Source organism: Spea bombifrons, chromosome 13, assembly GCF_027358695.1.
Source record: "Spea bombifrons isolate aSpeBom1 chromosome 13, aSpeBom1.2.pri, whole genome shotgun sequence".
Taxonomy (NCBI): domain Eukaryota; kingdom Metazoa; phylum Chordata; class Amphibia; order Anura; family Pelobatidae; genus Spea; species Spea bombifrons.
In genome coordinates this window covers 8,109,321-8,181,409 of record NC_071099.1, presented here as the reverse complement: position 1 = coordinate 8,181,409, position 72,089 = coordinate 8,109,321, and the positions used below count along the sequence as shown (strand labels likewise).

At 42.2% G+C, this 72,089-nt stretch overlaps 1 protein-coding gene across 1 annotated transcript; it reads left to right on the top strand.

Annotated features, from left to right (window-relative positions):
* Positions 1-31,153: 31,153 nt before the first annotated feature.
* Positions 31,154-70,276, top strand: RAMP2 (receptor activity modifying protein 2). Its single transcript, XM_053454215.1, has 5 exons — positions 31,154-31,287; positions 63,543-63,617; positions 67,907-68,009; positions 69,662-69,999; positions 70,255-70,276. The coding sequence occupies exons 1-4, from the start codon at positions 31,212-31,214 to the stop codon at positions 69,915-69,917; spliced, it is 510 nt and encodes a 169-aa protein (XP_053310190.1). The 5' UTR covers positions 31,154-31,211; the 3' UTR covers positions 69,918-69,999; positions 70,255-70,276.
* The last annotated feature ends 1,813 nt before the right edge of the window (positions 70,277-72,089 follow it).

The following is a 72,089-nucleotide window of genomic DNA, read 5'->3' as shown; positions in this document are numbered from 1 at the left end:
TGGTGTAGGCGTGTCTCGGTATGCCCCTACATTGATTATTTGGTGGTGTAGGGATGTCTTGGTATGCGTGAACCGTTTCTTTAAAAATGTGTTTATTAGTTAATATTCAAGTTTGCGGAACCTGACAATTCGCGTGAGCTTTTGACATTGTGTGCAGCTTTTTTTTTCTGCCGCACAGTTGCATTTTTTGCGCAGTTGGTTTCGACAGCGAGCAGTGTCCTCCTGACTGAGCCCGTGAAGTACTACTACGTTACTGGTAATAACTTGCTTATGTGTCTTTTTTTCTTTATTATTAATATGATAATTCATGTTAATTAATTAATGGTAATTAAAAGTATGCACTGTTGCATTATTGATTATTGATTGTGATTTATTTATGTGACAAATGCAATTGATAAAACATCAAGAGGCACTATAGATTTTTTAAAAAATCTGCTTCTTGGAAACAAAGTCAAAACGGCATATACATCAAGAACCAATATCCAACTATATTACCGTATTTGCTCGACTGTCAGACTGTCAGAGAGAATTCCCTGCACCGGTGCGGGGAACTCTGATCTCTGACAGCCGGGGAAGGTCTGCGCGATGGACGCAGACAACCCCCGCTGCTAGCCACACCTCCTTCCAGCTGCAGTGTAAGTTGTCTACACGAATCGCGTAAACATCTACACGCTGCCCCAGCTAAACACCGGGGACTCAGAAGCACCGGTAAGTGGGGCGGGGAGAGACAGGAGGATCCAGGTCCCCTGCAGCTGCGGGGGATCTGGATCTTAGTCGTCTCATAGTCAGACCTATTTGAAGTCTGATTATAAGACGACCCCGATTATAAGACGAGGGGTATTTTTCAGAGCATTTGCTCTGAAAAAAAACCTCGTCTTATAATCGAGCAAATACGGTATTTATATAGACAATGATATACTACACTCAGGGCTTCAAATTGGCTGTGGTATAGTATATCATTGTCTATATAAATCATAGTTTGTGTGTGTGACTGCCTGTCTGAGTGAGTGAGTGTGTGTATAACTGACTGACTGCCTGTCTGAGTGTGCGTGTGACTACAGCTATGTGTTTTGCATTATTTTTTGCTGCCCTGTTTTACATTTGCATTGCTTTTTATTGATTCTACTGATTGTTGCTTGTTGAAGTGCTACAAAGTGAGTGGTGCTTCTATCTGTGCAAGTACCTCTTTTTGGTGACTTATGAAATTGGGAACTTGTTTTCTCTCAGTGACCATATTTTTGGATACGGTGAGAGTGTTTTAAAAATATGGATGAAATGCCCCCATAAGGTGTTGCAAAGTTTGAAGGACAGAGTTTGTTCAAGTGAAGACTTAATACAAGAAAATAACATGTTTTAAATTTCCCTGTGCAAATTCCTGGTTATGATAACAACTTAAATTTACTTTTTCTCGTGTGTGTGAGACTGAGTGTGTGTGTGACTAGAGCTGTGTTTCTCTTTAAATTATATTTGCATTATGTCTGTTTTCACTGTTTATGTAAGTGTAACAAAATACCGACACAGCCAGAATAGCAAGCTACTATCATAGGCCTAGTAGTACTTCTGCTTGATGTGAGTTCTGCTTGGCTTTTGCAGCTGCATTTAGCTTGGACAAACAAGCGAATCCTGAGCTGAGGCGAATCTTGCTGACATCTCCTAAGTGACATCTCCTAAGTGAGGAGTTAAAAGCAAAGAAGGAGAGTATTCTTATTTTTATTGAAAGGGGGAGCACTGTGTTTGTTTGTGTGGTGTTCAGTGTAAAGTTTTGTTTAAAAAAAAACCACACAAAAAAGGGGTAAGGGCAGTGATGGGACCGACCTGTACCCCGACTGGTACACCCGTCAAACGTTGATTCCAGACAGAACCAGCGTTTCAGAGAGAAGGGGGGGACGTTGCTGCACTGCAGCTGCTTTACCACTGTGGCTGGCTGAAGCTGAGCTACACCACGTGGCTATTGTCCTGAAAAGGACAGTAAGTGATTCTAGCAGCCCAGAGCTGTGCCGGCACTGTGGCTAGCTGAAGCTGAGCTATACAGTGTGGCTATTGTCCTGAAAATCATAGCAGCCCACCCCAAGCATCAGACTGCACTCATGTTGAGGTGAAAACAGGACTCAGTTTATTTGGAAACACAGGGGTATTTAAACATTAAAAGGGGTTGATTTACATCCAATAGACACACAAGGTTCTTCATCCGGCCCTCCTTTGCACACGGCTCCGTATTTGCACTCAGCCCATCTCAGCCCAGTCTGTGGGGGAAGATCGTAAACACGGGCGGCTCCAGGAAACCTGCTGGATATCAGATTCAGGTGCAAATACTGGCCGTAGAGGTCTCTTATGATTTGAATAATCGTGGCACACCTTACCAGGGCCCATAGTCTGTAGGGAGGAGGCTGGCACTCAGGCCCCTCCAGGAGCCCATGGCTATTTCAGGTGTGTTGCTAATTAAGTAACCCTCTCTGTGAGTTCTGCTTGGCTTTTGCAGCTTGGACAAACAAGCGAATCCTGAGCTGGGGCACATCTTTCTGACATCTCTAAGTGACATCTCTAAGTGAGGAGTTACAAGCAAAGAAGGAGATAAAAAGCAAGAAGGAGGGTAAAGTATAAATCCTTGTAATTCCATATATATATATATATATATATATATCTATATGTATGTATGTATGTGTGTATATATATATATATATATGTATGTGTATATATATATATATATATATATATATATATATATATACCGTATTGGCTCGAATATAGGCCGCACTTTTTCCCCCCACTTTAAGTCTTTAAACTGGGGGTGCGGCCTATATTCGGGGTCTAGCGCCCGACGCCCGGGACATGCAGTCCCGGGCGCCGGGCAGGCAGAGGGGTTAGGATACAGATCCCCCGCAGCGGTGCAGGGGACCTGCATCCTACTCCCCGATACGCTCAGACAGCCTCCCCTGCCAGCACTTCCCACGGGGGGGTTGCCGGCACGGGAGGTTGTCTAAGCGCATCGTCCGCACGATGCGTTTTACCACCCCCCACGGGACTTACCGGAGCAGACTCACGGGTGTCTTGCGGGGCCGGCGGGGGACATCTACGCAATACGCGTATACAACTTCCGGTACCGGCACATCCAGTGCCGGCACCGGAAGTTGTATTGCGTAGATGTCCCCCGCCGGCCACGCAAGACACCCGGGAGTCTGCTCCGGTAAGTCGGGGGGGGGTCAGAGGAGGACAGTGGTAGCATATCTCGGGGAGGGAGGACAGTGGCAGCATATTCTCGGGGGGGGCAGAGGAGGACAGTGGTAGCATATCTCGGGGGGGCAGAGGAGGACAGTGGTAGCATATCTCGGGGAGGGAGGACAGTGGTAGCATATCTCGGGGAGGGAGGACAGTGGTAGCATATCTCGGGGAGAGAGGACAGTGGCAGTATATCTCGGGGAGGGAGGACAGTGGCAGTATATCTCGGGGAGGGAGGACAGTGGCAGCATATCTCGGGGGGGGGGACAGAGTGGCAGCATGTTTTTTTGGTGCTTTTTTAAAGAAAAAAACTTTTTCTTTAAAAAAGCACCAAACTTTTAGGGTGTGGCCTATATACGGGAGCGGCCTATATCCGAGCCAATACGGTGTGTATATATATATATATATATATATATATATATATACCGTATTTGCTCGATTTATAAGACAAGGTTTTATCCAGAGCAAATGCTCTGAAAAATACCCCTTCTCTTAGAATCGGGGTCATCTTATAATCAGACCTCAGATAGGGGACCTGGATCCTCCTGACTCCCCCCCACCACTTAGCGGTGCTTCTGAGTCCCTGGTGTGTAACCGAGGCAGAGGTGGCGTTAAGGGTGTTAAAAAGCATTTCATAGAGCACTCTGCCAACATGCCACTGTGCCCCATGATATGCCTTTTAACTCTCTAAATGCCACTGCGCCCCATGATATGCCTTTTAACCCTCTATATACCACTGTGCCCCATGAAATGCCTTTTGACCCCTCCCATGTGCCACTCTGCCTCCAGAAATGCCTTATACCCCTATATGCCACTCTGGCATATTATGTGGCAATATCTATATGTATGTATGTATGTGTGTATATATATATATATATATATATATATATATGTATGTGTATATATATATATATATATATATACCGTATTGGCTCGAATATAGGCCGCACTTTTTCCCCCCACTTTAAGTCTTTAAACTGGGGGTGCGGCCTATATTCGGGGTCTAGCGCCCGACGCCCGGGACATGCAGTCCCGGGCGCCGGGCAGGCAGAGGGGTTAGGATACAGATCCCCCGCAGCGGTGCAGGGGACCTGCATCCTACTCCCCGATACGCTCAGACAGCCTCCCCTGCCAGCACTTCCCACGGGGGGGTTGCCGGCACGGGAGGTTGTCTAAGCGCATCGTCCGCACGATGCGTTTTACCACCCCCCACGGGACTTACCGGAGCAGACTCACGGGTGTCTTGCGGGGCCGGCGGGGGACATCTACGCAATACGCGTATACAACTTCCGGTGCCGGCACATCCAGTGCCGGCACCAGAAGTTGTATTGCGTAGATGTCCCCCGCCGGCCACGCAAGACACCCGGGAGTCTGCTCCGGTAAGTCGGGGGGGGTCAGAGGAGGACAGTGGTAGCATATCTCGGGGAGGGAGGACAGTGGCAGCATATTCTCGGGGGGGGCAGAGGAGGACAGTGGTAGCATATCTCGGGGGGGCAGAGGAGGACAGTGGTAGCATATCTCGGGGAGGGAGGACAGTGGTAGCATATCTCGGGGAGGGAGGACAGTGGTAGCATATCTCGGGGAGAGAGGACAGTGGCAGTATATCTCGGGGAGGGAGGACAGTGGCAGTATATCTCGGGGAGGGAGGACAGTGGCAGCATATCTCGGGGGGGGACAGAGTGGAAGCATGTTTTTTTGGTGCTTTTTTAAAGAAAAAAACTTTTTCTTTAAAAAAGCACCAAACTTTTAGGGTGCGGCCTATATACGGGAGCGGCCTATATCCGAGCCAATACGGTGTGTATATATATATATATATATATATATATATATACCGTATTTGCTCGATTTATAAGACAAGGTTTTATCCAGAGCAAATGCTCTGAAAAATACCCCTTCTCTTAGAATCGGGGTCATCTTATAATCAGACCTCAGATAGGGGACCTGGATCCTCCTGACTCCCCCCCACCACTTAGCGGTGCTTCTGAGTCCCTGGTGTGTAACCGAGGCAGAGGTGGCGTTAAGGGTGTTAAAAAGCATTTCATAGAGCACTCTGCCAACATGCCACTGTGCCCCATGATATGCCTTTTAACTCTCTAAATGCCACTGCGCCCCATGATATGCCTTTTAACCCTCTATATACCACTGCGCCCCATGAAATGCCTTTTGACCCCCCCCATGTGCCACTCTGCCTCCAGAAATGCCTTATACCCCTATATGCCACTCTGGCATATTATGTGGCAAAGTGGCATATAGGGAAGTATAAGGCATTTCAGGAGATAGTGCCATTAAGGGTGTTAAAAGGCATTTCATAGAGCACTCTGCCTACAGAAATGCCTTATGCCCCCCATTAAAAAAACTTACCAGTGCTTCTGACTCCCGGTGTGTTGTCCGGGCAGCAAGTAGACGTCTACGCGATTCGCATAGACAACTTCCGCTGCAGCCGGAAGGAGATGCGGTTAGCAGCGGGGGTTGTCTGCATCCATCCATGCCTTATACCTCCCTATATGCCACTTTGCCACATAATATGCCAGAGTGGCATATAGGGGTATAAGGCATTTCTGGAGGCAGAGTGGCACATGGGGGGGGTCAAAAGGCATATCATGGGGCGCAGTGGTATATAGAGGGTTAAAAGGTTAAAAGGCATATCATGGGGCGCAGTGGCATTTAGAGAGTTAAAAGGCATATCATGGGGCACAGTGGCATATAGGGGGGTATAAGGAATTTCTGGGGCAGAGTGGCAAGCCTGGGGGCAGATGTGCGTGTGTGTGTGTATATATATATATATATATATATATATATACTGTGTGTCTTGCATTAGTAGGTATGTTGGATAATGCATTGCAAAATGTATGCACTCTTGGAGCGAGTTCCCCAGGGGCCATACTGCTGTTACAAGTGTGAGCAGGTTGCTACTTAGGAATTGGTGGGCATCACCCAGAGTCCCACAGACCGCAAGGCATTGCCGCCCCTTTCAGAGGCCTGCCTGGACTTAAACTCACTGTGTCATCACCTAGTTCTGGTATCGACTGAACCCCGTCTCTCTCACCTGGCCTCGTCATCAGGCTTTAAAAGATCAACCTCACCTCCAGCCCAGTATCTGGTTGTTGTTTTTGCTTCTGGATGTGTGGTTATTATATGTCTGATTCCCTGGACTTTGACCTCTGCTTTGATACACCGTTTGTGAACCCTGTCTGCTGGCCCTGACCTCTGCTTACGTTTGACTCTGCTTCTGGATATCCCCTGTCTGTACTGCGTACCTGTTTTGCCCCCGTGCACACTCTCACTGCTCTAGTGATTTCTCCATACTGTCACTCTGAGCAGTGTTATTTTGCAAGGGTGTGCATCATCTTCTGCAACTACGCTCAAAGCTGGTGGTAAGTCCTGACAGGAATGTACTATAGTAGATCTAAAGAGGGAAATAGACAACATGGAGAGGAGCTTACTGCTTATGGAGCAAGCATTGGCTGGGGCCAGTGTAGAGGGGGGTGGAAATGGGGAAGAAGAGGTCTCAAGGGCAGAGTGCTGGGTTAGTTGTGTAAGGGGCAGCAGGGGCCGAATAGCTAGGGAGGCTTGGTCTGGGCTGGATCACCCCAACATGTTTGCCAGTTTGTGCGAAGATGCTAGGGAAACCAGCTCAGAGGAAGCATTTCTGGGGCAGGCGGACTCTTCTAGCAGCCAGGAGAGTAGCCTCTCCAGCATAGTGGGAAGCCAGAAGGCTATGAAGGCTAGACAGGTGCTGGTGGTAGGGGATTCGATTATAAAGAAGGTTGATAGGGTAATCTGTCGCCAGGACCCCGAATGCCAAACAGTATGCTGTCTACTGGGTGCTCGGGTTCGACATATTGCGGACTGGGTAGACAGATTGTTGGGAGGGGCCGGAGATGATCCAGCGGTTGTAGTACATGTTGGTACAAACGACACAGTTAAGGGCAAGTGGGGGGTCCTTAAAAATGATTTTAGGGCACTAGGTCAGACCTCCAATGTAATATTCTCTGGAATATTACTGGTACTACGCGCTACATCAGGGAGACAGCGGGAGCTAAGGTAGAGCAATGCGTGGCTAAGAGTGTGGTGTAAAAAAGAGGGATTTGGGTTTTTGGAGAACTGGGCAGACTTTGCAGTCAGCTACAGACTCTACAGCAGGAATGGACTGCACCTCAATAAAGAGGGGGCTGCAGTGCTAGGGGAGAGGATGGCTAGAGGAATCGAGGATCCGTTCGTGACAATGATTGATTTTATTTTTTGTACCCTTCGTGGCAATGGCTGATTTTATTTTTTGTACTTTTCATGACAATGGCTGTTTTAACATTTCTGCGCTGCTCATGTTTAGCTGTAATTTTATTATTTCCCATTTACTGAACCCACACAAGTTATATATTGCTTTTTTCAGGACAAGAAGGGCTTTCTTTAGATGTCATTGTTTGTTTTTTAAAAAAAATCTGGTAATTCCCCCCCCCCATGTGCTATTTCGGGTGTCTTTGAAGCTGGCCAATGCATTTTACCCCAACAAACCATATATTTTTGAGAACTAGTCACCCCAGGGTATTTCAAATGATAGTATTTTAACTCTTTCCGTTCACTAATTCTACCACCAGTCTTTGTCAAACTTTGTGGTAGTAATTTCTTTTTCACACACATTTTACTTCAGGTATGAATTAACAGGTCCTGGTATATGTCATAAAACACCCCAATATGTGTTCAACATCATCCCCTGAGTACAGTGATACCCCACGTGAATGGGCTTGCCTGGCTGTTTGGGGCCAAAAGGGCCACATTTGAAGCAAGCACATTTTTCAATGTTAAACTTTGACATTTGGTGATCCACTGCCCATACCCTATTTGGTACATCTTTGAGCTTGGCCATTTCAGTGTGCTCTATAAAACCATATCTTTTTGAGAACTAGACACCCCAGGGTATTTCAAATGCAGGTATTTTTTTGCCACCAGGATTTTTTTCAAAGTTTGCAGTAGTATTTTTTGTGTGTGTGTATTTCCCCCCACACACATACTTTAGGTATGAATTTACAGCTCCTGGTATATGTCACTGTCACACAGCACCCCAATATGTGTTCAGCAACATCCTGAGTACAGTGATACCCCACATGCATGGGTTTGTTGGGGTTTTGGGGGGCAAAAAGGTCACATTTGGGGCATGTGCATTCGGCAAATTTGAAATTAGACTTGTGGTCATCCCTCCCCCGGTGTTAATTGGGACATTGTTGAACCCGGCCAATTCAACTTACCCCGCCAAATCATAATTTTTTAAAAAGTAGACGCCCCATGGGCATTTAACTTAAGCTAAAGCGCTTATTTTAGGACTTGCTCATACAAATATATTTTTATATATATGTATATTTTATTTTGCTTTTTTAATTTTTTTTTTACATTTTTTTGGGAACTTGATGGTTCCCCCGATGGTGACATCAGTGGGAAATTATTTTTACATTTTAAATTTTTTTTTTAACTCTTCTCCTTTCTCCTCACATTGTGATTAGAAAGCTGGGCTCCATTGACTTGCATGGTTGAATGCAGTACCTGTATTCAACCTGCAAGTGGAGAAGGGTTCTCAGGAGGTTCTGGAGAGGCCCTCCTGAGAACTCTTTTCAACTCTGTTGTTTATTTTTAAAGGATGCCGCCATCTTGCGAGTTGCAAAATCACTCGCAGAGGCGGTTGTGATTGATCTCCGGAGCGGTCACAGCGCGTCCTGGGGTGGGAGTTCGGTGTCCCCTGAATACCTCGTGATCAACAGAATAACACACAAGTGACCAAAAAAGTAAGTTTTGTGACCGTTAACCCAAATGAATGCTACAACACCTGTGAATTTCTCAACAAACAATTCACTGAATAAGGATCAAACGCCAATCTTGGAAAGAGTCTGTTTCCAAGATTGCCTTGGAAGATTGCAAGATTGCGTGGATTATGTTGCCTCCTGTACCGCCAGCGCCGTCGCCAAAGGTTCCCATGCTAAGCCCTAAGGTTTACTTCAGCCTTTACCCATTCCCCTTCGACCCTGGACGCACTTAGCAATGGACTTTATCGTTGACCTTCCTCCGTCGGAGGGCAATGCGGTCATTTGGGTGGTGGGAGATCGGTTTTCTAAAATGACACATTTTGTTCTCCTCCCCGAATTACCATTGGCTCCTGAGTTGGTTCTTGTTTTTGTTACCAATGTTATCCGTTTGCATGGCATCCCGCTTCAAGTGGTATCAGATTGTGGAGTACAATTTACGGCTTTATTTTGGAAAACCTTCTGTGCCTCCTTAGGCATATCTCTAGCTTTTTCCTCTGCTTATCACCCCCAAACTAACGGTATCTCGGAAAGAACCAATCAGACCTTAGAATAGTTTTTGTGTTTATTTGTAAATGACCACCAGCATACTTGGACTCAACTCCTGCCTTGGGCAGAATTTGCCAGAAATAACACTGTTCATGAGTCCTCTAAAGTTTCTCCCTTTTTCTGTAATTATGGCTATCATCCTTTCTCTCTGCCCACTTCGTTCAGTGATTCCCAGGTTCCAGCAGTAGCTCTATATGTGAGACAATTACCGTTAGTTTGGGACAAAGTCCACCAATCATTATTTAAGTCAGCCGTAATTTCAAACACCACTCGGACCGTCATTGCCGTTTGGGTCCCTCCTTTATGGCAGGTGATAGGGTCTGGCTATCTACTAAAAACATTAAACTTAAAGTTCCATCCATGAAACTCGCCTCTCGATATATTGGTCCTTTCCTGGACTCTTTGTAAAATTAAACCATGTCGCATACGAATTGTTCCTTCTAGGGCTGCAACTAACGATTATTTTAATAATCGATTAGTTGGCCGATTATTTTTTCGATTAATCAATTAATCGGATAAAAAAAATGTAAATTTTTCATTTATTTAAAATAATTTACTAAACAAATGATGTTAAATACAAACAGCAGAATAAAAAAACTTTGATAATACATTTCTTGTCTTTATTTCCCAACCAGCCCCCCAATATATGCACATTTGAGCCCAGGCTTGCTACGCTGCCTCCCAGACATGCCATGCTGCCCCCCCACATATGCCACGCTGCCTCCCACAGCACTCCACGCTGCCTCCCACATCTGCCACTCCACGCTGCCTCCCACATCTGCCACGCCACGCTGCCTCCCACATCTGCCACGCCACGCTGCCTCCCACATCTGCCACTCCACTCTACCCCCCACATGCCACTGTGCCTGATACGCCTTATACCCCCTGAAACACCACTCCATCCTCCCCAGACATGCCACCCTGCCTCCCAGACATGCCTTATACACCCTGATACACCACTCCGTCCTCCCCAGACATGCCACACTGCCCTCCCCACATATGCCTTATGTACTGTATATGCCTTATACCCCCAGATATGTCACTTCACTGCCCCCAGGATTTAGATTCCCCTAAATTAACCCTAAACTCCCCATTAACCATAACTGCCCCTAAATTAACCCTTAACACCCCCTTAACCACAGCATCCCCTTAATTAACCCTAAAGACCCCATCAACCACAGCATCCCCTAAATTAACCCTAAACACACCATTAACCACAACTGCCTCAAATTAACCCCAAACACCCCATTAACCATAGCTGCTCCTAAATTAACCCTAAACACCCTATTATCATAACTGCCCCTAAATTAACCCTAACATACACACACACATACACATTATATATATATATATATATATATACACACACACACACACATTATATATATATATATATATATATATATATATACACACATACATATACTTACAGTTAGATGAGTGTCACAGCCATGTGGTTCTGGCCTGGAGAAGGAAGGGGCGGGGCCAGTTGTCACAGTGATTACAGGGAGGGGGAGTAAGTAGGAGCTCCTGCTGTGAGACGGTGAGTCAGACTAAACGGATTATATAATGAGGGGGATTTTTCAGAGCGTTTGCTCTGAAAAAACCCTCATTTTATAATCGATAACAATCGATTCAACTAATCGATAATGAAATTCGTTGCCAACGAATTTCATTATCGATTATTATCGATTTTATCGATTAGTTGTTGCAGCCCTAGTTCCTTCCCCCTTCTCTTAGAATACCCCATGTTTTTCATGTTTCCTCGTCCTTGTTCGGTGATTGTAGATTCCCATACTGAATATGAAGTGCAGTCCATCCTGGATTCATAGAAATTTAGATACTCTATTCTATACCTAGTACACTGGAAGGGTTATGGTCCAGAGGAAAGGTCATGGGTTTGTTCCAAGGATTTACATGCTCCTGAATTGCTTCGGTCCTTTCATGAGAAACATCCTGATAAACCTGGGAAATTATGGCAGCCGGCCAGCCCTCAGGGAGGGGTAATGTCATGTCCTCGGGACCCGTCAGCTGCGGGCGGGGGTCTGCTCGCAGATCATGGGGACCTGATACTGCTGTCTCCGGTCATGTGGTCGGCGAGCGGACTACTGCTCGCGGTTCACGGGCACCCGAGAAGCTATCCCGTTCTCTCCGTGGCAGACCAACCACCGACACGGGAAAAGGAGGATCGGTTCAGGCAAATCAAAGGTTGCCCGCCGATGCAGGAGTTCCCGAAAGGGTTCCTTTACCTGCCGTCCGGTCTCTGGTCCGTCCACTGGGGGCGTAGCTAATCCTCTTGGCTGGTGCCGTGGATGTGATAGACGTCTGGAGGCGCGGTCTTGACATAGGTTGGAGGTGGGGCTTTCTGAGTGGCACCAGATTTAAAAACACTTGTTGTGCCTTTCTGTTGTGGTCTTTACCTACGTTCCTGTGTTTGCTGCTGATTCCTGTTTATTTGACCCTTGGCTGCCTGACTTCCTGTTTGCCTTGTGATTCTGTGCTTCTGCTCGTGTTACCTGTGTACTTGACCCGGCTTACCTGACTACCAGCTCCTGTGTACCTTTTTATATTGACTCAGTACTTACCTTCTGTCTGTGTTCACGGAGGCTGCCTCACTGTTGGGATCATCTAAGTCCTGGATTACCGCTGTTGGGGCTTCTGTCTGTCTGGGCAGAATAACTCCTGCGGTGAGTCCCTCAAGTGTAACTGACGCGACAGGTATTTATTTAACAAATATGTTAAATCAATTTGACGAAGCCCATCCAGGGTGAAACGCGTCATCGGGGACTTTAGCAGCATTTGGTATTTGTTTATTTTGATTTAACATATTTGTTAAGATGCTTGCACCTTGCTGGTGAGAGGAGTGCAACCCCTAAACAACAAGCAAGTGTTTTGAGGGGCAAAGGCTGATAGAAACTGCAGGTGTTATGTGGCACTTGCCAATAGCTCAGCCCAATATCACAAGAGACTGGCACGTCATTGACTGCACATGCCCAATGCCTATTTTATAGCAAAGCATTTTTGCACATGTACAGTGGCTAGGGTTTAGATAAGCTGGGACATAATGTGATGCCAATACTTAATATAAACACGATGTGACATCATGAATGAATCTAGAGGAGACTGCAATTCATTGAGTTTTACTGTAGTTTATATTATATCTTATTTGTGGTTTAATAGTTGGGTGTGAGAAAAAAAGGGACCCAGACTCCTTAAACTGGCCTTTGTGTGAATGGGTTGCAGAACAGTTGCAGTGTATGTGGTGAATGACGTACTCCCCAACACTGACAATAGATTAATTAATTCTAATTTCACCTGTACTGGTCTCTGATATAATTGGTATTTGTCCTTTGAAACTGTAGATTTCAAGAAGAATGTCCTTGGATGAACTACAACTTATATATGAACCATACAAGAGATCAAAATTATTTTTTTAGTAAATATACATGACTTATTTAGTTTGCAGAACACTCAATATAATTTTGCGATAAGGCGTTTATTCTCTACAGTATTGGCTATAGTATATTCTACCTCAATTTCCCTGACATTACCAGCACACTATTACGGTATTTTCTTTCTCTAATTCAGTTTGTTTTGTTGAAACTTAATTTTTTACATCCCTGTAGGTTACACATATCTGCTACCTGGATAAAATTAAGGATAATTCTTAATATATTTGTTCCCTTGGGATATCCTCAAAAAGCAGGAATAACACTTTAAATGTATTACAAAAGCATTGATTGCCTTTAACTATGTGGTGCCAATAGGCTTAGAAGCAAGAAAAAGGCAGACAGAAGACCATTCGTATTATAACTATATAGCAATGCTTCACATATAATAGAATGAGTGGTACATTTAAACACAATAGAAACAGATATTTTAACCCCTTCTTTACTGATGGTACTTTGTACCCAAAAACCCAGGGCTGCCATCATTTATTAAAAAAGCTCAGTGGCAGCTCTGCCAAGGGTATAATAAGGGTGCAACATGTCCATCAATTGGAGGGGTATGGAAAAGGAGCCTGCGGGAGACTAGATGATGTCTGCTTGATCTTGTGGACATGTGTGGCAGCAAGGTGGTGGAAAAACTGCAGCCTGTGCCATCTTTGTCCCCAGTATGTTGTCTGAATCATCTTTGTTGCCAAACAATTTGTCTGTTGCCCGATCTCGCAGCTGAATCCACTTTAGGAGAAGGTCCAGGCATTTACTGAACTTTCTTGGGCGCCCTGACATATTCTTCACAACATTTTAACCTCTCTCCTTGAAGTTCTTGATGATCCGATAAATGGTTGATTTAGGTGCTATCTTACTAGCAGGAATATCCTTGCCTGTGTAGCCCTTTTTTGTGCAAAGAAATGAAATGTAGCTGCTGTGGGCTCTCCCCAAGTGGCCTCATCATAAGTGAATAGTTAAGAGTTACACTGGACTATCCAGACATCCATCCCTGGTCTTCATGCTTTCATCCAACTGCTCCTCTGGCAATCACTAATGTCTTCTATATCTCCTTCTCTTACAGGTATGACTATCCTATATTTCATCTGAACCCCTCATCTCCTGCTGTAACCCCTGCGCCGCACCCCTCCTGTGGAATTCCCTTCCCCGTTCCCTCAGACTTTCTGCATCGTACGCAACTTTCAAAACCTCTCTGAAAACCCACATTTTCAGGGAAGCGTACAACATTCCTTCCCAGTACTCCCAACCATCATCATAATCAAGCCATCTGAATAATCAACAGCTTCAACACGGTTTGGGATGAGAATGTTTTTTGGAACAAGGTTGGCACTGTGAAGCTTTTTTTTTTGTGGCCAGAGTTGTCACTGGGAAAGTGTTTTTTGGGACAAAGTTGGCAACAGGATGCTGTTTTTTCAAGCAAGGTTGGCAATGGGAAAAGAGATTATATTTATAATTTACTGTATTGTTAGTATTTTATTTTCCAGAATATATTTATACCAATCTATTTTTGTATGTATCCATTAAGAAATGTGTACATTTTTTTGCAGTTTATTATATATGGTTAGTAATTTATACATGGTGTTTAAAAGTTCCTGCTAATTGAGAAAGCAATGAAAAGAGATGCCTAACAAGTATACAATTATGTTCTTCTTTTTTTCTTTCAAAATCCATGTTTATTAATTTTTTTTGAAAATACGGGAGGGAGAAGGGAGAGGGGTACAGAAAGGAAAAAGGGAGGAGGGGTGGGGAGGGGAGGGAAGGAGTCAGACAGGCACGGCAAGAGACAATGGCATACATATCCATAAAGCAAGGTATATAATACACTCTCAGTAAACGGTCCAAAGAAGACATTGAATAGCAGTACAGAATGCAACAATAATTGAGTTACACAAGGTAAGCAACTCCTAAGGAGCCGCAACGGACTCAGCAACGTGCAAAGAGAGCGCAGCAATTGGCTGAGCAGGTAAGCATAACAAGGTAGCTATACGTCGCTCCCATTGACAAAGGACAACCAGTAGAACCATATGGCTGTATAGGCCTCTCGGAGCTTCGGAGTCGTGGCAGAGAGATCCTCAACCCGCCTGATCTCCTCCACCCTTGTCACCCAGTCCCGCCGCGAAGGAGGGTGAGGGCGTTTCCAATTCAGAGGGTTAAGGCTTTTAGCCGCGTCAAGCAGGTGGCGAACCACCGACCGTTTATAATGCGAGACAGAGCGTGAAGTGTGGTGTAGAAGTAGGGGCAGAGGTTGGAAAGGTGGGGGCGAGTCAGAGAGCTCCGAGATCACCCGGTAGACCTCCCTCCAGTAGGGCTGTATCAACGGGCAAGACCACCATATGTGCAACATTGTACCCACATCCCCATTGCATCTCCAACACCTATCAGAGGTGCTCGGAAACATTCTGTGGAGCCTTTGAGGCGTCCTGTGCCAGTTCGGCAGAAGCTTATAGTTAGTCTCTTGTGTCTTAGTCGACCTAGAGCTCTTGTGGGTGAAAATGAAGATCTTGTCCCAGTCAGAGAGTCAAGTGTCACTAACAGATTCCCAGGCTGTGCAAAAGGGTGGGCGTGTCGTGTAAGGAGTAAAGCAGGGAGATGGCCCTCTCCGGTGGGTGGTCCCTTGTGCACAATGTTTCGAAGCCCGTTAAGGGCCAGTGAAGGCGGTCCCTATGCGGCAAGGTAGAAAGATAATGCTTCACCTGGTGATAGGTGAAGCGCTCCAACCGCGTAGGGTCATGGCTCGGCACCAGGATACTCAGGGGGAGCAGCTCCCCATCCCCCAGTAGTGCCCGAGCCCGGACAGGGACCTCGAGAAAATCCAGTCCCCCCCCCATGTGCCCCGGCTCAAAGTCCGCCTTCCCCCAGAGGGGCATCAGGGGCAAGGGCGCGGTAGAGAGTTGGGCGCTTTGACCCACCTCCCTCCAGACCGCAAGGGTTGCCAATATCAGAGGGTGCGTCACTCCACCGTGGTCACCACTCGGGCCCCACAAGGCATGGTCCCACAGGTCACTAAGTTCCAAAGCCACCCACGGTTTAGCAGTAGGACCGTGGACGCCCCATTCTAGGACGTGAAGTAGATGGGCAGCCTGGTAATACATGTGAAAATCAGGCAAGGCAAGGCCACCTGCCGCTTTGGGCCTCGTGAGCTGAGAAAAGCTTTGCCGAGGGCTCTTATTGCCCCAAACAAACTTAGTAACCATAGATCGAAGAGCCCGGAAGAACTCCCGAGGTAGCCGAATCGGTAGCGTTTGGAACAAATACAGCACCCGAGGCAAGAGGTTCATCTTGACAACATGCACCCGGCCTATCCACGAAAGATAGAGCGGCGTCCACTGCCGCAAATCCCCGGCCAGGGTTGTAAGTAATGGTGCAAAGTTCATCTGGTAGAGTCTTGCCGGGATACCCCAGATACTGCAGCCTCTCCGGGCACCACTTAAAGGGGAAGTTAGGCATGACATCGACCAACATCGACCGATGGGGCAAAGAGACATTTAAAATTTCGGATTTTTAATAATTTATTTTAAGGTTGGACAGCTCACCGTACAGCCGAAACGCCTCAAGAATATTCGGAAGTGTTACGCCGGGGAGGTCTACAATAAAAAGGAGGTCGTCTGCATAGGCCGCCACCTTGTGGTGCCAGTCACCCTCCTGAAACCCCAAAATGTCCGGATCCGAACGGACAGCCTCCAGAAAAGGTTCCAGGGTCAGAGCGAAAAGCATCGGAGACAGAGGACACCCCTGTCTAGTCCCGTTCTGAATCGCTATAGGGGGGGGCAGAGCACCGTTTATGCGGGCAGTCGGCGAGGAGTAGAGCGCTCCAATCCAGGCCAACATAGACGGCCTATGTTAATCATCTTGGCCAACAACTTGCCACACTTGTTACCGTGTTCCCTGAAAAACCTTTGACTGTACAGGGAGGCCCGGCGAAAACCGGAATTGAGGATATCGGACAGCTGGCCCCGCAGGGAAGTTAATTCAGCATATGTCTCGTCATCTAAAGTGTCTTTGTGTGTGGATTCCAAATGCAGAATCCGTGTGGTGAGTCTGTCAATCTCCCGGGTGCGTGCCCTCTTTCGTCGTGTACCCTGTTGTATGAAAAAACCCCGCAGGACGCTCTTGTGAGGCTCCCACACCACCAGAGGGGACATCCCCTGCGTAGCATTCTCCTGAAAATAACATTGCAGTTCTGTCCCCGTCTGTGAAACAAGGGTCGCGTCCAACAGAAAAGAGTCATTAAGTCGCCACGTCCACTCCCTGGCTCTATACAGTGGTGAGTCCAGCGTGATGATAACCGGGGAGTGATCAGTCCAGGTCATCAGGAGGATCGTAGCAGTCTGCAACAGGTCAAGGTAGGTCTGCAATTATGTTCTTCTTATGTAGCCAGTGAATGTTTGCGTAAATACTGAAAAATACACTGGCAAATATATTTTCGCCAGTCCCAAGCATAACTTTGATGCAATGCATCAAAAGTGTCACTGAATGGCAGTTAGGAAATGTGGTAATCCTATCCGCAATCCAATGCTCAAAAATAATGAGTAGTGTAGCATGTAAAGGGAACATTTTTCTCCCTTATAGTGTTAAAAAATATCCATATAGACTATGAAACTCATCAGGGTTTTGTATCAGAAGGACCTAATTTGTGCAATTTGTAAAACCTATCTGTCCTTAGACAAACACAGCTGTATTTGCCCATGTACCCTGACTTGGTACACCCGCCAGACAATCCTTTCTTCTCCCCGTGGCCACCGGGAACACGAAACTTCAACCGTCAGACAGGACTAGCATCAAAGACAGCAGGAAATGTAGCTCTTCGGGAACCTTGGCGGCACTGTAGTATAGCATAGCAATACAGTGCTTTACCACCCTGACAAGGGCAGCACTGAGGCTTACCCCAATAACAAGACGGAACTCGTTTTGAGGTAAAACAAGAACTGCTTTATTGAAACCAAATACATAACTACATATACAAGTAAGAAAAGGGGCAAGACAAATATCACAGGATCTAATTACCATGTCAGGAAGGAAGTACCGTATTGGCTCGAATATAGGCCGCACTTTTCCCCCCCACTTTAAGTCTTTAAAGTGGGGGTGCGGCCTATATTCGGGGTCTAGCGCCCGACGCCCGGGACATGCAGTCCCGGGCGCCGGGCAGGCAGCGGGGTTAGGATACAGATCCCCCGCAGCGGCGCAGGGGACCTGCATCCTACTCCCCGATACGCTCAGACAGCCTCCCCTGCCAGCACTTCCCACGGGCTAACAGCAATCACACTCCTATCAAGCCAAGGCAGCCAGTACATGCTGGAACCTGGGGATAATAGTAGTGTGATTACAGCCTCCTTATGCCATGCTACCACCCCCTTACACATCCATGCTACCACACACACACTCATTCACAAACATTTAAATACTCATTCATTCCATTAATCACACATACTTGCTCAAAAACCCTCCCCCACCCCCTTACCTGAACTGCAGATCTCCCACTCACAGACTTCTGCAGGGTCCCGGCTGTGCAATTAACTTCTCTGGCCCCGCCCCCAGAGGAAGGAGGGGGAGGTAGAGTTATGTGAGGACTCTGCTAGCTGCTCTCCTGCTGCTAGTAGCAGAGACGTTGCTCGCGACCAAAGCCCGGTAAGCAGCATGGCCCCAGCAGACATTTTTTTGAGGTCTGATTAGAAGACGACCTCGATTATAAGACGAGGGGTATTTTTCAGAGCATTTGCTCTGGAAAAAACCTTGTCTTATAATCGAGCAAATACGGTAATTGAATTGAAATAGACAATAGTTAGGACATAGAGCTATCAAGGGCTAACAGGATTAACAGCTACCTGGTGTGTATTTAGTGATTATATACACAGCAGTAGGGGGTACACAAAATGAATGGCAGTACTAACATCTAGCACCTAACACATTAATACACATTTCTTAACCTCAACGTGTGAGGAAAGGGATTTAGGGGTAATTATTTCTGAGGATTTAAAGGTAGGTAGACAATGCAGTAGAGCAGCAGGTAATGCTAGCAGAATGCTTGGTTGTATAGGGAGAGGTATTAGCAGTAGGAAGAGGGAAGTGCTCATGCCGCTGTACAGATCACTGGTGAGACCTCACTTGGAGTATTGTGTACAGTACTGGAGACCATATCTCCAGAAGGATATAGATATGTTGGAGAAAGTGCAGAGAAGGGCTACTAAAATGGTTTATGGATTACAAAATAAACCTTACCAGGACAGGTTAAAGGATCTTAACCTATATAGCCTGGAAAAAAGACGGGATAGGGGGGATATGATAGAAACATTTAAATACTTAAAGGGAATCAACAAAGTAAAGGAAGAAAGTTTATTTAAAAGAAGAAATAAAACCGCAACAAGAGGACACAAGCATAAACTAGAGGGGCAAAGGTTTAATGGTAACATCAGAAAATATTACTTTACGGAAAGGGTAGTGGACGCATGGAATAGCCTCCCAGTGGAAGTGGTAGATGTTAATACAGTAAAGTAATTTAAGCAAGCATGGGATAGGCATAATGCCAAGCTAGATATAGGATAAGGGCAAGTACTAAAGGAGAGTACTCAGAGGTTGGGCAGACTGGATGGGCCTTCTGGCTCTTATCTGCCGTCACTTTCTATGTTTCTATGTTTCACAACCCAGATAATCAGCCGCCTTCTTACACCAGGATGTCCAGCTGGCATTTACAGTTCTGAGTCTCTGTGTGGGAAATGTGGTAAAACATATAATATGGGAAATCAGTAGAAAGTGAGCCCCTGTACCCACTTCTCCAAGAATAGAACCCCTTTTAATGTCAGGGCCCGTTGTCCGCAGGCAGGAGGCTAGCCATCAGTCCCCTCCAAAAGCCCAAGTGACGGAGGGTTCGGTCACAACCCCTAATCTAGAAACCACAGTTAGTAATTCTACCTAGGGATTGTAGAAAGGTATCCTAAAGAATTAGTAAAACATGATTCAAAAAGACTTGATGGACCAATTGGTTCTTTTGTGCAGTCAATATTTATATGTCATTATAGCAATCATCACACTATTTCATAGTAAGCATAATAGGATATGCAGTAGAGGATAATTGTGTGAACTTAAAATATACACACACCATCCATGTATTATATTTCATAAACTATCACAGACTCATGACCCGTAACCTAGTAAGGCAATTCGTGTTGCAGTAATAGAGAAAAAACCTATAACCTAATAATTCTTTATTCTGTAAAAGCCAGACAGACCTCAGACCTTAAAGTAACCATTTACAGCCTCAGTAAAACAATATTAACTCGACGACAATTGACGTGCCATGCACATGCTACCTCTAACAAGATGAGGCGCCTATTCAAAATAAGAGTTCCCAGAGGTTCTATCGAAACTATGAGATTCCTATTGGTGCCACAGGCTGATGGGCAAGGGACGCTGTCAGTCACAGCGTGCATACGGTTTACACGCCTATACCAGCTGGTGTCATTCATAAACTGGTTACTGTTTCAGTTTGATGGTGGTTGGTTAATTGCTAAAAAGGGTGTTCGTTAAGCGCCCAACACATTGGAGTGAAGTTCACAAAGGGTTTAGGGTATTTGACCCTTGATGTTTTAATTGTGGTTAGTGTCACAGTGCAGAGATTCAAGTTAGATTGCACTGTGGACAAAATAATCCATAGCTGACTTTTATTTACATTGTTAATAAAGAAAATAAACTCTATTATTAAAATTACATTCGGTGTATGTCTGTTATTGTGGTTTTCTGGGAGGAGGGGAAAAGGGGGGCTGGCCGGTGGGCCCTCCTCCAGTCATGTTGTTTCACACTAACATATACCAGGAGCTGACAATACAGGTACCTGAAGTAAAATGTGTATGAAAGAACCACACATACAAAAAATACTACCATAAACTTCGGCATGAGGGCAGAATGACCAGTTTTGAAAAACAAAAAATTTTTGAAATAGCAATATGCTAGTATAACTCCATGGACTCCGCCTTAAAAACATTGGGTATTTCTCAGATAAAATATTACATTCTATTTAGCAGTTTTGTTTATTAGCTTTTGTAGATGAGTAAAATATTTTTCAAATACAAGTCAGAAGAAAGTGGGTTTTTTTAAAGGTGTCACCATATTTTATAAAATAGATCATATGATAAAAAAAGGTATTTAAAGACAACCTTTCTTGTCCTGAAAAAGAACCAATATTTTTGGTTGTTTTTGCTGAATGTTGTTTTTGTTGATAACTGCTGTAATTTTAATTATTTTTCATTGGCTTCTCATCCTGGTTGGAAGGGCAGCTCAATTGGTCTTTTTGCATATATGAAACACCCGCAGGGTATCGTATATATAAAGAGGAAAGAGAAGTTATTATGAAAATTATTGAAAACGTGGACATACAGGAGACAATGCGCAGTATGTACAACATTATGTGCATCTCTTGCTGTTGTGTACCTTTGCCATGCACTGTACACATAACCTAAACTATTTTGTCTTCTGAGTCTGCAATAAAACAGATTTTTTTTTTTAAAAAAAATGTGTGGGTACAGTAAAAGAGAGAAGGAAATCACAGCTTAACACGAGGTTCGCCGTAAGTACTTTATTATGCGTTTCAGACATAAAGACAACTACTAACTTAACGAATAGCCCCTTTCGCAGTCCGAATTTAGTGACGGTTTTGGCTGCTTGAAGTGGCAGGAAACCCATGCATACTTGAGGGTCTCAGACCCCCATAATCTATGTGACATTATAGATTAAAGTGCACATGATAACTGGAGTGTTCAGTTGACCAGGTCAGAGGAGCTGACCTGAAGTCGGGGAACACTGTTCATCACCAGGGGCCAGACCCGCCAGTTTTCAAGGTTTTGCTGTAGTTACATTTAGGTGACAACCCATATACATAGTTTATACTTTAACTAGGGAAAAACATGTATTGTTCTTTTTCAGGACAAAATAAGCTGTTCATAACTGTTAAAAGTAACTGAGACTGAATAATTTTCTTTAAAAAAAACAAACCAGCATAGTTATTCAATGTGGTTGTACATAAATTATACTAGCAAGATCATGTTGCAAGGAGTTAAATTACATAATTGTAAAGACACAAACTTTCATATGTCCGCAAGTTGACCACATCGGCCATGTTTTCCAGGGCACGCATAATTTTTACATATTGCTGACCAGCCCAGATAAAATGCTGCCCTGCAGTATGTGGGATGTATAGACTCAAGAGAACCAATTAGTCAGTTATACATCCCCCATACTGCAGGGCAGCATCTTATCTGGGTTGGTCAGCAATGTTTAAAAATTATATGTTTCTTGGAAAACATGGCTGATGTGGTCACCCTACCGCAAGTATGGTAACTTGTTTCTACTGCTGTTGCCCCTGCTTTTAAGAACTACGATGTCCATTGCTATCATCATTTTGGACAAATACATTTATATAGATTAAAGTGTGTTGCATTTTTTATTTACATTTTTTATTTCAGGGTGGTACAGGTGTTCGATTGTGACCTTGTGATCCCTGATCTCTTCAAGGTAGTAGAGATTAGGTCTTTTTATTAGCATGTCAGATACCTGATCTCAAAATAGACCAGCTTGCAGCATGCTGGCACTTTAATGCCCGCTCAGAGCATACCTTACCATGGTAAACATAGCCTTTTTAGGCTGCCTTCTCCATTGGCCGATAAAGGCAGCAGTCAGACTTAGTTTTTTTTTTTTGAGGGGGGTATAGCTAGAGAAGCAGGTGATCGGCTACGACTATCACCAATCTGTAGCTTTCTCTTCAGAGGAAGCTATAATGTTTAATATTAAATGTATTGCTTTCCTATTTAACATAAATCTTGCTTATTGCTCAAAACCTCTGCTTAGAGCAGGCAAGATGGCTGCTGGCTGGCTATTATTAGCCTTCCTGATTCAATGAGGTGTGTGGTGTGTACAAGCACTTAAATATTTGCCTGTTCATTTCAGACCATCAAATCTTTGGTCTAACCACCAGAAGACCTGACTAAATTAAAAGTAGATATCATACAAGAACCAATTAAGTACTGCACATGTGCAATGAAGTAAAAAATAAGCATTACCAAGGTAATTTAACCCTTTCAATGCTGAAACGATATGTAGCATAAGATACCAACCACATCGCTACCCCTTCGATCTTACACATTACAAAACACACTCAAATCCTGCTTACAAGTCCCATCACGACTGTCAGATTAACTGCTATCTATTTAATACATATTCAATATCGCTGCGCTGATCAGCTCTCTCATTAAATACAAAGTAGAGTGGTTATTCTGTTTCTAATGATGCATTTAAAAAACTAGGTGTAATTTATCTAACTAAGGCATTTTTCTGCCTCTCTCTCTCTCTCTCTCTCTCAGATCTAATTGGTAGTTAAGTGGCTTTGCTGTTCTCACAGAACATGTTATGGTGTGTTGAGGTAATGTTGTCGTTTACAGCTTTTACATGCATTTTGGCTGAGAACAGTCATTCATTAGTTTGCTTTTTGTCTGTGGCATTGAATTGTTCTGTACATACTGTATTTTCTGACTCCCACTAGATTTAGTCAGGTCCTGAAGGATTAGATGTTTCTTTATAGGGATCCACGTTTCCATTAAATTATAGCTAAGGGAGCCCAGCTTCCAATTGTCTATATATTGTTTAATTTAGTAAATGTACCAAGCCCTTGTTGCTAACATGTTAATGGCTCTGAGGCTAAGGAAATGCCTGATCACCGGTCATATGTGGAAGTCTGTGTCCGGACTGATTTGGGAAATCATTTCCTTCCCAAAGAAAAAAAAATATCAGTAGTTAACACTTTATATACATATCCATGTCATACATAATGAAGCCAATTCACATCTGTTACACAAGTTCTCTTATTTAGTTGTTTGTCCTCTTTTCTATTACTTTAATATTTAACCCCTTGAGCCCTGGTGGTTTTCATAACCAAATGGCCAAACATTTTTTTGTCTTTTCTACTGTATCTTTGTTTATTCCCCTTTTCCATATTTGATGAACCAGCACAAATGATACATAATTTTTTTGAGGAGAGATAGGAACTTAAAACATGCTTAAAACATAATAATTATTAGTGATAATAGATTAAAAAAAACTATACCAAAAATAAAAATCACTTTTTGCAACATTACCTACATTTTCTTCTGTACTGTAAGCGCCACAGCTGAACAATGACCCATTTTTGTTCAGCAACATCTCCTGATTTCAGTCATACCCCACATACATATTTTTTTATGTTCCAGAGTGCCACATCCATGCTTGACATATTACCCTATATTGCATTTTTTTAAAAATACCACTGAATTGAGGTTTGGGGGAAGTTATTTGTTATATATATCTATTTTTTTTTACGTATAGTGAAAGTGGTAAGGGGACCTTTTTTGTTTTTTTTTTATTATATATATTATAAAAATATATATAATTTTATTTTTATTTTACTTTTGCACTCAGTGCAGTATGGTTGAAGATCCCTTTGGGGATCTTTCTTGGATTTTTTATGCCAGTGATTAATTAATTTCTATTTTTTTCCCATAATATTTTTTTACATAAAAAGTAAGTGGAAATGGAAGTAGAAGAAACTACCTTTCTCCCTCTCCTCCTGATTACAATGTGATCAGCAAGTAGGGCTCCATAGTCTTGCATTTCAGATTACAATACTTGCAAAGTCAGCCAGCAGGGGGAGCAAGTCCTCAAGTGAATTTCCTGTGGGTGTCAGCAATAACACCTACTGGAATGGAATGCTGGATCCCGTGATCAGACATTCCTTGTTTTGCACGATTAGTTGCATACAGAGGAGGGTCCAGGCTGTTGATCTCCCTTGTAGCGGCGGGGAGATGTCCTTGCCACTGCGACAAAGTCAGGAAGTACCTGTGCCACCAATTTTTAGGCCGTACAGGTACGTCCTAAGGGGTCTCAAAGGGTTAAGTAAAAGTCTTATTGTTTTTAATTCATTATCACTATTATCACATGGCCAAGAAAACAGAAGCTTACATAAAAGAGGGCACACAAGGAAGTTCTAAATAGTTGCGTTTAACACTTTGACTGTTGAGAGTAGGTACACATTTTCCTCTGTGGAATGGTTGCAATTAGATGAGAACCTTAGAAACAGTTTGTTTTAATGCAAAATAAGCTAGTCATACATACCTAGCTTAGGGCAAACCATTGATCGCATAACAATATCTAGTGGTAAAAACATAAATCCAAAATCATTATTTTTTCACTACAATTTTTTTTTTAAATCCAAGCAAAATAGCAAGAGTAATGGAAACAAATTCATTCATCTCACCTCCCTTAGTAATTTTATCAAACAAATGTGGTTGGACAATTATGTAGATTATACACACAGCTCACTTAGGTGACAGTACACAATCAGAAGCGTAACTAGAAACCACAGTGTCCTGTCGTGAAAATTGCCCCCCAACAGCTGGTCTGTGCCATCATTGCCCCCAAACAACTTATCTGTGCCTTATTTGTCTCTCGCCCCCCCAACATCCAGCCTTACCTCTTTATCGCTTTATTTTCTGGAGGAGGAGGGGCCAAGGTAAGTCACGCAGTATTCAGGTCATTGTGTGAGCCCGTGGGAGCTGCAGTAAGCGCCCGCTGAGGCAAGTGTGAGAGTTGCTTGAGTGTGTGTCTTGGTAGGTTTGTGTATCTGAGTGGGTATGTTAGTGTGCCTGTCTAGGTATGTTAGTGTCTGAGTGGGTATGTAAGTGTGTCTGTCTAGGTATGTTAGTGTTTTTGGGTATGTTAGTCTGTGTGTCCTTGTCTCTTTACTTTGATAATTTGGCATGTTTTATTGGGCTAAAGTGGGTGTTACAACAGGGAGGCAACTGTGATGTCGCAATGCCTGACCCGCCAACAAGCAAATCCGATCGCTTCCTAAGCTGTTTTAGCCGGCCGCCGCCGTGATCTTTGATGATCGGTGTGGCGGCCATTTTTTTTGTGGGGAGGGCTTTCCTCCCCGGATCCACAGTCAGCCTCACTTGTGAGGCTTCCGTGGATGCAGACCGTACATGTGTTAAGGTCCCACCACAGCATTTCATTTGGGTTGAGGTCTTTAACTTTTTTCAGCCATTCTGTTGTAGATTTGCAGGTGTGCTTGGGATCATTGTCCTGTTGCATGAACCAAGTTTCTGCCAAGCTTAATCTGTGAGACGGATTGCCTCACATTTAACTTTAGAATACCTTGGTATACAGAAGAGTTCATGGTAGACATAATGACCTCAAGGTTCCCAGGTCCTGTGGCTGCAAAACAAGCCCAAATCATCACCTCTCCACCACGTTGCTTGACAATTGGTATGAGATATTTGTACTTATATGCTGTGTTTGGTTTTTGCCAAAAGTGGCGCTGTACATTATGGCCAAACCTCACTAGTTTGGTCTTGCTGTCCCAAGGATATTATTCCAGAAGTTCTGTGGTTTGTTCAGATGCAACTTTGCAAACCTAGGCCATGCTGGTATGTTCTTTTTAGAGAGAAGAGGCTTTCTCCTGACAACCCTTCAAAACAAACCACACTTTTTCAGTCTTTTTCTAAATGTACGGTCATGAACTTTAACATTTACCATGCTAACTGAGGGCTATAGAGTCTGAGATGTAACTCTTGGGCTTTTTGCAATTTTTCCACCTGGGAAGATTGGAAACTGTCTTGAATGTCTTCCACTTTTGAGTAATCTTTTTTTCACTGCAGAAAGATGGGCTTTAAATTGTTTGTAAATGGCCTTATAAGATTTCCAAATGGCCTTCCCAGATTGATGTGCAGTAACAATGCTGGTGTCCTTCCTCCTTGGCATTGTGTTAATACACACACCTGAATGCTCCACACCAGCAAACTGCTAAAACGTGGGCTTTTACAGAGGTGGTCACACTTGCAGATGATCAATTAATCAAGGGCATTTGATTAGCAGCTGTCTGCTACTTAGCATCTTAATTCCTATGGAAGCAGTAAGGCAGTACTTAGTTTTTCACACATGGCTTCTCCATTTTGTCTTTTTTAATAAATCATGACATTGAGTAATATGTCATGTGTTGTTGTTCATCTGATGTTGTATTTAACTCATTTTTATACCTGCTATGAAGCAGAAGGTTGTTATTATGCCCTGATATGTGAAGCCATAGAATTCAATCAGGGTGTGTCACAAATGTGCACTACTCCAAGCGGGCACATGACTTATTTTAGTGGTAAGAGGGTCTAAATCATTTCACTAGACCGGAAAATAATAATTAAAAGCCACGCTCACACTCCCCCCACTCTAATATAAGGATAACGCTGCCACCAAGCCTGGTTACCACACTTACATTTAATATACTGTCGCCAAATAGCTTTTACAAGATATCCGAACATGCAGATTAGCCAAGCATCTATGCAAACTACGGACTATTAAATAAGTCTCTTCGAGGAAAATGTGGATCTTATATTAGACAAAGGCAGGAACTTAATAAATGAATGATTTATTATGAAATAAAAAAATATTCACAGTACATATAAAAAAGATATTAACAAGTTAATCACACCAACAGATAAAAAAAGTGAGAAAAATTAATAGAAATCCCACTTACAGAAGTACTCTATTCTATTCCCGAGGAGCTTCCGGCAGGAAAATGGTGACTTATTTCAAAATTAGATCTTGGCCCCCAAAATAAGCACACTTGAGTCCAGGGTACTTTATACCTGTTGCCCGCTGGTCAGATTTCAGGCCTGTCTTTGAGATGAAAAAGGCGGAAGAATAAGAGCGGCTACGAGATAGGGCCACCTTTTTGACACCTAGAAAAGGGGTTTTTCCATTTACAGCACCCTACACCAACAAAAACTTGATATCTTGAAGTATGGATTTTCTATAATGGTTATATTTTCAGATTCAGACTTGTCAGAATTTCCTCTTTCCGTGAAGACCTTACATGGTCAGTCTGTGATCTAACATTGCAGACTTTTGGTTATCTCTTAAACGATTGGAGATACCCCAACCTTGTCTGGTGTCATTCTGCTAGGAAAAATGGGGGAACCTCAAATATACGAGGGCCCCCAGATGTTAATCGCCGGATCTATATTTAATCTTTTAAATATAACCTTTAGTAGAAAAGGGGCGGAGTTTGTAGCTCTTTTGTTTGTTGGAGGGTTCTTTGCGGGGTAAAAATGGGTGCCTTTCTGGCTAGGAGAGGTGTCAAATTTTCCACCTGGGCATGGTTTAGGCAAAAGGACTGCCATAATAACACAAAGATGTCAATTGACTGTAGTAAACCTCATGTATGGTTCATTGTGTTCACACCACATCTCATTTAAACTCTCACCACTCCACCCTTGTACCATCTCTGCCTGAATGGGTAACCAGTCCATGTATCTACTACATACATATTCACAATAAACCAAGTCTCCTGTCCCTGACAGGGTGTACTCTCTTTTTCACACAATTGTTTGTATAGGAATGCACAAGCAACCTACACCCTAAATGGTAGTGAATTAGGGATAATGACAAATTAGAAACATTTGGGAATTGTTATAGACAACAAACTAGGCAATAATGTGCAGTGTCAGTCAGCAGATGCTAAGGCCAGTAAGGTATTGTCGTGTATAAAAAGGGGCATCAATTCGCGGGATAAAAATATAATTTTGCCTCTGTATAAATCAATCGTAAGGCCACACCTTGAATATGCTTTGCAATTTTGGGCACCTATTCTTAAGAAGGATATCATAGCACTAGAAAGGGTGCAGAGGCGGGCTACAAGATTAATAAAAGGAATGGAGCACTATAGTTATCAAGAAAGGTTAACAAATTTAGAAAAACGGCGCCTCAGAGGGGATATGATAGCATTGCATAAATATATTCGGGGCCAATACAAACCATTGTGTGGAAATCTGTTCGTAAACAGGACTACGCATAGGACACGTGGTCACGCGTTTAGACTGGAAGAAAGGAGATTTAGTCTAAGGCAGAGGAAAGGTTTTTTTACAGTAAGGACAATAAGGATGTAGAATTCTCTGCCTGCAGAGGTAGTTTTATCGGAGTCTGTTCAGACGTTTAAACAGCAACTAGATGAATACTTGGAAACACATAATATTCAGGGATATAATCTTTAATTATGTGGAAACAGCTTTTTGATCCAAGGAGAAATCTGACTGCCATTTTAAGAAGGGATTTTTTCCCTGGTTAGTGCAAAATTGGAAAGAGCCAAACTGGGTTTTTTTTGCCTTCTTTTGGATCAACAGCAACAAATTAACAGATATAGGAAAGGCTGAACTTGATGGACGCATGTTTTTCTTCAGCCTATATAACTATGTATAACTATATATATATATATATTTTCCCCATTGATACTTTACAGTTTTAGTAGACCTGGATGACTAGAAACAGGAAATTGTTCAACCATGACTTCCTATTTCACAGGGGTATTAATATTAGATAAAACATAGGCCTAATTCCCTTAGTCATTTATCACAATATTAAGACCAAGGACTATAGCTTGAGAAAAGACCTGTGTGTCGAAACATTGCCTGTGTGAAATAAACTCACCCTACCATTTGAGTGCTGAGCCTCTGCTTCTTTATCAAGGACTATAGCTGTGATAAAGTGAAAAAGATATTGAGCATCACAAAATGCGAAGTGGCTGTAAGAAAATAGCAATCAGGACAATCATCAGGACAATAATTAAGAAGTTTCAGTCAACTGGAAATGTCAGGACCAGCTTAACCTAGGGGCTCATTGAGCTGCAGCTCCAGGCCCCTACCCCAGTCAGGGCCATCTTTAATGCAGAACTGCCCCTTGAGCTCGCAACAACATTTGGGCTAAGGACTGAATTTAGAGACAGTATTAAGTTACAATAATATCGATTAGATTATCTAATACCAACAATTCTGGGCTGCAATACAAAAGAAGTGATGGCATTAAACCAAGAGTAATAATAAATTGACTGGACTGTTTAAATATCCATTAAAGTAGGTTGTTTCAATATTGATATAATTTACAGACAAAATATCTGTTTGAGGACAACCTTATTTGTTCATTTATCACCAAGGACTGATTACCTTTTGAGTCTTTACATCAGGAAAAGCAAACAGGCTAGATGGCTTTTATTTGTTGTCAGATTCTATGTTTCTATATAAAAAAGGTCTATCCTTGAAAACCCCCCAACAATATATACAGTAATTTGTGTGAGTAACCTAAATGAGAAAGAGGGGATGCATTCATGAAAAAGTCACAAGACGGTTATTGTCCTTTAGGGGTTAAATCACGGTTTGGCTGTTGTAGCTTTTTACAGGATATCCGCTATAGTGTGTAAAATACTGTATATGTCAAAGTTATCACGGGGGCCCTCACTTCCTTAAGTCAGAGTTAGCACTTCCTTCAGTGTTGTGTTCCAGTCAAAGCTATCTTGAGTACTAAGACTGATTCACAAACACTAAAATGAACAATATGCAAAATTAACAATTGCATGGACAATCATAAGACATACTGGTACAGAAGGAGAAGAGGGCCCTGCAAAAAGAGCTGTTGTTGCCCCACCTGGATGTCAAATAAAACCATTATCTGGATTTTATTACAACCTAACAACTAATTAATTATATGAGTTTTTACAACCCACGCTAATATAATTTTGCACTCTCTTTAGTTGAAAACTCCGGTTACATTTTAAGCCTTTTGAATTAGCTCTTTCCTAACATTTTCTTCTCCCGTCAACTAAAGACCATGACCTCTCAATCTTTTGTTTCTCCCTGTACTGTCTCAGCAGTTCCTTCCTGAAGTTTGTAGAAAGGTCTTAAAAAAGTAACCCTCTCCTTTCTGTCATGTAGAATATTCATATATAATATAATGAATCTCCTTGGTTTCCTGCCCTCTAATTTTGGTCAAATTATGATCAAAAACATCTACAGATTTGTTTGGGAAATAAATTTTAAAAAAAAAATCCCCTTGTACTGATTTGGCTCAGATGGAATACGGTACTTTGATATATAAACCACTCTGCTCTTTATATTTGACACAGATGCTAACAGAATTCACTGACGATATCTGACAGAGTACACTGCATTAATGCAATTTCCTAATGTAGAAACCCCCTTTACATGTCACGTCATATATGTTCTATGACGGTTCTCCCGGTGGGAGGTCTGTTTCTAAGGCAGTGCTGAGTAATCTCATTATTTACACAGATTTTGTATTTGTGCAGGAAAAGGTCTGCTTCCTGAAATTCTGTTCTCGCTTAATTTCAGCAAACTGCTTCTGCTGGTTAATGGCAAGGAATAATCCCAGGATGGAGTATAGGATTCTCTGCATGCTTGCAAACACGCTAATTCTGTACACTTGGGGTAAGTTTTTGTCCTGAAAACTCTTCTCTTATATTTAGCAGTAGATATGTCAGCACATCTGTTTAGTGTAACTTTAGTTTTATAGCAGCTCTTGAACTAATTTCCTTGCTAGCTGCTTATCTGACCAACTTTGAATACAAACTTTCTGTAAGTAAAGAAGGCAAAATATATATTTTAATTCCCTGAATTATACAATGCTTTTAGTTGTTTGAGCCAGTTTTTGTTTACTTTATTGATTTCACATTTTACCGTTTGTTCTATTAAAAGCTGTTGCTATTGTGATTTGAGGTTTGTATCAGCCTTTAATTATATAAACAGCCAACAGGACCAAAAACATTGTAGTGGAACCAATGTGAATTGGTACCATCAGGTTACCAAATGAGATAGGCTTCTTGAAACACTGTACCATGTTTTGAAAAGGTTATTTTTGCCATCCAGAAAACTGCAAAAATGACACTTTTATTGTTCTCTGAAGCTACTGACCTCTTAAAAATAATCAAAAAGCTGCTTTTAATTAGTTTTTTTTAAAGACCCAGTATGTTTATTTTTTTGTTTATACCAGCTTGTATATTCCACATGTTACAAATAGGACAGCTATATTGATTTAGTAAATACACAGTTGGATAATCCCTGACATTCCATTTTCCTCTGGCTACTTGTTTTAAGATTTATACATTTGTGACAAAATACCTTTTTATGTTTTGTCATTTATTGCAGATTAATGTAGCAATTTTCTTTACATTTTGAATGGAGAGTTCTGTGTTGTCCAAGAGGAATTAAATAAGACAAGGTACAATTTATGCTCCAGAACTGATTCCCCTTTCTGTCCCCATCTCATGACAGTTTTGCTTGAAATTAATGGGAGCACTTTCTATACATACATCGGGGAGTCCCTGGAATTCTTGTTTGAGCCAGCAGTGGAGCTGGGCAAATTTAACAATCCTGCGCATGCACACTGTTAGGCAGATGTCTTTGTCCAAAAGCATCCCCTGTAAAGCAAATAGCTGGGGCATGGATAGAGAGCAAAGGTATAGAGGGGAATTATGATGAATCCCTCTATGCATTTGCATACAAAGGTTAATTTAGAGTTAACAATCAACTATCATAAACATTAAATATGCAATAGAATTGATCCTTTAACAATTTATGGTAATGTAAAATGCCTCTTGTTTACTATCAGGTATAATCATGGCAATTATGTTGATGGACTAGTATAGTATAGTATAATATAGTAGGTTGAAAAAATACTTCAGTCCATCAAGTTCAACTAATTCTCAATTCCTTTAATGGAAGGAAGTCTATGGTCTACAATTATACCAAGTCCTTCTCATTTTCTGCTTTTCCTGATGCAATACCCTTTAGAGCAGGGGCGTCCAACGTGCGGCCCTCCAGCTGCGGCAGGACTACATCTCCCATAATGCTCTTTCAGCTAAGGGGCTGGCTGAGGAGTATGGGAGATGTAGTCCTGCAGCAGCTGGAGGGCCGCACGTTGGACGCCCCTGCTTTAGAGTGTAAGCTGCATGCTTATTTTTGGTACCAAAGTGCATTACCTTACACTTATCTATATTGAATCTCATCTGCCACTTAATTTGCCCAGTCCCCAAGTTTATCCAAATCATTCTGAAGAGAAGCTACATCCTGGTCAGACTTTATAATTTTACCTAATTCTGTGTGATATCAGCAAACACAAACAAGTGACTTCCAATATCTATTGCTAGATCATTAATAAATAAATTAAAGAGAACTGGACCCAAGACAGAACCCTGAGACACCCCACTTGCCACAGTTGTCCAGCTTGAGAATTTACCAATTTAACAACTGTTTGCACCCTGGAAATTATGTTGATGAACTAGTATAGTATAGTATAGTAGGTTGAAAAAATACTTCAGTCCATCAAGTTCAACCTTTCACACATACCCACTTCTAAAGTTCTAAAGTTCATCCGAAAGAAGGCAAACAACCCTACTTGGGGCAAATACCAATTATTAACAGGGAAAAAAATCCTTTTTGATTCCATAGTGGCAATCAGATTACTCTTGCTCTTGCTAATTACTTGCTAATACTAATGTCCTTTTAACAATTGTAGCCCTTTATGTTATGCTTAACTAGAAAAGATCACTACAGAGCTGTTTATACGGACCTTGTATGTATTTGTACAATATGATCAGATCCCCTCTTAGACATCTCTTGTCAACTGAAAACAAGTTCAGTTTTTCTAGTCTTTCTTCATAACTAATTCTCAATTCCTTTAATGGAAGGAAGTCTATGGTCTACAATTATACCAAGTCCTTCTCATTTTCTGCTTTTCCTAATGCAATGCCCTTTAGAGTGTAAGCTGCATGCTTATTTTTGGTACCAAAATGCATTACCTTACACTTATCTATATTGAATCTCATCTGCCACTTAATTTGCCCAGTCCCCTAGTTTATCCAAATCATTCTGAAGAGAAGCTACATCCTGGTCAGACTTTATAATTTTACCTAATTCTGTGTGATATCAGCAAACACAAACAAGTGACTTCCAATATCTATTGCTAGATCATTAATAAATAAATTAAAGAGAACTGGACCCAAGACAGAACCCTGAGGCACCCAACTTGCCACAGTTGTCCATCTTGAGAATTTACCAATTTAACAACTGTTTGCACCCTGTCACTAAGCCAATTTCTAATCCAAACACTGGCATTTTCTCTAAGACTGATTTGCCTAGCTTATACCGCTGTCCAGCTAGAGAATTTACCATTAATAACAACGCTTTTCACCCTGTTACTAATCCAAACAAAGGCATTTTCTCCAAGACCTATTTGTCCTAGCTTATACAATAACCGCTGGTGTGGAACTATAAATCCAATGCAGTGGTTTAATGCTGTCCTCCTCCCGTCATTTATACCCTTTCCCGCTGCTTAATCCCCATTGATGGGGAGTTCCTCTATTATTTCTCAATGAGTGACATAAAGCCTGGGGGACTGGTATCTATTTTCTTCTATACTGCTTTTTCTTCTATATATCAGCACAGATAACCATCAGGCATCCTTACACCAACATCTAGCAGATAAAGCACATGGCTGTGGTATCTTGATTCCTGTTCTCTTGATTCCTCTGCTTAAGCCATGGAATTTTCTTATCCATTTCACTATTTGCTAGCATATAGTTGGTCTCCTGACGCAAATGGGCTTTTAGATGGTGAGTCATTATTGATAACCCCTCTCTCAGTAGTGCAGGCTGCCACTAAAGTAGAGTTGTTATGATTCCTCTGTGGTATGTGATGGGACTTGGAGTCAAACCAGACCTCTTTCCAAAATGTTTTTAGATTGAAAATCATTGATTGTACCCAGATTGTTATCTGTGCTTTGGGTTTTGGTTTAATGGGTCATGGTGGCAGTTGATCTGTATAATGAATATTTTCCGTCGGTGTAAATTAAATATCTTTTTGTTCTGAGGATTCTCGGATTATAGACCATGACACATGGTTTAGTGTCATTGTACACACGGGCACAAACTAAATCACCTCTATGCATAACTGTATCCAGGGGCGTAACTAGAAAACACGGGCCCTGGTCCGAAAAATTGCCCTGGGCCCCCCAACAGCTAGTCGGTGCCATAATTGCCCCCACACAACTGGTCTGTGCCTCCTTTGCCCCTTGCCCCCTTCCAACATACAACATATTTAAACACACTTACACAAATTACACACACTTACTCATACTCACTAACACACACTCCATCTCACTCTACTTACTAAATCACACATCCATTCTCATGCACACACACACGTACACATACATGCTCACACACACAAACAAGTCCACATGCAAACACATATACGTACATCCCACCTCCCGCCCCCGCTTACCTTTCACTGCTCCTGCAGCTTTTCTTCTGGCTGTTCGCGCACAGTGCGAGCAGCCTCTGGTTCACCGTGGGATCAAATGACCCCGATACGCACCTGTCTCTCCGTGCCGGTTCAAAATTGTTTAGAAAGGGCCCTTCCGAACTGGATCGGTGCAGTCCAGGTCGGAAGGGGCCTTTCTGAAGAATTTTTACCCGGTACGAGGAGACAGGAAGAAGGGGTCACAGCTTCGACCCCTGTAGTTACGCCAGTGACTGTTTCATTTTAGATTAATTTGCCTCTGCTTTCTCATGATTTGTATAGGCTTTAGTAGTGTAACATGGTACATAGATCAAATGTTGCTGGTGATAGGCCTGTATTCGGGTGAAACATAATCATGTAAGTTAAAAGTTCATACATGCATGTACTATTCGTGACATGAAATCTGTTGGACTTTAACAAATATTGGGGGATTAAACAACATTTTCATTTTGGCCATTCACGTCTGGATGCCATGAAATTTTATACACAAATTCCCTGCAAAGCTAATAGCTTGAGCATGGAAAGACAGCAAAGGAATTATGATGAATCCTCTATATGCTTGCATGCAAATGTTATTTTAAAGGTAACACTTAACTGTCACATGCATTTAATATGTTCTTTTAACAAATTCTGGTAATTGTTTACTATCATGGATAATCAAGGCAAAACCTGCCTGTTTACATCATCAGCTCTACAGCTGTTGATGAACTACAAGTCCCATAAATCAATAATAAAGGGAGGGGCTTGCTAGGGGCATTAATACAAATAGTGCTGGCTGGAGGCGATCATACAAGGGTCGGGGGCACCACATTGATCTATACTAAAAAGGTGCTGGCTGAGGCATCACACAAGGGACAAAAACACTAAGGGGGGTATCAACGACAATGCAGTGTGGAAAATCCATCCTGGTGTAGATGTCTGTGTCATAGATTGTGTCCTGCTGTTTGTGTGTTTTTGGTTATCAGTATAGCAGAGCCTGTCCTGGTGTGTGTATGGATGTTGGTGTGGCAGAGCCTGTCCTTGTGTATGTGTCTGGGTGTCAGTAGGGCAGAGCATGTCCTGGTGTGTGTGTTTGGGTGTCAGTGTGGCAGAGCATGTCCTGGTGTGTGTGTCTGGGTGTCAGTGTGGCCGAGCCTGTCCTGGTGTGTGTGTGTTTGGGTGTCAGTGTGGCAGAGCCTGTCCTGTGTGTGTTTGGGTGTCGGTGTTGAAGAACCTGTCCTGGTGTGTGTGTGTTCGGGTGTCAGTGTGGCAGAGCCTGTCCTGTGTGTGTTTGGGTGTCGGTGTGGCAGAGCCTGTCCTGGTGTGTGTGTTTGGATGTCGGTGTGGCAGAGCCTGTCCTGGTGTGCATGTTTGGGTGTCGGTGTGGAAAAGCCTTGTGTAAGGCCAATGTCAATAAAGTAACCTCTGTAAAACCAATAACAGGGGGAGCACAATATTCAGTTCTAAAGGAGCTAGCTACAGCACTGCTCACCACAACCAGACATCACGAGAGCCTGTCGCTCTGTCTCTACACTTATACGTAAACTATAAAGAAAAGCTTTTGAGAGTTTTCCTCTCTCTCTCAAGTCTGAAGCAATACCTGAGGACAGGGGCATACCTAGAGTATTTGGCACCTGGGCAGATCCTGTATGTGGCACCCCCCACACACTTTAAAACTGCATAACTTCTATTGTTATATACTGGCGCAGACATTGATGGTGGTACAGGATAACTGCTATCATTATATACTGAGGCAAACATTGATGGTGGTACAGCATAACACCTATCACTATATAGTGAGGCAGACATTGACGGTGGTACAGCATAACTGTTATTGTATACTGAGGCAGACATTGACGGTGGTACAGCATAACACCTATCACTATATACTGAGGCAAACATTGACGGTGGTACAGCGTAATCCCTCTCACTATACATTAAGCCAGACATTGACAATAATGCAGCATAACCCCTATCACTATATACTAAGCCAAACATTAATGTGGTGTAGGCCTACCACTTCAGTGTCTGGCTTAGTATATGGTAGGGATGCACTGAAATGAAAATTCTGCACCAAAACTGAAAATTCAGCATTCACTTGGCCGAACCCGAAAATGACCCCCCCACCCTTAAAAAAATCCACCCCCCCACACTTTTATTAAAAGTAAGTAACACACCAGAATTTGACAAAAAACATTCAATAACAATAACAATAACAAACCTCCCGCTCCCTTGATTGGCTTTAAGCCTGCTCCTCTAGCGGCGGACATTACTGTCCGTCTCTGGAGGGGTGCCGGCGTGGTGGCACCCCCCTGATGAGCGGCACCCGGGGTGCACCCCCCCGCCCCCCACTAGGTATGCTACTAGGAAAACTTTTCAAAGCTAGTCTTTTTCAGTTAATATGTTAATCCATTAAAAAACAGTATCATTGCATACTGCAATACTCTGGTATTTTGGAATCATATGTATAAATATATATATATATAAAGGCAAGTTGCCCCTTAAAAATAATTTTAGAAGTTGGAGAGACATGCTTGTCCGTAGGGTGTGTGAGATGCAGCACAGAAAGGGCATGCTAAGTGAAGGATGCTGGAAACAGAAATTCCCAGCAGCAGTGGCAGTAGTGCCAGTCACATGTCCCATTCCCAATCCTTTTCACATATGCAGAGCAGCTGCACTAGACCCACCGGAGCAACACCAATTTTAGAAGCGGCCCTTGATACTTTGATGCTCTACTACTACTGCTGCTGCTGCTGCTGGACATCTTTGTGGGAACCTTTTTTAAAATGTCTATAATTAGAATGTGTCAGGGCCTCCCCATTTTGGAAATTACCTTCTAAATGTCTTCTGAATAAAAAAAAGACCTCTGAATTTCTGCCAAAACGAACAACCGGAAAACCAAATTTATTGCCCAAAAACGAATCGATTTTGCTCACCGTGAACATGCCTATTGCCTTGATGTTTACTATTCTTCCTTCCATTGTCAGCTTTTGGGTTTGCTTCTGTTTTAGCGTTTAATTTCCTAAAACTACATTCCAAGATCTCTCACCATTATTTTCACAATCAAAAATCACCTTGTGTCAGGACAGCAGGTGTCTGCCTGTCATGCCGATCACCAATAGTAAAAACAATAAATTATTAATATTCAGCTTAAACCCAGAAACACATGTAAAATACTCAGTTGTTATGATAGCTCTTTTCAAGGACTCTGTGTTTATGCAATATATACTGATGTCATTTATGTACCCCAGATCCTTTACTATTACCCTTCCTCCCTCAATAACCTTAAAAGGGCTAAAAGAGATAAAATGGCCAGATCAAATCACAAATTACATTAAGGTGTTCCCATATAGCGCATCCCGGGACATCACAGACCTGATCTACGTGAATGACTTTATTTATTACAGTTTTGATTCTGTTAGCTAAAATGTTGGTCACTCAACATGATGATAGGGCTCTAGTTCTGTAATTTGTCCTATCACCTTAATTAAAAACAGTAATGATTACTTGTCTCCAGGAAGGGGGTGGTTTTGGGGTATTAAAGGCTTCTATAAAAGTATTAAAAAGATCATCATTTAAAAGTTTCCCAAAAGCGCATAAAATCCAATAGGGATTCTATCTTCTCCAAGGGATTTAGAAGCTTTTAATTGGATCATGCAATTTGGTTAGTATGAGCTTTCTGCTTAAAGCTATGGCTTAAGTTATGGCTTAAAGTTATGGCTTAATCATACAAATAATGGCCATACCTGGGAATTTCTCGGCTCTGGCTACACGGAGCCTTCCCTTGCAGGACGCAGCCAGGACTGCACACTGACGTCAGCGGGCATTTGTGGGCGGTCCCGCTGACGTCGGAGAAACACCCCAATTTCAATGAAAAAATGGGCGGGGAGCGGGTCATATCAAGGAGGATTTGGGTCTTGACCCGGAGAACCTGAGAAGCAGCGCTCACCCGGCAATCTCCGGGTTAAACCGGAGTTCCCAGGTATGACAATGGCTTACCTGTGTGCTAAATACCATAGGGATTCCTGTGGGAAGTGAAATGATAATGACAAAATGCCAGATCCAACATTTAATGACTTTGAAAAACCTCTACCTGGCACAACAGGCATTACACGGAGAGGCATTTTGAAGAAGGGAGTTTCTATTTTAGCGTCACCCCTACCCAATCAACCATTGAGAGCTCTACCCCAGAAAAAATGGGGACCTTGACCCTAAAGGAAATAACTATGATTGGGTCCTCTTATAAACTTGTCCTCATTCCACCTACACCCACAACATATTTCTCTACTTCAGAAAGGTTTATCCTTTATACTGACACCTTGGATAAATATGTTTATGTGGATTACATAATTCTGTTTGTGAGAAAACTTTCCCTATACAAATTGTATCAGTAGAAGAGGACTGCTTGGATGGGGATGAATAGATTGGGACCCAGATGGTCTGCAGAGGTTGTTGGTTGTTAAGATGGCTTGATTGGGATGATGGCTACTGATTGCACAGGGAAATGGTGTTGCACTCCCTACAGTTTCCCTTCAGCATAAATCTTATCTGACCACTTAGGAAGAATCCACTTCAGGTGAGGGCATTGTAGCTAAATTTCCAACCAAGTTTGTTTCTAAGTGAGGCCTAGTAATTTATAGGGTAACATCACAAGTGGCCAGGTAAGTTCATTGCATATAGGATATAGATGTTTCACACCTTGTCTTAACTATTGTAATTAAACTAGACAAGAGGGCACCAAAGTTAGCCCTTTGAAATTAGCAAGATATGGACAGAGACAGGATAGAGGCATACCAGGCAGATCACTTTCAATAATAATATCATACCCATAAGAGAGGGAGATATGGTGGAGAGTAATACAGATGGCCAGGGGAGTCATGAAGGCCAGGAATGAATGGCCAGATAACCCAGTATAACACTTATCTGGCCACTTCAAGCAAGCGCATTATGATGTTCTCTGAAACTAGTGAAATTGAGTTGCTTCAACAGGCAAGGCAATGCTACAGTCCAACTATAATGGAACAAAAAGTGTTAAGTGAGCTACAAAATAACAGATAAATTGTTGTAAAACCATCAGGCACTTAAGATAACAGTGTATTAATGGACTACAAGAAATTCTCAAGAATGGCTATTCACTATCTGGAGGATAACACCACATATACGAGGGACATTTGAAATGTTTCCACACTTTTACAATTTCGTTGGAAACGGTATAGGCAGGAGGAGGAGTAATTGGTCATGTCTTAGCATGTCATATGGCTAGTTCTGTCTGGCACGATGGCTGCCCTTGCGTTTTTGTATAAGAGTTTTCACCTTGGGGTGAAGATGGCTGCAAAACGTATAAAATGCACCAAAGAGGAACAGCGTTCTGTCATACACTTTATGTGGGCAGAAGGTGTGCCAGGAGTGCACATTGATTTTCGAATGTTCACTCAGTATGGGGATAAAGTTCTCTCTCGTAGTTTGAAAATGACCGTACTGGTGTGATGGATGCAGAGCGCTCCAGACATCCAGACAGCCAGGAATGAAGAAAGAACCCTGGAACTGATTCGCAAAAACATAAGAACAGTTGGAGAGGTTGCAGGAAAGCTGAATATGAATGTTGGATCTGCTTATGCCCTGATTCATGAGAGCCTTAAGTTCAGTAAAGTGTGTGCCAGTTGACAGAGGAGCATTAGTGCAAGGTGATGAAACGTGGGTTCGCCATTGCGAGCCCAAAAGAAAGCGGTAGAGTATGTAGTGGAAGCATCCATCATTTCCTGTAGCAAAGAAATTCAAGACGCAAACTTGGGAAGTTGATGTTGAGCGTCTTCTGTGACTCTCAAGGGACTGCAGTGAAGGAAAAAATTATTTGATCCCCTGCTGATTTTGTACATTTGCCTACTGACAAAGACATGATCAGCAAAGAGGAATGGGACAAAATCCCTCCTGAGATGTGTGCAAACCTGGTGGCCAACTACAAGAAACATCAGAAACATGGAAGAACTGTCACAAGTCAACAATGCCCGCCCCCACACTACAGCCCACACATTGGAAACCCTCAGACAATTGAAGTGGGAGGTTATGGAACGCCCAGCTTATAGTGCGGAAAGAAGATTTTCACGTGATGATGTGAAAGCAGCGGTGCATCAGTGGCTACGCATTCAACCAAAAACATTTTTTGCTGATGGCATTAAAAAGTTGGTACGACGTTGGGAAAATTGCATCACAAAGGAAGGTGACTATGTAGAAATGTGATGTTAAATGTTTTGAAATAAATATGGTTTAAAAAAAAAAAAAGTGTGGAAACTTTTTGAATGTCCCTCGTAATATGATTAACCGTGATCCTACTGCCCCTTTGTAAGGAACACTTAAAAGCTTTTTTTTAGGTGATGCTTTGGAAGATAAGATTATCTCCAGGAAGGATATAGTTTTATGTTCAACTGAAAACCCACTATTGCTTGCTTTTATTGCTTGCCAAAGGTCCATAAAAATGAAGAGGACCCCAGGGAGACCAATAATGTCAGGGAATAAAAATCTAGAAAATGTCAGCATCTATGTTGATCTGTGGTGAAGCTAGACTTCTATATCCAAGATATGAAAGCAGCATTGCAAAAAAAATCATCTTGCTTGTGCAGTCTAGATGTAGAATCCCTGTATAGCAGTATCCCTCATGAAAACGGGATACTGGCCACTTAATATTACTTACAACCAGAGGTGACTGTTTTAAACACACAATGTTAATCCTTAAACTGTTGAAATGTATTCTAACCCATTACTTCTTTAATATGCAATATGATGTTTCTTGCTAAATATGTTATTGAGGCATTTTTAATATAGCTATTTAATTATATATATATATATATATATATATATATATATATATATATATATATATACATGCAATTTATTCATCTATTTACTTATTTATTGACCTTTTCACAATGAATTATTTTCCTGGATCTTTAGGATCTATGGATAGTATTCAATATGTGCAATATGAACTTTTATTACTTCATGAATTATGATAAATGATCTATTTTTTTTTATTATTGAGCTACTATTGTATTGGTTTTTGATTATGATTAGTGTTTACATTCTGAATGAATTAAACTATTTATACATTTTTCAATGATTTAAGTTTTGCATATTTTGGGGTTTATTTTATTTCATGATTTTTTGTTTTTATAATATGTATAACACTTAAGACTTTTGAGTATGTTGGGCTTTTGCCCAAGTTAATTGTGTTCAGCTGTGCTTTGAATTTAATATCTTAATTTAAATCACTTTTCAGCCTGTGTCGATCTAGGCTGCTTTGTGAACAAGCACGCAACGTGCAAAATGCGTCAAAGCGTTGATTTAGTTCCTGAAAGATTCTCTACTATACTGTGAAGTTGTTAGCATTCAATGACGCCAATACATTTTGTTTTGGTTTTACTCTACCTTACTCATTTCCGGAACTAGGGTCTACCTTGATATCTATTTTGGTGGCTGTTTGGGACTTAAAGTGGGCCTTTAGATGCGGAGGCATCGTATTTTACCCAACCTGGCCCCCGGGTTTGTTGAGCCTTTCCATACACTAACATACATTTACACAGTCTAACACCATACATTAACAGACAAAAGCTAACATCTTATGCTCACAAACACTACAGTAACACAAACACGCTAACATTCTATGCTGACATACCGTACACCCTCATGCTAATGCCATCCACAACACCATGTTGTTTATTTGCATAAAAAATCCACTCTTGTATTATTTGCTGCAGAGCAGGGGTGATCTATCTAATCAGAGTGCATATGTGGTAAATGGTATGCTGGTAAAACGTTCAGGGAATTCAGAAAGAGAGTCCTGAAACACGTAAACTTGGTCCGATATATCATGAGAAATACACCAGTGTGTTGAGTGTTTCACAACAACATAACAGTAGAGCCTTCTGTCTCACTTTTATAGCGGGTTATTCCCATCAAACTGCTTAGGAGAGAGTGTTCTTGGATCTACCTTCTACAGACCCTTGCCACAAAGGGTCTAAATTAGGGTTTTTTCACCCCATTTACAGAATAAATTAGCATACTAGTCTTTTCAACCTTATAATATGGATACATAAGTATATAAACAACTAATAATATCTTTTATTTATTTAATATATACAGCCCCTCCAATGTGTGGCAGTATGGTCCACTGGTGAGAACCATTTGTGCTTTCATTTATTATTGGAGCTTTGATTTTGAGGTTTATGATAATTATTTACTAACATCTTATATCTTGGTGACCCATTCTGTATGAGTTTTGGTCAAAGGTTAGTCTAGATATTGTTACTATAAAGGTGCACTTAATGGTTGGCAATACCTCTAATGTAAAAGGTATGTTTCTGGGTGTTCCTCTAGACTCCCCTTTTGATTGGTAAGAGTCAATAGAATTTGTTTGTATACATTTGGCGTATCTCATTGATTTGGAGACTTCAGCCCTCAGGACAACATGCCCAGATAAGTATTTATTAAGTACTTATTTTGGTTGTTAATTAGCAATGGTCCCTAGAGTATCTTTTTACTCAAAATAGGTCTCTAATTTGAGATATTTGCTTAAAAAAGAAACAAGTGCACTTCTTTTAAGTGCTTTAACCGGGGATCTTTCTTTAGTCACTTAACGACCAATGAAGTTCCTGGCATGTCATGGCATTAAACAAGTTTAGAAAGTGATCTACAATCACTTTCTTCACTTAAACGGTGTTGCTGTAATTCCTCCATGACGAAGCATTCAGCAACACCAAGATCGGCACTATATGGCGGGGGGTTTAAAAAGAGTTTTGTTTTAAAAAGAGTTTGTCCTGAAAAAAAAAAACAATATATAACATGTGTGGGTACACTAAATGGGTGAGGAGAAAATACAGCTAAACACGAGCACCAAAAAGTGTTAAAAAAAAAGCCTTTGTCCCAAAGGGTACAAAAAATAAAAAAAGCCTGGTACTTAAGGGGTTAAACTAACAAGCAGCTTATTATTGGTTACGCTATCTTCTTTTAACCTTAAACATTTTTGCAAAAATGTGTTTGCTCTCTTTTTTCTTCCTCTTGCCAGCAACTATAAAAAAATCTCAATCTTGGACTTTATGGTTTCCCATTAGTCCAAAAAAGTTCTGCCATATCGCCCATATGAGACCATAAGTGATTTCTGATTTGTTCATCCTCTAGCAACAATAAATTAATTTGACACAGACAGTTCAATTTGAGATAAAAAAAAGTTTTTAAAAACTCTGAGAATACTTCTAGAAACATGTCCTGGAAATTATAAATAGTAGAAGAGAAAGTAAAATCAATGCGGAAGCTGACATGGCCATTAGATCACGTATATGCAGGATCAAAAGGATCTATCTATATTCTGGTTCTCATCGCCTCCACTTCTATATTCGCCAGGTAACATACAATTAAAATCACCTCCTACTGTGGCAAAGAAGGAGATATGCTCTGGCAAAGCACGGGCGTTCATGAGAAAAACATTAAAACCTTTAAGAACAATAAGAATAATATATTTAAATCCATATTTGTTTCAACCTCAACAGATTTACTCTCATTTGACCGGACCAGCGGTTTAGTCTTTCATTAATGTCCAAAAGTTCATAATCTAAAGCCACTGAAGTGGCCGTTTCGGCCTCGCCGGGGCCGTCTTTAATGTGGGGCAAAGGCCTGCAGCACCCGCGGTGGGATGCCGAGATGTCATTGCAGCCGACGCGGCTGCGAGTTTTAAAGTGGCCGTAAGACTGACCTCCGGTCTGCACCATGCTGCCCAGTGCCTCAGTCAGGCTCCTCGTCTGCCCCTTTGAAGACACGATGTGCCGCTCAAGTGGGCGGGCTCAATAGATAGAACATCTCGGAGGACAGCCATCTGCAGGGAAGGAAGCTAGCAAAAAAAAAAAAGTATTAAAAAAAATATAAAAAATTGTTGGGGTGATAGGTAGAAGGGGACCCATATTAAAAGGGGGGCTGCCTTGGGACAACAAAAAGGGGGTGGCTGGGGGGTATAAGTACACAACAGGGGGGTTGGGGCATCACATAAATCAATACACAAAGGGGGGCTGGGGGCAATACAAATGGGTACATTAACCAGTACAAAAGGGAGGGGAGCAGGCTTGGGACATAGCATAAATCAATACACAAGGGGCATAAATGCAGAAAAGGCAAGACACAAGGGTGGGGGGGATACATTAAAATCAAAGAGGGCCTGGCTGGGGCATCAATACACAAGGGGGGAAACACACAAAAAACAAACCAGTGTGGAAAGCATTTTTTGTGTAGATTAATCCGTACTGATGCGGGTGTGTGGCAGAGCCTGTCCTGGTGTGTGTGTGTGTGTGTGTTTGGGTGTCGGTGTGGCAGAGCCTGTCCTGGTGTGTTCGGGTGTCTGTGTGGCAGAGCCTGTAATACCAAAGATCACATGGTAGATTTAGGTGAGATGTTCTGTTTGGGGTAGGTTGAGGGAGGCTGGAACTTGAATAAGACGTGTGTTAACATCTTTGTATAGGGTTGGCCTCTCCAAAAATACTCTGCTCTCATGGATATCAAATAACTGCACAATACAGGTTTATCCAGAAAAATATTATTAAATATATATATGTGTGGCCCAATTATTGGCACTCTATTGGCTGGCCATAAACATGCAAATACACTGATCAGCCCCCCCCCACACACACATTATGTACACTCACTGGCCACTTTATTAGGTAATCCTGTTCAATTGATTGTTAACACAAATAGCTGATCAGCTAATCACATGGCAGCAACTCAATGCATTTAGGCATGTAGACGTGGTCAAGACAACTTGCTGAAGTTCAAACCGAGCATCAGAATGGGAAAGAAAGGGGATTTAAGTGACTTTGAATGTGGCATGTTTGTTGGTGCCAGACAGGCTGGTCTGAGTACTTCAGTAACCGCTGATCTGCTGGGATTTTCACGCACAACCATCTCTAGGGTTTACAGAGAATGGTCCAAAAAAAAGAAAATATCCAATGAGCGGCAGTTGTGTGGACAAAATTGCCTTGTTGATGTCAGAGGTCAGAGGAGAATGGGCAGACTGGTTCGAGATGACAGAAAGGCAACAGTAACGCAAATAACCACTCGTTACAACCAAGGTATGCAGGGTACCATCTCTGAACGCAAAACATGTTGAACCTTGAAGCAGATGGGCTACAGCAGCAGAAGACCACACTGGGTGCCACCCCTGTCAGCTAAGAACAAGAAACTGAGGCTACAATTCGCACAGGCTCACCAACATTGGACAATGGAAGACTGGAAGAAAGTGGCCTGGTCTGATGAGTCTCGATTCCAGCTGCGACATTCAGATGGCAGGGTCAGACTTTGGCGTAAACAACATGAAAGCATGGATCCATCCTGCCTTATGTCAATGGTTCAGGCTGGTGGTTGTGGTGTAATGGTGTGGGGGACATTTTCTTGGCATACTATGCCTCCTTCTTCTGTTGTGGGAGCGTGAGGTCTTCAGACCTCTGTTTCAGCACTCCCATTCTGTGCGCTCGGCTTCCATGCTGAGCGCCAGTATATGACCATGGTGTTGTTAATGATGATCACCAGTGAGAGTACTCAAGCTTTACTAGCATGCACAGAACTTTTATCTGGAGGTTTGCAGATGTGCTGAACTTTAAAGTATTCAGTATTTATTATCAAGCTGGCACCACTTACTAAACTTTACTGATGCCAGTCTGGCTCTGTGACAGCCAATCTATAAGAACTTGGTTTTGCAAAATGCATAGTTAGAATATAACTGATGAATAGAATATGAACTCTGTGTGATTAAGCTACTCGCCACACCACAGCCACAGAATTTTAGACATCCATTCTTTAAATGTTGTGGCTACCTACATGAAGCTTTGTATGTATTTTGTTCTGAATTTAAGTGTCTCAGAGCATATTATTGCATATGTGTGAAAAAGTTGTTTGCTTTTGTGGTGAGGAGAGTAAAGTTTTTTTTATCTAAAGCGGTTTTGTTTTTTGGAATACTATGTTAGGAAATGCCACGTGTATGCACTCTTTTTGTTGGTCCATGTCATAATTGTACAGTGTGTCTTTGTGTAACGCAGCCATCAGCTAAACTGACTTCATCATTTTTAGGTCCTAAGACCTTTGTCACTGTTGCTGGTGTCCATCTCTTTGACCATAGAATCATGTCCAAACTTCTTCCCCTTCTCTATACACACTTTTTTGAGTTATCATTAATCACTTTTGATGTTTTTTCAACAACTCTGTCTTGGATAAGTTCAGTTTGCCTTAAAGCATCTAGGTGTGTACAAGGTTGTCTACCTAACATCAACGGCGCTGGTGTTTTTTTCCTGTTGTTGGATGTTGTGGTGTTCTATAAGCAAATGGGAAATAATTGATTTCATCCAATGGATTCTGTTTGCATAAATACATTTCTTGAATGCCTAAACAAAAAGTTCAGCATGTCCATTAGTTGCAGGTTGATATGGGGCTGATCTTTTGTGTTTAATGCTCATGTGCCTCTGTAAATTGAGAGCTGTTGTCTCAAAGCACTTCATGAGGATATCCGAATATAGCAAAGAATATTTTTAATGTTGAAATAGTTGATGATGCCATTGTAACTGGTGTTACTTCTGGCCACTTAAAATGAGCATCAACTATAATGAAATACATTTGCCCATGAATTAGTCCTGCATAAGCTATGTGTATTCAATACCACAGTTGTGTTGGCCAAACCCAAGGTTGTACATGACCTTGTTGATGTGCAGACTGAGCACATCCTTCACAGGGAGTTACATAATCTGCAATATCCTTAATTATTTTTGGCCACCAGAAATAGCTATGGGCAAGTTGCTCCATACATGATATGCCTACGTGTCTCAGTTAGTAGAGGCACCTACTATAAAGGGGGCTTATTTGGATCTTCTGTTAACTAACAATGTTTTCAAATATTCAAGTATGGGAAGTAGTGATCATAATATGGTGCAGTTTGAAATTAATAGTAAAAAGCAAACCGCTGTGACTGTTACCGAGACACTTAACTTAAAAAAAGCAAATTTAAGGACATGATTGCAGATAATTAAATGGGATGCCCTCTTTGTCCAAAGGGTATATTTGAACTCATACTTCAAAAACATATTTCTAAATGTGTACCATGTTCAATAAGAAAGAAACTAAAACAAATGTGGATGAAAAAAATGTTAGTCAGGTAATGTGAAAAAAGAAATTGTAATTTAAATTGTAAAAGTCAGAGGGCTCAGTGGCATCATATGTCAAGTGTAAAGATGCCAACACAGCTTGCAAAAGGGTTATTAGATTGGCTAAAGTTAACAATGAAAATATGATAGCCAAGGAGAGCAAAACAAATCCAAAAAGATTTTTTGAAGTACATTAATGTCACAAAAATTAGGAATGACAATGTAGGTGTTTTGAAATCTGGAGATGGTAAGTTAATTAGTTAGGCCTTTTTTTCCTCTGTAAATAAAAAAGAAGAACCACTACCAGATGATTGTCAATTCAGCACTACAAAAACCTTAAATCAATTGTGGGAATGGCTCACTCAAGATAATGTTTTTAAACAATTAAGTAAACTTAAAGTTGACAAAGTTTCAGGGCCAGATGGGATACACCCAAGGATACTATGGGAAGAAACAGCCAGACCACTGTTTTTGATTTTCAAAGATTCTTTCCAGACTGGAAGTGTACCAAAGGACTGGCGTAAAGAAGATGTGGCTCCCTTAATAAGGGATCCTTTAATAAGGATCCAAATCCGAGCCTGGGAACTACAGACCTTTAAGCTTAACATCTGTGGAGGGGAAATTGTTTGAGAGTTTATTAAGAGATGGCATACAGGAATATATTGTGAACAATGATATCATTCACTGTTTTGTGACGGACAGATCAATTTAATTGTGTTCTATGATGTTGTGAGTAAATGTGTATATCAGGTTGTTGCTGTAGATGTTGTCTGTTTAGATTTTGTAAAAGCATTTGACACTATTCCACATCAGCGGTATAAGCTAGGCAAATCGGTCTTAGAGAAAATGCCAGTGTTTGGATTAGAAATTGGCTTAGTGACAGGGTGCAAACAGTTGTTGTCAATGGTAAATTCTCAAGCTGGACTACTGTGGCAAGTGGGGTGCTTCAGGGTTCTGTCTTGGGTCTAGTTCTCTTTAACTTATTTATTAACGATCTTGCAATAGATATTGGAAGTCACTTGTCTATTTGCTGATCATACAAACTTAGGTAAGGTTATAAAGTCTGACCGGGATATAGCTTCTTTTCAGAATAATTTGGATAAACTAGGGGGCTAGGCAAATAAGTGGCAGATAAGATTCAATATAGATAAGTGTAAGCTATAACAGGTTCCACTCTTCTGGGAAGGCTTTACATGAGATTTTGGAATGAAATGGAATTCTGTGGGAATTTTGGGCCATTCATCCAGGAGAGCAGTTGCGAGGTCAGTCACTGATGTTGGGGGAGAATGCCTGGCTCGCAGTCTCCGTTCCAGTTCATTCCAAAGGTGTTCAATGGGGTTGAGGTTAGGGCTTTTTGCGGGCCAGTCAAGTTCTACCTCACCAAATTCATCCTAGTGCTTCAATTGTTTTAAATGGCAGTGTTATAGTGCCACTAAGTGGCTGCTTCAAAAAGCTATCCTAAAGGGAAATTGTTTCCTGGATTCGAATACATAAGAGGTACCAGACCTAGGAATGGTATATTAAAAAAGAAAACTCAACTGAGCAGAGACAACTCCAGTCACATCCCCTTGCATGCTAACACTTGCAAAACTGCTCACAGATTCACCGAATTTTAAGTACCTGCATCTCAAAATGGTGTTAAAAATGTTGTTACTATTTAATGTGAACTTGTATGCCTTTCCTGTAACTCACAAAGCCAACACTACCCTCTTACATTAAAATGTATTAAAGAAAAATTAAACAAGGGTCCCTCCCTAATAACCAGGAGGGGCAATGATTGCCCTCTCTTCCCCTACACTGTACTATATTATAAAATAAACGTTGGGAGGCATGAACCCCCAGGCGATTAAACAACCTCCCATGTCGGCAGTCAGAGTGGCAGCATATCTGGGGAGGAGTGGCAGCATATCTGGGGGAGGAATCAGAGTGGCAGCATGTCTGGGGGGGAGTCAGAGTAGCAACATATCTGGGGGGACAAAGTGGCAACATATCTGGGGGGGCAGAGTGGCAGCATATCTGGGGGGCAGAGTGGCAGCATATCTTGGGGCCAGAGTGGCATATCTAGGGAGCAGAGTGGCATATCTGGGGGCAGAGTGGCATATTTATAAGTAAGGTGCATTAAAATGGCTATTGTTTTTTTGTTTGTATGTAATATATGTTGGCTGCATAAAAGATACCAAAAACGTTAAAATACAGTATGTTTGGCAGAATACTGTTTTACTATTCCACTAATGTGTATTTTTTGTAAAAATATAATTTTTTCTCTAAAAAAGCACCTAACTTTTAGGGTGCAGCCTATAATCGGGTGCAGCCTATAATCGAGCCAATACGGTAAATGGCATGACAATTCCTTAATCAAGAAAATCACAAAATACTCTTAAGAGCTGTCACTCCCCCCCCAAACACCATGCTGTAACTTAATTACCATATTTGCTCAATTATAAGATGACCGATTAATTTTTCATATTTAATAAAAACTATGTTTTTATTTCCTTTTATTTGCCAACCTGCTCCCCTTGTTATGCATATCTGCCCCACGGCTTGGTACTCTGCCCCCAGATATGCCACTCTCCCCTGAAATGCCACTCTGCCCCTAGATATGCCTTATACCCCCCTATTTGCCAATCTGCTCCCTCCTGACATGCCTTATACCCCCTATATGCCCCCCTGACTTACCGATGCATCCCTAGATTTGTCCCTGATGCTCCAGACTCTCTGGTGTCAAGTGGGGGCAGCTGGTAGACGTCTGCGAGATGCGTGTAGACAACCTCCGCTATTACCAGGGACTTCCGTCAGGGCTTCTATTACTGAGCACTGGAAGGTCACGTCATGCCGGTGATCCGTCATAGAAGCCCCGACAATAGTAGTGGAGTGGTAGAGGATCATGGTCAGACATATCACAGGGTAGCCCACAGCCTCACAGTCGGATATAACATGCAGCAAAACAGTTTGTTTTTAAAAAGTAATATGTTTATCTAACATGTATACCAGCCGTGTATCTTCAAGTGAACACATAGTTGCCAACTTTTGCTCTAGGTGTCCCGGGACATAAAGTGGGACGGGGGCTAGAGTCAGTGTTATGTAGCACTGCATGACTCCACCTATTTAAGGCTCCCTTCTGTCACAGGGTGTCTGGAACTCTTTTACCAGCGTTTAGGCTGTGTGTGTCTCAGACATACACTGCCTAAACACAATGCTGCCTGTGCACAATGTAATGCATTGGCAGTATTTTTATGTCTTTGAAGAGACAAGACCCAGCAGGCATACATGTTTACGTACGTATGTATAAGTGCATACATGTTTATGTATGTATGTGTAAGTGTAGAGCTGCCCTTTACCATCACTATATCACCATCATTACAATTAATTCCCATCTTCCACAATCATTATCCCCCAACCACCTTTTACATAACTTCCATCTGCATCATCATATTCATTCCCACCATCAAAAACGCAGGAGGCTCCTCCTCCATAGACCCCATCCTGTGCCCCCCTACCCCCTCCTCCTACTCCTAAGTCCCCTATCCTCTGGTAGGGTTGAATAGGGGCCATACAAACACTTTAGCGGGGAATAGAGTATAGGTGGATGTAAAGGGCCATATACACCAGGTCCTTTAATTAACCCCCAATGCCACCATGCGTAAGGTGGGGGAAGAGGGGGCAATTTCCCCCTCTGGATTTTTCCATTTATTTTTTTAAATAGTTTTTTTTTATTTACTTGAATGTAATGGGAAAAAAGCACTCGCAAGTCATCTTGCAATCCTCCGGGGTTGGGAGGTGAAGTTTGCGTGTTTGAACAAAAAGTCTAAAATGCGTTTAAAGTTGCAGCCAACTTGCAGATTGCTGAATTTTCTGAACTTGCATGCACTCATATCTCCTGCATGCAGGTGTGTTTTTTTTTTTGCTAGTGTGAGTTGGTTTAGTAAGTTGGTTTGTAAGTGAAGTGAAACTCATGCAAGTTTGACAACCAACACTTTAATTTTTGCAAGAATCTCAGGGTCACACATTGTGGTGATGATCATATTTTTAAAAAGTAAAATCTTAGTATTCCAAGTAGTGCTTTTCTTACTGGTATATCTATGTGTGAATTCTTGCTTAATTATAGGTTGCTTGTTTCAGAATATATTTATTATTAGAACCATTTGGGTACCACTCTTAGTGTCTTGCTACAATGTAATGCATATGATGGACAATTGTAGGGTTAATCTTTAAACAGTATCAGACAATGTATGAATTTCTCAAGGAAGCAGATATCCAACAATAAAACGTTTTTAATATACTCATGGATTCATTGCTGTTTCTGTTTTTTTCCTTAAATTTATTTTATATATCACACAGGGCAAAGGGGGATAATACGAAACACCTTGATAATTTGCAGAATGTTACATGCCTCTGTGTATAGGTAGGGATGTTTGTACAAGAACTAATTCTTTTCATATGTGATCTTCAGAGGTTTCTGCAATCCATATTTTGAGTTTGTTATCCCCTTGTGGGACAGACCTTCCTTTGTTCTGTTACAGAGGCAATCATATGAGGATGGACTAAAAGGCCTGCAGAAAACCTTAAATAGTTTCCTTCTGTATGCTCTAACTCCAAAATACACTATATAGACAAAAGTATTGGGACACCTTACCATTACACTAACAGGGGCTTTTTATGACATTTCATTCTAAATACATAGACATTAATATGTAGTTGGTCCCTATAACAGCTTGAACCCCCTCAGTCAGATAATCATAAGGACTGGATAGGGGTATAAGTTGAAGAGTAGAACTATCATCAGCCACCTCCTCTACATGGATGACACTAGCTGTATGCCAAGAGCGAACAAGACATCGGCTCACTGATCCACCTGATACAGATTTATAGTGAAGACGTTGGGATGTCATTCGGACTATGCAGTCGAATTGTAATAAAGGGAAGGAAGGTACTTAAAACCGATGGGGTGAAAGTGCCAGCAGGCCACCAAGCAAACATACAGAACAGCTACAAGTACCTTGTTGTCGAACAGTCACATGGGAACCACAATGAGGAGGCAAGAAAGGCAGCAACATCCAAGTACCATCAAAGGACAAGGCAGAGTCTGAAGAGCCAGTTCAATGGGAAGAACAAGATCCATGCCATCAACACATATGCCCTACCCATCATCAGATACCCTGCCGGCATAGTGAGCTTGCCAATGGAGGACACAGAGTCGGCCAACGTGAAGACATGGAAGCTACTCACTGTACGCAATGTACAAAGGTTTCCACCTAGTCCAACATTCTCAGACTGCACACCAGCCGGCCGCTGTCCTGGATGAAACCAAGATCATCTGGGAGTACATCAGTAAGGTGACACCCAAATATGAGCTGCTGAGAGAATGCCTGAACCAGCAACAGGCATGCAAGGAAGATCAAGTGGGATGTACTCAAAGACAATGGCATAATGGCAGCACAAGAGCAGGCAATAAGCACCAGATCCATAGAGGCAGGCATCTACTGCACCAGGCAGGACCCAAGGTGCAAGCTATGTAGAAAGGCTTCTGAGACAGTCCAACACATAGTGTGGGGGGGTATAAGATGTTTGCAGGAACAGCGTACACTGAACAGCACAGTGTAGGCTAAACCCTCCTAAGTCCAAAAGAGAGATTCTATGGTGGAGCACCGGAATGTCATGTAATGCCGGCGCTCCTTCATTAAAGCATCGCTGACAGTGCCGGCAGCAGTGGGGGTTGTCTGCATCGTGCAGACGTCCACCGGCTGCCAGAGAGGAGGATCCAGGTCCCCTGGAGCGCTGCGGGGGAACTGGATCCTAACCCTGCTGCAAATGAAAAAGAAAAAAAACACACCTGCCCGGCGCCCAGAACTGCACGCGCAGTGGTATTAAAAAGTGCGGCCTATAATAGGGTCAGTACGGTACCCAGTGGTGTCTAGTTTTCAAAGCTATATGATTTTGTGGGTTAAATTGAATTGGCCAGCTTAAAGGATGTCTCAAATAACACATGGGGTAGGATGACCTATTTGAAAAGTGCATACCTCCCAAATGTGGCCTTAACACTCCAACAAACCCATGCTTAGGGAGTGTCACTGTACTCAGGAGATGTTGCTGAACTAAGGTTACCAGATTTTTTTTTTAAAATTGGCAAATGGTAAAAAACCATTTTATAAGCATATTTTCTTCAAACTGTATATGCAGTGTATTTGGTATGTGGTTATGAAGTGATTGTATAATATATATGTTATTTCTCACATTTTGGCCATGAGATAAATAAAAAAAAAATACTAATTTTTTGGCCAGGGCTGGTCTGGTGCTGAGGATTTTTGGCCTTTTTATGGAAATAGACAGAATCTTAACTCCTCTGAATCCATGCGTACTGGATAAAGAGAACATCAGTGCTCGGCAGATAATATAGGATAGAATCTTATGTGATGGAATTGGGAGTACATCCGTACACTAACAAAAAAAAAAATCATTATACACGGGATGTCTGAAGCCACAATTTAGTGCCACTAATCCTTTTTAATAAGAATGAAATAGAATAAATAACATAAAAGCTTTACTTTTGCTCTCACTGATTTCTGGGCCTAGAATGTTTTTTCCTCTGAAGTGACAAAAGAATTCAAGAGGGCCAAGAAACAGATGACCAAATACACACAACCAGGACAGGCTTTGCCACACTGGCACCCAAACACACACACACCAGGACAGGCTCTGCCACACCAACACTCAAACAGACACACCAGGACAGACTCTGCCACACTGACACCCACATCCGGATGGGCTAAGCTACAACAATAATAAAAAAAAAGTTTTTTCCACCTTTTGTGTTTTTGCCCCTTGTGTATACCCCCCAGCCAGCACTATGTGTATTTATGCCCCCAGCCTGCCCAGCAGTATGGGGGATGTATATCTCACTAATTGGTTCCCACATTTGGACAGATTGTTTTTTTAAGAAAGAGCTGTGTTGTCTAGTGGGGAGGTTGAGTATGTTGCCTGTCACAGAGGAAACCCTCTTGCTTTGAACACTGGTGAGTGGGCTTGAAAGCAGCTGCTGGGCTACTAAGGAGAAAGATAACACCTTTCTGGTCCCAATGATTTAGAGGGTCAGTAGTAGGGAGTAGTGGCAGCTCATTAAGATAAGTTGTAACATTTCAGAGACACTAATATGACTTGGGGGGGCTTGGTTGGTACCCACCAAAGTTTCAAAGGCCTCTGCCCAAATGGCTGCTGCTCCAGTGGATCAAGTGCTGCTACTCTGCATGGCTGCAAGGGATTGAGAATAGGACATGTGTGCAGCACTACTGCCACTGCTGCTGGGAATTTCCTTTCCAACGCCTGCATCTGTTTGCTTAGCAGGCCCCTTTTATGCTGCATCTCACGAACACTATGGACAAGCATTTCCCTTCAAGTTTTAAAATTATGGGTTAATGGCAACTTGCCATTAACCCTTGGTTATCAGCCTTGTGATCAGAATTTCAACTTCCAAGTGTAATCTGTCAGCCAGAAAAACCTCATTGTATTCCAGGAAGTCATGCATTTTTCTGGATCAGAAAGATGTAAGTAGGTGGATGACCTTGCTCAAAGTGGCAGTGCTCTGGCTTAAATTCTGGATCACATCCCTAAAGGACCGTCACCACCTGCACCATTAATGCCCATTCCCCTCTGCCCAGCCACCCTGCTGGTGCTCTAGGATCTCCATCATGTCCAAGATGGAGTTCCAGTGGGTGATTATGTCCTGACGTAGAAGGTGCTAGGGTAGACGTGTATTCTCCTGCTCCTCCCTCAGCAGCTGGCTTGCCTTCATGCTGTGATGAACGTGCCTGACAATCTTACAGCAATTCTCAGTCAGTTTCGACAGTCTACACTCCCCATCAATTGGAATAGCTGCCTTTACCACCAGATGTGGCACATGTACCTTGCAACCCACAAATCCCCCATTGCTAACTGCGTTCACCATGTTTGCTACCCTGTTAGTCACCATCAGTCTCATTTCTACTGCTGTGCCCAATGCACAAGCATCTTCCGAAGAGCTACCAAAAAATGAGCTAATGTCTGCCGCTCATCCAAAACTTCAGCATGGAGTAGAAAGGATCTACAACCCTAACACACTTCTACCCCAGTTTTGCCCCTATTGTAACCCCATGTGGCTACATTAGCTACCGTGGCATTGTCCTTCAAAAGTTTTGGTAGCCACCTGTGATTTAGTGGCGCTCTATGTCATTTAACAATGACACACAGGACAGATAAAGAGAGACCACTATGGTCCTGCTAAAGATAATGTAACAGGGGAAGTGGGGAGCAAGGGCCTCTGAAGCTGCCTGAAGGGCTCTCCCTCAATCATGAAGAAGGAAGCACCTTTGACAGTGAACCATCAAAGCAGTCGTATTAGTATTTTTGATTGCTGCTTTGACATGCCCTTTTAATTTAAAGCCCTAAAAGGTTTTAGGGTAGGCTGGTGAAGTGGATGTCCCTGTCCCATATATCTCACTTAGGTAAGGCTAAGGCCTCGCCGTTTGCTCTGGCTGCTGCTGGTGGTGGTTGTAGGGCTGCTGTTTGATGCCATTGCAGTGGTACTAGTGTTTGTTTTTTTCCATGACTGTATTAGTGATGATTGGGATGGTAGTGGTATTGGTCCCAATGAATAAAGGGAATCCAGTGGCATAGGTACACTGCAGCTTCTTCAGAGTGGAAAGAGCAACACATCTAACAGAGAAACTACTGGAAGATGTGTCACTTGTACTCTGGCTCATAATCTGAATCTAGGCTATCTTCCTCTTAAACATTGTCGATGACCATATCCTCTTCCACTTGCGCACAAGGAGGAGTAAGGCCTACTCCTGCTGCAAGAGTACACTTTCCCTCTTCTTCCTCACTCCTGGACCAAAAAGCAATCTTCTGCTGTCTGCACATTTTTGTTCTGGGGAGTACTGAGACTGTTTATAGTAGTAGTGGCACCAGTGGCAGTTGTGGCTGCACTTGTAATGGCTTTATTCTGTGCTTCACCATAGGATAACTTTACAAGTAAATGCCATTGCAGTGGTACTAGTGTTTGTTTTTTTCCATGACTGTATTAGTGATGATTGGGATGGTAGTGGTATTGGTCCCAATGAATAAAGGGAATCCAGTGGCATAGGTACACTGCAGCTTCTTCAGAGTGGAAAGAGCAACACATCTAACAGAGAAACTACTGGAAGATGTGTCATAGGTACACTGCAGCTTCTTCAGAGTGGAAAGAGCAACACATCTAACAGAGAAACTACTGGAAGATGTGTCACTTGTACTCTGGCTCATAATCTGAATCTAGGCTATCTTCCTCTTAAACATTGTCGATGACCATATCCTCTTCCACTTGCGCACAAGGAGGAGTAAGGCCTACTCCTGCTGCAAGAGTACACTTTCCCTCTTCTTCCTCACTCCTGGACCAAAAAGCAATCTTCTGCTGTCTGCACATTTTTGTTCTGGGGAGTACTGAGACTGTTTATAGTAGTAGTGGCACCAGTGGCAGTTGTGGCTGCACTTGTAATGGCTTTATTCTGTGCTTCACCATAGGATAACTTTACAAGTAATCATTGCCTTTGTTACCAGCACACAACCCCTCCATAAGTCCTTGGTAGTAACTAAAATCGCGCCTTACTTTGGTAGGCGGGATGGACAAGATTTTAGCATTACTAGAGTGAGAATATGCATGCAGCTTGTAATTGTAGTAATTCTGGCTTCAAGAAAGAAGGCTTTAGCCTACTTAGGATTGGTATACCAGGGGTCACATTTTGAGAAAGGATAAAACATTGTTTTGAATTGATGTGTTGTGCAAATAATTACTATTTGTGGGAAATCTCTAGGTATTCAATTATACGGTCTCAGAACAAAAGAAACAACTTCAAAGAAGCAACTTAAAACAATGTCTTAATATTACCTTTTTTAGATACCTTTGAAATGTTGACAATATTAGAAATGTTGACAAAGGATCACTTTGGGTTTTTGAGAGTGTGGAGAGCACAGCTTGGCGGTAAGGCTTTTATATGTAAAAAGATCACTCAAGTTAACCTTTTGAAGTTCACCTCTCCCCTTTATTTAATATTTACAACTGGAAGCTTGATTTTGAATGGTACTGTAGGTGAGTGTTTGGGCTCCAGTGATGGTCAATCATTGTGTTTTAACCCCTTAAGGATCAGAGCTATTCTTGTGAAATAATAATTAAAAAGTCCAACAAAATTATTTATCTGTTTTTCTTGGTCTCACCTATAAAAACAACATATGACCAATGCAAATGAGAAAAAAGAGACAAAAAATCTTTAGGTATTGCTCCTGATTTTGTAAACAAATACCTTCAAATGCTGGGATTTTTATTTATTTTGTTAGTAAAAAGGTTAAGTAGGAAAGATGTGCATTGCTGTTGGGCTGTGATGGAGACCCGTCCTCGGACTGAGTAGTTTTGCCATAGAGATCTTCCTTACCACTGAAAGCTCAATTGCTCAAGGGATTAACCCTTCATATTCCCCCAAACCCTAGCCGAGACAGCAGATATTTATACACAATACATGACAGCATTAAGGGTATAATCCCATCTACCAACTACCAGACACCCCAGTGCCTCCATATAGTTCTATGGCTGTTGTCCTCCGCAGGGGGGGCGGCATGGATGAGTGACGGGGCACTTACAGTGCCGTCTCCTTCAACAGGGATTTGTAAGGAAGACACGGGAGGAGGATCTTCAGGCGTGACTTCACATGTCACTTCCCAGGTGCCTATAAAACCTCCGAGCACCCTTATGGCAGTGCTGATATTTTGAGACGTTCTATCTGGTCCAGTGTGTCCCTAGTTCTGTGCTCCTATCCCTACTGTGACCCTTTTGGATATTGCTTGCTACCTGTAACCTGACCATGGATTGTTCCCTGACCCTGCCTATTGATCGCTGCCTGGACCTGACTACGGATTGTTCTTTGACCCTGCCTATTGATTGCTGCCTGGACCTGAACACGGATTGTTCTTTGACCCTGCCTATTAATTGCTGCCTGGACCTGACCACGGATTGTTCTCTGACCTTGCTTTGGATTGCTGCCTGCATAGACCTTGGTTTGCCTACTGACTTCCTCTCAGTTCACTCTGTTACTTGGGACTCTCTCTCTAGACGCCCCTGCATATTGGACTCCTCCCTCACTTGCACCCCAGGTACCTCACGGTACCTGACAATGGCCAGCAATGCCCACACGACAGAGAGCCATTGTTTTGAGGTGATCCCGAGGGAACGCTGTCAATCCGGGGTTACCAAAGGAGAGTTCAGGGTCCGAAGATGTTCTGGTCCAAAAAGCAGCGTGATCCGACCTCAGGACCCTGAGTGGCAGTGTTGGAAACTTCCTGGGAATAATCTGCGTGGTAGCCAGGCCAGAGTTCCATAGCTGCAGCTGGGTAAACCTTGGTCCCGAAGATTGGTAATAAAACCAGGGTTCCCAAACGAGCTCCCTCTCTGTAACCACCACCGAGTGTTGCACACCACAAGCTGAATGTAACCTCAAAAGAGTGACGTGGTGGTACAAAGGATGTCCGTACCGACGCAGTTCCAATTGTTGGAGGGCATCGCTGCGGTTCCTAGCCGCCGTACAATTCCATTAATTTTTGGCTCTTCATGGCTATATTGCTTTCTAAGGATCTTAATCAATGGGACTGCATTTTAACCCAAACTAAACTCTCACGCAATTTTAAGCCTTCTCTGGGCACCATTAATGAGGCACCTGTGTGGCAAGAGGGTCTGCTCAACCCTAAGGTTTGGTTAGAACCTGCAAATATGAGCAGCACAAAAATACCTTACCAGGACAGGTTAAAGGAACTTAACCTATATAGCCTGGAAGAAAGACGTGACAGGGGGATATGATAGAAACATTTAAATACTTAAAGGGGATCAACAAGATAAAGGAAGAGAGTTTATTTAAAAAGAGAAATACTACCACAACAAGAGGACATAGTCATAAGCTAGAGGGGCAAAGGTTTAATGGTAACATCAGGAAATATTACTTTACGGAAAGGGTAGTGGACGCATGGAATAGCCTTCCAGCAGAAGTGGTAGATGTTAATACAGTAAAGACATTTAAGAATGCATGGGATAGGCATATGGCCAAGCTATATATAGGATAATGGCAGGCACTAAGGAAAGTACTCAAAGGTTGGGCAGACTGGATGGGCCTAATGGTTCTTATCTGCCATCACTTTCTATGTTTCTATATACAAATTAGGAGAGTGCACAACCTAAAAAGCATACAATTCTAATATTGTCCTGAGTTTAGGAACATTCAATGCTTCAAAAGTATTTTTGCAAGTTATAGGGCAAAAAGTACAAGTAGTATATTCAGGGGCGTACCTAGAGTATTTGGCACCCGGGGCGGATCCTGTATGTGGCACCCCCCCCACACACACACACTTTAAAACTACCTGGCCGAAACTGAATATGACCCCCCCCCACACACACCATAAAAAAATCTAACACTTTTATTTAAAGTAAGTAACACACCAAAATAGGACAAAACAATTAAATAACAATATATATATATATATATATATAATTGTTAACAGCAATCACATTCCTATCATGCCCAGGCATACCCAGATTCCAGGAGGCACTCGCAGACTTGGCATGATAGGAGTATGATTGCCCTATCTACCCCTTCTCGCTCCCTTCTGCACCAAATCTACCCCTTCTCACTCCCGTCTCCCTATCTACCCCTCCTAACTATCTACCCTTTCCCTCTTTGAAGTTCACTTACCTTTCAGGAGTCCTGCAGTGGGGGTGCAAGGCCTCTGTCTCCCAGCTCTGCCACTGTATGGAACAGTATAGAGTGATGGGAGTTATGATGTACTTTAGAGCATAATTATATAATGAAAAATACATTGGAAATGGTACAGCATAACACCCATCACTCTCACACACTTACCAATCAGCATTTACCAATCCACACATACCAATCCACACGCATACTAATCCACACACACATACCAATCCACACACATACCAATCCACACATATACTAATCCACACACATGCCAATCCACACACATATACTAATCCACACACATACCAATTCACACATACCAATCCACACACACACAGGGAGATCCTTGAACCGGCTTAAAATCACTCAAGGGAGCCGGTGGTCTGTTAAAGACCTCCGATACTGCTCCCTTGCGAGCCTGCTCCTCCAGCGGCGGATATTACTGTCCGTCTCTGGAGGGGTGCCGGGTGCCGGCAAGTTGGCACCCCCCTGATGAGCGGCACCCGGTGCGGACCGCCCCCGCTAGGTACGCTACTGAGTATATTGTTATTTTTCATTTTTCACATTTTTCAAAATTAGCAATAGTGACATTGTAACCCTGATATCTGCCATAATCCCCGAATCACCCCCACAAGTACCTGTAGACTACCCAGAGTATTCATCTTGAGTTATTTTAAAACTTTTTAACATCCAAAAGTTGCCAAAGATTTTTTCCCCAGACATTGCAATTTAGGAATACATTTACCAATAATTTAGGGAGTTACCAAGAAACAACATCCCAATATGTGTTCTGCAATATCTGCTGAGTACAGTGATGACACTAATGAATTGGTTTGATGGGTGTTTTGGGGGCTAAAAAGCCACATTTGGGAGGTGCACATTTTATAATTTGGAATTGTGACGTCTGGTCAGCCTTTTCATCTGGTTATCCCATGTACTATTTGGAACATCTTTGAAATCGGCTAATTTAAAACAAACCATATATTTTTGAAAATTAGACACCTTGGGGTATTTCAAATGGTAATATTTTAACACTTTCCATGCACTAATTTTAGAACCAGCCAGGGCCGTGCTGAGGTGGACTATTTGATCTATAGTTCACATGGAGTAAGTAAAAGAGAGGTGTGGCTTAGTGAATGAGGGGACAAAGGGACTCTGGGGATGGTTACGGGGGGAGAGGACCTCTCAAAGTCACGGTAGGGTCAGAAAGAGGGAAGACTGCAAATAGTTTTTTTTGGAGGGAGTGATTGCTTGCTGGGGAGCGTGGAGCGCGGCCCAAAGAAATGCTTGCCTCGGGTCCAATTTTTTTCAATATTTTAAAAAAAGGTTTTTGTTACAAAGATTAGAAGTTTTTGCCCCTATACTTAATGTATTTAATGTACATTATTGTTACCAGTGTTTCCAGTTATATATTATTGCACTTGCACATAAATAATCTCTAATTTAAACTAGTTTCTTTTTTACAAGATTTTTTTCCTTTCTTTTTTGTGTGGGGGGGTAGTGGGGGCAGAGGAGAAGTCCGCAAAGGGCGCCTGAACACCTAAAGCCAGCCCTGGCCGCGTATATACCTCCTCTCCACCACAATACCAGACTTTCTGTCACAATCATACTTGGGAACTCTCAGGGGTTTACCCTGAGTCTCAGAGTTTTTGTCCCTATCTCAGGGTAAGGGGCAGATACTCAGATGTCACACTATCCAATATATACTTTTTCCTATTCTACGCTGCTATGATCATATGTAAGACTCCCGATTAGTGCTTTTGCCCCCACTACGTTATGGTTGATATCCCTGCTTGAATATAGGCGACTCAAGTAAGTATCTTTAAATAATGACAAACAATGACAAGTCAAGGTTTTCATGTAGACAGTATTAGAGCCATTTCAATATCAACGGCATCAGGATGGTGTACAGTTTTTGCTAAAAAACATCAAGAGCAGTAGTTTTAAACTTACAGCAAACCAAAACCCCTCCTTTCAGTAACGGCAAAACTACAACAACTACTCCTTGTTTATCTTACCTGCAGATTTTGAATAATCTGTTTTAGGTTGTGCCTGTATTATAAGGGTTAAGAAGAAGCCAAGAAAAATACCGAAGCATTCATGAATATAGTTTGTTTTATGAGTCAGGAGAACCTATAATCAGTTATTATAGTGTGTATGTTATTAACTGATATTTTATTATTTTTTATAAAAAAGAATTAATCAGGCAAGACAATGAAACAATTACTGGTATATTATAAACTGCAGTTAATTTATATGCACCCTTAATGAACTATTAACAATAGGAGTGGAGGTCTGGATCGGATTTTTTTCCTTCTGTCCCTTAACACTTTATTCTGCGTACATTATCTGTTTCGATTTATTAACTTTGGAGGCAGTTTACAAAATTTAGATTATTTTAGCATTACAACAATGTAGCCTTATGTAGAAAATCCAGTTATATTGCTGGGATTATTAAGCAAACATAAAAATGTGTGCTAATTATGATCTGTTTCCACAGCTTCCTGCTCAGTGACAGCGCAGAACATCACTATTTCTCCACTTAACGAATTCTATGACTATCCAGCAAATTTAAGTGAGTAAAGCAATTACTGTCTGCTACAATGTGTTCATTAACAACTGTTCTATATGCTTATGATGGGTCACAATTGCACAAAGCAAGGCAAAGAAGCTACTTTTATGCCAAAATGGCCTTGTCTAAGATATACCTACAAAGAGGTTTATTCTTAAAAGAAAGCATTAGTGGGATAAGCATAAAAGAAAGCATTAGTGGGATAATTTGCATGAAAGTTGTGGTTTTAACGTTCTCACTTCATTTATTCTGAAGAGCCAACATTTACATACTCATTAATTCCATTAATCACACATACTTCACACATTAATCACAAAAACCTTCCCCACCCCCTTACCTGAACTGCAGATCTCCCACTCGCAGACTTCTGCAGGGGCCCGGCTGTGCAAGCAACTTCTCTGGCCCCGCCCCCAGAGGAAGGAGGGGGGAGGTAGAGTTATGTGAGGACTTTGCTAGCTTCCTGTTCTCCTGCTGCTAGTGGCAGAGACGCTGCTCGCGACCAAAGCACAGTAAGCAGCACGGCCCCAGCAGAATGAGGTCTGATTAGAAGACAACCTCGATTATAAGACGAGGGGTATTTTTCAGAGCATTTGCTCTGGAAAAAACCTCGTCTTATAATCGAGCAAATACGGTATATATAAATAAGATGTCAAAATACCAGAGTATTGCAGTATGCAATGATACCTTTTTTTTTAATTGGACTAACATAATACTTTAAAGACAAGCTTTCAAAAGTCTTCCTCTCTTCCTCAGGTATTGATTCAGACATGAGAAAGAGGGGAAAACTCTCAAAAGCTTTTCTTTATAGTTTACAAATGAGTGCAGAGAGAGAGCGACAGGCTGGAATATTGTGCCCCCTCAGCAATTTTTTTTTACTGCGACTGCCCACACACGCTGCCGTTACACATACCTGCCCATAAACACACATACACTGCCTTTACACACATACACATTCCTTACACACACCTGTCCATACACACACACAGCCTTTTCAGATGACTGCCCATAAACACACATACACTACCCTTACACGCGGCTGCCCACAAACGCTGCCTTTACAAACAGCTGCCCATAAACACACAATTATACACATACACTTCCCTCACACTCTTGGGAGCAATCAAGGCGATGGCGGTAGGGGGATTGTGTTGCTGAATACCTGAATTGAGGCATGTCAGCAACACCCATTACGCTTAGAAATGGATTGCTGATCACTTTCCAAGCCCTGTTTTTAGCCAGCCCCCATTTTTTTTGGGGGGAGGGCTTTCCTCTCAATATCCACGGCTAGCCTCCGGCTACAAAGCCGCCTATCGTACATGCATTGCATCGTGAGCACGTACATGTCTGGGCTTTGTTGTGAAGGGGTTAAATTTATTTGATAAACTACAAGAGGGTACTTTGTTTTCCCCAAGCCATACATATTACGCTATGTTCCCATAGTTTTTCCTCATTATAAAAACACATGCTTTACATGTCACGTTGTTTCTCCTTTCTGACTGAGGTCCTTTTCATTTACCTTGGCTAGGTCTTTATCCTAAATTACATAACTCCCTTGATTTGTCTTTAAAGTAAATATTCTTTGTGTATGTTTTCTAATAATGTGTTTTGCATCCTCAGCTGTTTGATTTGAGATTAAAGTCCCCCATAACTATAACCTCACCACATATTGACATTTTTAACAATTTCTTCAGCTAACATTCAGTTCTAACACTACCCAAACCATATTGAGGCTCTCCTCTTTACCTTTTATCTGATTAACCTTTAAGCTATTTTTAACATAAATATAGCATACATATAACATTCTTAAAAGTACTTATGGATATGCCTCACTTAATGGCCATCCATGCCATGTCTTTGTGTTAATTGGTGAGCTTGGTTGATGCCATGTTTGTCAAAAGAGTCTGTGCTGTGGAACCTGCTCCATAGTGTTCTTGCTTATGATAAGCTTATTATTCACCCCAGGGGGCACAAGCTCAGTTTAACTCTGTCCAGTTGGTGTTGCTTACAAACATTCAAATTCTATGTTTCTATGTTTTTATCTCCATTTCGATTTCTTCAGAACATGGGGGAGAGGAGCTATGTTGGCCTTCTTTCCTGATCTGAGCCTTGCAGAGGCTTTTGTCATGGTATTCCTCCTTCTTGTCACAGCCATATTTCTTTCTTAAGGATCTTAAGAGGAGGAGGCTACCAGTATAGGGGTGGAGGAGGCAGAAGGGTAAAGGTGGAAGTGGGTTGCTGTCTCTGCAGGGGTGGATCTTTTGCTTTCGTAGCAAGCAAGTGTAGCCTTGACTGAAGGGGGGTTCAACAGTACGGCAGCATCTGCATTCTGAAAGTGTCCATATTGAGATCACAGACCATCAGTTTAGAACCACCTTCGGTAACCTGCAGCTCTTCTGCTTTCCCCGGCACTTTGCTTGTTCTAAGTATAGGTCCCTTTATGTTTGATGTGACACAGGTTACGGTTGTGCTGAAGATTGTGTTGGTCTTGCAAGTCTGATGGGCAGTTTGTTGCCTCATTTGCGTCCTTCTTAGCTGTGTCTAAAATAGAAAATATGTAAATGAGGGAGCCCATGTGGCCAGGTAAGGAATGAAAGTATGACTGACAGTTTAAGTGATGACATTACAGTCATGAGATCATGGAATTAGCATCATGCAGAAGTTTATTTAGCTGCTTTTTTTCTTGAGCTTTTGTGCCATCAACAAAAGAACAATACTACTTTAAACAAGGGTAAATATAGTTACTGTACTGAGTTTGATGGGGTCTCTACAGGTGTAGGATGAATAAGAAATAAAGTACTTCCCGTTAAATATAATGTCTTATATGTTAACTTTAGACAGCAGAATATCGGTGATGAAAAAAGGAAAAGTCATTTGTTCACTGTAGCAGTTTAAGTACATATATGTGTCACAAAGAGGGGAGGTAAATATAACATTAAATACCGTATTTGCTTGATTATAAGACGACCCCCCAAAATCTGAATATTAACTTAGGAAAAAAAGAAGCCTGAATATAAGACGACCCTAAAGGAAAACATTTTTACCAGTAAATGTTAATTCATGTAAACTATTTTTTTAATAAAAGCTATGATTGAGAAAAATATTTTTTTTGTTTTTATTTCCTTGTATTTTCCAACCTGTCCGCCAGTTACGCACATCTGCCCCCAGGCTTGCCACACCAATATGGCACTGTGGCCCATGATATGCCTTTTAACCCTCTATATGCCACTGTGCCCCATGGTATGCCTTTTGACCCCCTATGTGCCACTCTGCCTCCAGAAATGCCTTATACCCCTATATCCCATTCTGGCATTTAGGGGGTTAAAATGCATATTATGGGGCAGAGTGGCATATAGGGAGGTATAAGGCATTCCAGGAGGCAGAGTGGCATTAAGGGAGTTAAAAGGCATTGTATAGAGCACTCTGCCTCCAGAAATGCCTTATACCCCTATATGCCACTCTGGCATTTAGGGAGTTAAAAGGCATATCAGCAGCCAGAGTGCTCTATTAAATGCCCCCTTAATGCCACTCTGCCTCCTGAAATGCCTTATACCTCCCTATATGCCACTCTGCCCCATAATATGCCTTTTAACCCCCTAAGTGCCAGAGTGGCATATAGGGGTATAAGGCATTCCAGAAATGCCCTATGTAATACACACACACTTACCGGTGCTTCCAATTTCCTGCTGTATTGCCGGGGCAGCGGGTTGACGTCTGCAGCCGGAAGGAGGTGGAGTTGGCAGCGGGGGTTTGTCTGCGTCCGTCGCGCATACCTTCCCCGGCTGTCAGAGATCAGAGTTCCCCGCACCGGTGCGGGGAACTCTGATCTCTGACAGTCAGGGAAGGATTTGCGCGGTGGACGCAGACAACCCCCGCTGCTAGCCACACCTCCTTCCGGCTGCAGCGGACGTTGTCTACGCGGATCGCGTAGATGTCAACCCGCTGTCCCGGCAATACAGCAGGAAGCACCGGTAAGTGTGTGTGGGGGGGGTGTTAAATGGGGTGGGGGGAGACAGGAAGATCCAGGTCCCCTGCAGTGGTGCGGGGAATCTGGATCTTAGTCTCATAATCAGACCTCTATTTGAGGTCTGATTAGAAGACGACCCCGATTAGAAGACGAGGGGTATTTTTCAGAGCATCTGAAAAAAACCTTGTCTTATAATCGAGCAAATACGGTACTACTTGGAAGGCCTATATCGCAAGTGTAAAAAGACTAAATATGTATGCTTTTAATGTTCCTATTCTTTAAAATGTTGCCTTTCAGGAAATATTTTACATTTTTGCTTCCCTCTTAGAAATAAAGTACCCTAGTTTTGCACAAGATTGTTGGGATCATTACTCCACAATGATGTCCAAACTTGAACCTGAGATGTTTTGTGAATGGCAGAAAATTAACAGGTAGTGTATCTTGTATTCATGTCTGTCCAGTTAAAAAGCATGTGTGCTGAGTATGGCTTGGCATTGACATTATTGAGGTGGCAAAATTATCTACAATATTCCATATAGGCTTAGATTCAGAAAGCTTTATTTGCCTGCACATTTACGAGTATAACGTTACTACATATATTAAAACAAGCTTTTGCACGTGTCTGACCAATGTGACCAATCTCTACCTTTGTTTTGTAACAAACTATGCAAAATACATCTACATGTGTTTAGTATTTATAGTTAAATATATACAGCACAGTTCTCATATATATATATATATATATATATATATATCGTATCGGCTCGATTATAGGCCGTACCCGATTATAGGCGCACCCTTAAAGTTTGGTGCTATTTTAAAGAAAAAAATATTTTTAGAGAAAAAATACACGAATGGAATGGTAAAGCAGTATTTTATCTAATGAGCAGGAATACATGTATTTTATCATTTTTGGTATCTATTATGCAGCATTGTCAGGATAGGTTATATACAAACAGAAATTTGGAAAGCCAATAGCATTTTAAGGTCCCCCACCTTAATTCATAATGCACCTTACTTATAGATACACCACTTTGCCACCCAGATATTCTTTATAACCCCTGATATGCCACTCTGCCCCCAGATATGCTTTATAACCACTGATATGCCACTCTGCCCCCCAGATATGCCACTCTGCCCTCTGATATACTTTATAACCCCTGATATGTCACTCTCTCCCCTAATGTGCTTTATAATCCCTGATATTCCACTCTGCCTCAGAAATGCTTTATAACCCCTGATATGCCACTCTGCCCCCAGATATGCCACTCTGCCCTCTGATATGCTTTATGCCACCCTGATATGCTGGTCTGCTCCCCTCCCCCAGACTTACCAATGCATCCCCAGACTCCACTGTCTCTAGCGGGGGCAGCCGGTGGACATCTGCGTGGTGCGCATAGACAACCTCTTCTTGCTTCTTCTGCTTCTTGCCACTTCCACCGGGCTTCTATGCTGATGCCCTGCCAGTGCCAGCCGGTGAACATCTTCTCGATGCGCTCAGACAGCCTTCACAGCTGCTGGCCACTAGTTCCACCGGTGCTCCTTTGACGGAGCACCGGAAGGTCATGTCACGCTGGTGCTCCGTCATAGAAGCCCGGTGGAAGTGCCGGCAGCAGCGAGGGTTGTCTGAATCGCGCAGACGCCCACCGGCTGCCAGAGAGGAGGATCAAGCTCATCTTCAGCGCTGCGGGGAATCTGTATCCTAAACCTAAATGATAAAGAAAAGGGAAAAAAAACACCTGCCCCAGGCGATACGAATTGCGCATCCCTTTGCTAAACCCCGATTATAGGACTTAAAGTGTGGGGGGGAGTGCGGCCTATAATCGGGCCAATACGGTGTGTATATATATATATATATATATATATATATATATCTATATATATATATACACATATAGCAATACATACACACACACAGAGTAAAAATCCACACTTTGAACAGTCCCACAGTTAAGTAATAAGTTATATTAGAAGTGTACTACATTTCAAAAAGTTCATCTTTACTTTTGGATACTAGTGTTGCATCTGATCAAGATTATAATTTATCCAATTTATACGTTTCCTTTTTTTGTTTTTTACACAGGCCTTACAGCTTTTTACGTTTTTGCTTGGAAGACCTTGCTGATGCCTTTAACTACACTTTTCCAAATGAGATTGCACATGAATACATTATGAAAGGACATAGGACTTATTTTGTAAATTGCACGCTTTTGTTTCAGGAACTTGTGGACCCTCCTGAACATGTTTTGTTTGCCTTAATTTTTGCTCCCATCAGCATCATTCCATTTTTGGTCACTCTTGTAGTTTGCAAGAGCATAACGAGCGAACCCCAAGCCTAGGTTTATGCTCATGACAGAATTAAGCACTGTAAAAATGTACACAATATTTTGCTAAATTAGCAGATGTCTTGGACATACTAAGGTTAAAATAGAAAAAGGCTCCAGGCACTCAAGGGTTCCATCAGGCAGATTTATTGAAGGAGAAGGACAACAACATTTCGTGAGGTCGAAACGTTGTTGTCCTTCTCCTTCAATAAATCTGCCTGATGGAACCCTTGAGTGCCTGGAGCCTTTTTCTATTTTGATTTACTGGGGAGCTGGCCCTTCCTGGCACAGCTAAGCACCTGAGTTCCTGTGGGGTGTGTGTGCAGATTCCTGACTCTGGTGACATACTAAGGTTAAAGTCATGGTTATTTTAAGGCTTACCCCAGCTGCATCTAGAAATATGAGATGCACAAAGCACTGTACTTAACTAGCACAGCAAGTACTTACCTCATTATCTGTCACTGGACTATAAAGGGTTTGAAGTTCCACATATCTACTAGATTTAATCTTGGTAAGCAATTGTATTCCCATGAATCGTCCTTGGATTAACATCTGCATGAAAGAAAATGTTTTAAAATATGTTTTAATCCAAAGTAACAGAACCTGACATTCACACAGTGAAAACAGAAATCTAAATAGTTCATAGAATTCCTTGTTTGCACTGTACACACTAAAATACAAAATACAAAAAAACTGCTGTTGTCTTGATGGTTGAGAGTCTGTGGAGGAGAAAGAAATTCTGAAAATCGGCAATGATTCACATGGATTCAAAGGATAACTGTGATTTGAGAACAATGTGGCATTTTTTTGTGTAATTTACAAAATATCTTTCTATGTAAATGTCTTTCTATGTAAAGATAAAATCATCCATGCAAATGGAAAAATATTGTTAATGTTCAGTACTGGAATTGTTTTTTTTATATTTACATTCAATTGTGTTTCACAAAATAAATGTTGTATTACAAATTGAAGGGACTTAGCTTAAGGGATCCAAACACCAACATCATACCCATCATTTTATACATACCCATAATGTAATAGTAGGGGCTCTAAATTACCCATCCCCAGGGTCATCTCAAGGTGGGTGTGGTGGTTGCATGACACCCATGCCCCCCCTAGTAACTGAGGTATCAAGCAGGGTCATGTAAAACAATACATGACCCCAGCATTAATAGCGTGGTAGCCTGCAGAGTGTGAGCTGCACAGAAGATAAGGCTCTGCATGTGCTAAGTAGCAGGGAGGTGCACCAGTTGCTGTTTGAACTGTTGGAAGAATAGGAGAGGAAGAGAGAGAGTGTTTGTGTTTGTATATGTATGTGTAAGTGTAAGTGCAGCGACAGATTAACCGTGGGAGCTGCCCTAGGCCTGATCTAGAGCAGCACCCCAAGTTGACAGTTGTCATTTCCCAACACTCTGTGTCTTAAAAGCACAAAATGTCTTGTAATGGATCCAGGGGAGGGCTGGCAGCCTAAGGCCTGGGGGGCAAAGTCAAGTGAAGTGGCTCCGCCCCCTCGCACTCACCTTTCACCCCTCACGCTGCTCCCATCACTATGCGGCCATCAGACTGCTGGCAAACTTATCTAAACGGCCGCTGGGTGCTGATGCCACCGGCCGGAGCTACTTTCATCCTTTTTTTTATTTATTTATTATGGCTTGCCATATTAAAAATAAATAAATAAAGTATTAAAGTAGCGCCGGCCAGCAGCATCAGCACCCAGCGGCCGTTTAGATTCGATTTCCAACAATCTGATGGCCGCATAGTGATGGGAGCAGCGTGAGGGGTGAAAGGTGAGTGTGAGGGGGCGGAGCTTTCACCCCTCACGCTGCTCCCATCACTTGGCGGCCATCGCACACGGCCGCTGGGTGCTGATGCCGCCGGCCGGCGCTGCTTTAATACTTTTTTTTTATTTTATAGCCGATCCGGTTTGCCATATTAAATTTAAAAAAAAAGTATTAAAGTAGCGCTGGCCGGCGGCATCAGCACCCAGCGGCCGTTTAGATTAGATTTCGGAGGGCCTGGGGGGCAATTGCCCCCCTGCCCCCCGGGCCAGCCCGCCCCTGAATGGATCTCCCTTGCAACCAACCCATCAAACAGCAACACAGTGTATGGATTTTTGACAGTGGCTCGTACTGAAGAGCTCAGTGACCGTTCATCCATTCTACTGCCAATGTTTGTCTATGGAGATAT

What these genes read in the sequence shown, in the direction of transcription:
- RAMP2 (XM_053454215.1), top strand. Translation starts at nt 31,212, where the DNA reads ATGGCAAGGAATAATCCCAGGATGGAGTATAGGATTCTCTGCATGCTT. An exon ending in GCTAATTCTGTACACTTGGG is followed by an intron (nt 31,288 to 63,542) that starts GTAAGTTTTTGT and finishes CTGTTTCCACAG; the next exon opens with CTTCCTGCTCAGTGACAGCG. An exon ending in TGACTATCCAGCAAATTTAA is followed by an intron (nt 63,618 to 67,906) that starts GTGAGTAAAGCA and finishes CTTCCCTCTTAG; the next exon opens with AAATAAAGTACCCTAGTTTT.